The 67,906-nt window shown below is 40.0% G+C and overlaps 1 protein-coding gene, 1 long non-coding RNA gene and 1 pseudogene across 3 annotated transcripts; 2 read left to right on the top strand and 1 right to left on the bottom strand.

Annotated features, from left to right (window-relative positions):
- Positions 1-9,179: 9,179 nt before the first annotated feature.
- LOC122030673 lies at positions 9,180-9,355 on the bottom strand (annotated as a pseudogene).
- Positions 9,356-11,636: 2,281 nt separating this feature from the next.
- Positions 11,637-14,217, top strand: LOC122029893 (putative wall-associated receptor kinase-like 16). The gene is made up of 3 exons (XM_042589031.1): positions 11,637-12,565; positions 12,681-12,839; positions 12,930-14,217. Exons 1-3 carry the CDS (start codon positions 11,665-11,667, stop codon positions 14,030-14,032), a joined length of 2,163 nt encoding a protein of 720 aa, XP_042444965.1. The 5' UTR covers positions 11,637-11,664; the 3' UTR covers positions 14,033-14,217.
- Positions 14,218-14,751: 534 nt separating this feature from the next.
- On the top strand, positions 14,752-17,451 carry LOC122030030. 2 transcript variants are annotated; one of them, XR_006125287.1, is made up of 4 exons: positions 14,752-15,164; positions 15,252-15,312; positions 16,904-16,949; positions 17,193-17,451. It is a non-coding gene; the product is annotated as an uncharacterized LOC122030030 (long non-coding RNA). The 2 variants fall into 2 exon arrangements; XR_006125286.1 differs by having other exon boundaries at positions 16,856-16,949.
- The last annotated feature ends 50,455 nt before the right edge of the window (positions 17,452-67,906 follow it).

Here is a 67,906-nt window from a genome sequence, read left to right as displayed (position 1 = left end):
GCCGATCGGCTATAAACATCCGCGCCGACGAGCACCGTCGTTAAAGATCGAGAGCTGCGCCGATCGGCTATAAACATCCGCGCCGACGAGCACCGTCGTTAAAGATCGAGAGCCGCGCCGATCGGCTATAAACATCCGCGCCGACGAGCACCTTCGTTAAAGATCGAGAGCTGCACCGACCGGCTATAAATACCCGCACCGACGATCGTTCGCAAGTACCAGATTGATTAAGGCCGATCGGCCGTCGGTTTGCCAATACTTTGCATTCACTGAATGCAAACAGTATAGCCAAGCGCTAAACGATTTGGAGGAAAACGAGTCAATTGATTAACCTGATCGGTCGTCTAGTAGGAAACACGGGGAGCCCAACTGATTCTACGAATAAGCAGCAACACACTAAAAAGGGGCAATGAAGGGCAAACAAAAAAACAAGCAAAGGAACACAATTAGGTCGAACGGCACGTACAAAAAATTTTGCATCCGCCGAGCGGATGAAATACAGAAAGCACTTGAAAGAACTCGCCTCACTCCGGGTCCTCAAAATTAAAAAAGGCGTCCGGGATATCATCAATCATGGCCGCCAGGTCGGAGGCGGGAATATGCATTCCCATAGGAAGGTGGCCACCCTTCTTCAAGTACGCCATGGTGACCTTGACCGCCTCGGTAAAAGTTGAGGAGACGTTGTCGCCGAATTTTGCGCCGAACCGTTCCGAGCGGAGGTATTCTTGGCGCGTTGCTGCTAAGCGACTCGGCTCTCCCTCCTTATATTTTTTGAGCACCGCCCGGGAGGCGGTTAAGGAATCTTGGACTGCCTTCAAGTCCATCTCAGCCTTTGTGCGTTCAGCCGAACGGACCTCCCGCTCGGCGTTCAGCTAGGCCTCCAGATCCTTGGATCGCTGATCTAGCGCACGGACATCTACTTTCATCTTGTCCAGATCAGCTATCGCTCGCTTCTTCCGGGCAGTAGCGCGTTTGGCATCCGCTTCGCGCTTCTTGACTTGGCCCTCTCGCCGAGCCACCTCTGTAGCCAGGTCGGCGACCTTCTTCTGTTCGGCCTCAAGGGTTTGTTTCTCCCGCTCGGCCGATGGACCCCCCGACACTTGGAGTTTTTCCAGGAGATCCTCCAACTCAGCTAGCCGATGGCTAGTGGCGATTTGCTCAGCCCAACGCTGTAAGGGAAGTAATGAAGTCAGGAACCAAACAGTAGCATGGCACAGGAAGAAAAATGAATTTACCTGAGTGGCCTGCTGCATGTTGTTATCGCCGAGCTGCTTGGGCGTCATGAGGGCCACTTGAATCTGCGCATCCTCAAAAAGCTTCGCGAGCGGACCCGTCAGGGTTATTTCATGGACGGGGCTTGATGGCCGATCGACGGACAGTAAATATTCCTCCGATGGAAATCGAAGGGTAGTCTTGATGGTCGGGTGGCCGGCCGACGCTTCCTCAGCCGCAGTCGCCTGGCCCGAGGACTCCCCTATGGTAGAGGTTTCGCCCAACCGTCGTAAGCGACGACGAGATCGTGGAGGAGAGCCCGAGGGCTGTGCGGTGGGCGAGGCCATTGGAGTCCCGATCCGCGACGGCGTGCGATCTGGCGAAGCGACCCCGATCGGCGCCTGTGGCTCGCCCTCTTGGGTCGGAGGAAGGCTGGAGTCTCTCCGACGTTTTCGCCGAACTTCCAGCGGTGGATCCCCGACCTGGGGGACTCCCAGCTCGGCGGGGGCCGAGGAAACAGGATCCGCCTCAACCTCCGTTGAAGCGGATGGGGCAGCTTCTGTTTCAGGGGCGGACTGCGCCCCCCCCCTCTCCTGCGTCTGCCGGGCGGCTGGGGATGAGACCCCGCTCGGCGAGCTCTTTTTTGGTAGCCGCCTCAATTTCCACGGCCTTCAATTTCAAATGAGCGGTAGCCTTGGAGCGCCACATGACTTCAGCTGCAGTGGAAGAAATTAAAATCAGTTTTACAAAAAAAGGCTAAGGGAGTAAGGGGTCCTTACCCATGCGGTAGGAGAGATTGGCCCGAACGGGAGATAACCCAAAAATATACAACACCCCCTTGAGAAGCAACTGGTCGATCTTGTACCGCTGACCGGACAACCAGTGTGCCGCACGAAGGTAGGCCGGATTACTTCTGAATTTACCAAGCTCCGGCTGGGTCGGCACGGCAGTCTGCCATTTGATTCGGAATGCTGGCCGCTCGGGAAGTCGGATATAGAAGAAAAATTCCTTCCAGTGCTTGTTGGAGGTCGGCATATTATCAAAAAATTTAAAGCCTATTCTACTTTGGAAAATGAAAGTGCCCAGCTCGGATTGTTTGGGGTAGAAGAAGAAGTGGAATATTTTGGGGTCAAGTGGAATACTGTGCAACTTAAAGAGGACAACCACCCCGCTCAGCAGCCTAAAGGAGTTCGACACAAGTTGACCGAGCGGGATGCGGAAATAATTACAAACCTCCAAAATAAAGGGATGGGTAGGAAATCTAAGGCCGCCCTAGAATTGGTCCAGAAAAAAACAAATGGTGCCGATCGACGGGTTATGGGGCTGGTCGGTCGGGTCGGCTATAACTATTTCATGGTCATCAGGGATCCCATACGTCCGAACAAGATGCCGAGCGCCCTCTTCATCAAACCGACTCTCCATGGTCATATACCAAGGGCCATGAACATCAACGGTGGGTACGGAAGTGCTTGCCATGACTAAAGTACCAAGAAAAAGAAGGAAGGAAGCTAAAAGAAACTCGGAAACGGAGGACAGACAAGAATTCGCAAGCAAAGGAACGAAAGGAGTTCAACGTGAAAGGGAAAGGCCGAACGAAAGGAAGGGAGAAGCTTACTGATGGAAGATGGACGGAGAGGATCACCAGAAAGCCGAAAACCACCAAGAAGCAAGAACTAGGACAGCCGGAATGATGCAGTCGCGGGCACCTTCGACGGAGGACGCACAATGGAACAGACAATGCGGCGTAAAGGCGAAGACGAAGGCTTTATACGAACGAGGCTGGTTGGCCTCGTCCATAGGATGCAGGTCACGAGAGACGAGGTCATCATCTAATCGTCCATTTCAAAGCAATCGCGTCCCATCGTACGGATCATCACCGCCACGCGAGAACAGCCACGTGGCGCTCTATCACTAGGCGCAATTAATACGCTCATACTGCGCATGCTTCGACTTAATGGAAAGGATTTGCGCGATTTTCGAGAAGATTTAGACAGGCAAACATCCACGTTGAACGCCAAGGCATCCGAAACGAAGAGCCGAGCGGCTGAATTTGGTATGAGGGCCGAACGGCTCTAGGTATATCATAAGCGACGGTAAGGCGACGACCGCCCGCTCGGACACATAGTCCAGTCAGTCGGACTCACTGCCTCCTTCGACTAGACTTGAAGGGGAGGCAAGTGATCCGGCAGTAAGAATGGGGGACCCCATTTAGCAGAGTCAACGCCGCGAGGAGGTCCAAAGGCAAAAGGCCAACCATAAGCTTGGCCGAGCGGATAAGGAGGGCGACGACCGGCTGAAGCTTCCGAGCGGAAGCAATACACCCCGCTGGAGTCGGGGTTCCGACGCGCATGATGAACAGTAGGTAAGGCCGAGCGGAGGGCCTGCTCGGCCGAAGGAATAAAACATCAACACTGCGAACAGTCCAGAGCATGACCAGGAAGCTCCCGAGCGGACCATCACATCCGACCGGCAGGACGCGAGGAAACCGCCGACCGGTCGGACGCTCGACGGGGAGTAAGAAAAGGCAAGGATAGAAACATCTTCTGACAGCAGATGATACGCAGTATCTTAGGACATGGGCTCACTGTCCCATCAAAGACGTGCTCGTACTGTAGCAGTAAGGAGTCAGGCAAGCTCCTCTGACAAGCCCATACTGGGTATGGGCTGAGGACACGTGTGTGTGCCTCGGTGTATGTGCATCAGCCTCCTCAGAAGTCTATATAAGGCCTCCACTTATTCAACCGGAGGTACGCGAGTCTTCATTCTGCAGCCACCTTCTTCATCTATTCCTCGCCTGACTTGAGCGTCGGAGGGTCGCCGCCGGGATCTCCCCGACCCGACTTCTGTGCAGGTTCGCCGGATCCCTCGAGGATCCAGCAGGGAGCGTCACGTCCCCAGCGTTCGTTGACCCCTGGTTCGGACAGGATCAACTATAATATCGGAAAGATTACAATTTGAATTACAATTAATGCAATAAGTAAACTGATACCGACAACAAAAGATCGAAGAGTCTGAGCTTCGGGTCGTCGACGTCAAGTAGTAGCACTTCAAGGTCGTCTCGTTGGCAGCACTTCACAGAAGAAAGCTTAGAATTTGTTGTTGTTTAGCTGCTCCCACGACCCTCTTTTTATATGACATTCCGGGCGCCTGAATCCCTTCCGGGCGCCTGGAGTGTGACGTGGCCAACCAACCAGGATCCTCCACGTGGCGAAGTCGCGGCATGGATAAAACTTGGTCCCGGGCGCCCGGACCTGTTCCGGGCGCCTGGACCTCCGGGCGCCCGGATCCATCCCGGGCGCCCGGACCACCTTTTTCCAGCAGGTTCCTCTCCTGCAAAACAAGGTTAGTCCGAGCAAATACCCTGCAAGACGGTGTTAGAATCTGATAAAACATAGTAAAGAAGAACTGACAGTCTTCGGACTGTCCGAGTCTGACTTCGGATTCCCAACCGGAAACCCTAGGTCGACCCGACGCTTACTGTTCCCTCTACGGGGAACGCGTCCTCACCTACTCCCCTCAGGAGAGATTATCTGATGTCAGTCCGGTCCTCCAGATCAACTGGACTTTCTGCCTAGGGTTACCACCCCCTAGGACCTAGGGTTACCGCCCCCTAGGGTTTTTCTCCACCTAGGGTTGCCACCCCCTAGGACCTAAGGTTACCGCCCCTTAGGGTTTTCCTTCACCTAGGGTTACCGCCCCCTAGGACCTAAGGTTGTCGCCCCTTAGGGTTTTCCTTCACCTAGGATTACCGCCCCTTAGGGTTTTCCTTCACTTAGGGTTACCGCCCCCTAGGACCTAAGGTTACCACCCCTTAGGATTTTCCATTTGCCTAACCGCATCTAGGACTTTCCTGAAACACTTATTCAACATGTTAGATCACCACAAACCTTAACTTTGAATTTTTTTGCCATTATCAAAACTTAGGTTCGATCGTCGGATGCTTCCCGCACCAACACCGCCAGAAGAGAGACTATGTGTCATTACGAGAGTGTCTCTAATTCATTTGGAAGAGCGGCTAAAGTATAACAACTTTGTTAGCATTGATCGCTCAGATAGCAGGTATGTGAGGTGTAACAATCTTCTTAGCAATAATTGCTCAGTGTGCTTGCTGTCACAAACCATTTTTCCTAAAGTATGAATTGGATGTTCTTATTTAGTCTTTGTGACTAATTAGTATTTTGCTCTAACTTTCATATAATCTATGTGACTTATTTGGTCTTTGTGATCAATTAATGTTTGACTTTGGCCTTGTGATATGATCATCTTATAGTCTATGTGACTGACATGGTCTATGTGACCAGATAATCTTTATGGATTAACTTGGACGAATGAGAGATGTTGGTGTTAAGAAGGTGAAAGGGTAACTCTTCCCCTTCACCTTCCAACCCTTTATCATTCCTCCATTAATGGAGGTAGAGGAAGATGGAGAGTCATCATCCTCTATAAAATAGACGTCCAAGGCAATTGGTGAGAGATAAAAAAGAAAAATGAGATGAGCATAAGAGAGAAAGGAAGAGGGGACTTGCTATGTGCGAGTTTTTGGGCAAAGTCAAAGAGAATGGGTTCGTCCCATATGAAAGGTCTCAGTGCAAGGTTCGTCCATATGCACAAGATTGAAAGAGACATGAAGAACATTCAAGATTGGTTTGTCTAATCTTGAAAGAGGGATTTGGTTTGTGAACCATGAAGAGCTTTTCAATTTGTTCGTGATCGCTTTTCTGACAGCAAGTTCGAAGATTATATTCTGTCATCGATTGTAGATTTGCGGGAGATCCCTGTAAGTGTTTACAGTTTTCGCATTTCTATATTTTTCATGTTTAAACAAAAAGAGATCGTAACTAATTACGACCAAACTACAGATGTAATCTAACTATAATTACATTATGGTTCACCTCCTGATAAACAAAATGCTTTGGTAGCGATTCAGCGATTCTGTACCTAAAAATTCCAAAAATAGTTTAGTGATTCTACTTCTATACTAAAAAATATCATTAAAAATAAAATAACTTTAAAACATTATTCTATCTTGAAATACTTGAACATCACTCCATAAACTCCAAGGAGCTAGCTCATTTATAATATTTTGTCTGATTAAGTAAGACGATTGAAGTACTTGAATACAATATCTCAATGGTCAGTGAAGAACCTAAGCATTATCCCTACGTTATCACATAAAACTACATTTGTCCAAATTGTACTTTAAAAAAGATCAATTTGCAATTATTAAGAAAACCGAGAGCAAAGTGAAAATTTAAAAGATATATCATTAATTTTGTTGGAACATATTGTTACCGAAGTTGCAACATAAATTTACTAAATTTGAAATACAGAATGAAATTTTATTGGGATAACTTGAGTTAATAATCGCAAACTGTCATCCTGATTAGGTCGAACTCTAAAGTTATTTGAGCTCAAATGGGATTTTGTTGGGTGATTGTCGAATGCTTCCCGAGCTCAATTGGGATACTGAGCGACGAGTACCAAGTCGGAAAGTCAAGTGTCGTCCGAGCACTGAGTAAGTCTGAGTGGCCCGAGCGTCTGAGCACTTCCGAGTGGATGTCGAGTCCAAGTCGGGATATCACCCCGACAACTGAGTCCGAGTGAGACGAGCACCAAGTTAGGACGTCAAGTGCCTAAGCTGCCTAGCTAGTTGACAAGTAGGTTGACTATCAAGTATCATCTAAAACCGAGTGAGTGTTGTACCAGGTTGGGAAAGGAACGCTAAGGTATGTATTTGATGCAGTTTCCTTAAAACCGATTTGTTTTCTCCGCTTGTGCTTTGAAGTCACGTTGGTTGTTCATGGGGAACAGAGTGTGTACTCGAATACTCAAGATTACAACCTTCTTATATAGGGGTTGCGACTTTAGGCAATGTTAAATGGTCGGTTAATGGTCATTTATGTTGAATTGGAAGGAATTTAGACATCTCCATAATGATATGATATCGTCCACTTTGAACCTAAACTCTTTAGGATTACCCAAAAGATTTCATACCAATAGAGATATTTTTCCCTTATAAGTCCATAATCATTTCTACGCATTTTCAATATGAGACTTTGTTTGAAATCTTGCCCCTCATTTTACCAAACCTACTAAGACTTTCTTACCTCTCAGTCCACCCGACCTATTAGGTTTTCCTTACCTAGCCGAAACTAAGACTTCTCTGCCTAACTGTCCATCAAGACTTACTACCTAGTGTTTGAGTCTTTTGATCTGGACATAGGAGCTCGACTTCCTTTGTTCGAGATTAATATTCTATTCAAATGGTTCAATTATACCATAGTTTTTTGTGCACAGTTAGTAGATCAAAAAAAAATTAGATATAATATTATTCACTTTGAGTTTAAGCTCTTATGATTTTATTTTTAGGCTTATTCAAAATACATGTTACCAATGAATATATTTTTCCCTTATAAGCTCATAATATTTTCTATGTATTTTTAATATGGGACTTTTGTTTGTAACCTTATAACCCAACAATTTATTGCCATTACTCATCTAGATCAAAATGTTAACCGTGGTCGTTCATTTCACTCAGGAGGTTAAGGATATGTCATTAAGATCCATTAATACATCCGTTACCCACTTGATTAGATAGCAAAAATAGATTCGGATTGTAAAACACAGTTAAATTGCTTAGGCAGATTTTACTAAAACTGATCCTACATTTGATCCGTATAACATAAGTCATGTTTATTTACGAGTCACCTTTACTTCACCATAATCCGAATCCTAAATTTGCATGTGAGAGAAAACCTCTTCTCAATGCCTATGTTCGCAATTTTAATAGTTATGTTCCAATATAAATTAACCATCAACTCACTCACTTCTCAACGTGTGACTAAGGGCATCTCTAATGTAAAATTTATGAGAGGTTTGTAAAATTAAAAAAGTTGAATAAAAAATCTTCAACTATTATAAAGGTGAGGTTTGAAGTTTGAGGTTTGTAATTTAAGAGTAATAGTGAAAACATAAATCTGTTTTTTGTGTTAAATTTGATGTAATAGGTATGAAGTCATGTAAAATCATAGCGTGCATGTTGAATTTAGAAAAAGCTCAAATGCCCATGGGCTCCAAAATTTGTCATGTTGATTAGAAAATAACAAAAAAAATCGGAGAATTCAAACCATGTGATTGCGAACAATCAGACTGAACCGAAATGAACAGGAAAAACAGCAGAAATCATCGTTGACTGAACCAAGTCAAGAAGCGAAATACATTAAATTTTACTATCATGCATTTCATATCGTTGACTGAACCAAGTCAAGAAGCGAAATACATTGAATTTTACTATCATGCATTTCATTACCCTGTTACAGTTGATATTTCAATCGGTCTTATAAATTATATTTATTACAAATATATATAGAGCCAAGAAAAATTCGCTTTCTAAGAAGGTGTATACTTTACAGTTGACCCGTAATTTGATTGACTAATCAAGTCTAAAATGTTTTCATATATTCATCCATACTCTATATATATAGTTCTTTTTACCAAATTAAATTAATTTATTTTTACATGCAAAGTATCTTCGGTACCTCTTTTGACTTTTTCTTTTGAAAAATTTTGTTTTTAAAGCTATGATAATTAGAAGCATTTTTTTTAACCCTATAATTTTATTCTTAATTTTAAAATTGGAGAATTGACTAAACTCAAGTCATGCGAAGTAAATACCTTGTTGTTGCCTTTGTCAATATCAACGTTGAATTGTCTGAAATGCTTTCATTGTCACTCACGTGGTACAATATATTGATGAAGTTTCGAAAATTATAATTTTGTTCAAAATTCTGTAACCTTAATTTAGTTACAATTTGTTTTTTTAAATGAGTAATTAACAAATATTTTTATTAAATTAAATGGTGCACACATATTATATGTGTAATATAATATATACATATATATAAATTAGCACCCACATCCATAAATTAAGCTTGGTAATACTAAGTGTGCGGCTGTGCAGTAGTACAATGCAAGGGAGCGGTCATGTAGTAGTACAATACAAGGACGATGCTCGAGAACCTAGCAACAAGTTATTGGAACAGACTCTCGTTTATAAAAAAAATAATTTAATTTTTTATATCAGATATTAAACTGATAAGAATAAATACTACATTTGATATTAGCCAAAAGATCCATAAATTAGACTTTGTAAGGGTGTGTTCATGCAGCTACTGTAACGGAATCTCCTTCATGTAAAATTAATTTAATATCGCACTTGATCTTAGCCAAAAAGTTGAGAAAACTATTTTTTTTTAACATTGTTAGGCCAAGGTATTTATAAAAGCTTCTCCATTCGCGGTGTTGCTAATCATAAAATGTATGACTAAAGACATGTAAAGAAAATTACTAATAAGTGTTAAAATTATTTTAATTGTGAAAATAAAATGAACATTAATGTAATATCATTTTAGACTTTATCAAAATTAATTAATAAAGGATCTAAATTCTTAATAAGATAGTAAAATTTCATAATAGCAAGATTTCCATTAGATTACAATATAAAATTAAGTTTGCTTTATAACACCCACACATTAACTATGTTCAATTATTTGAATGTTGTTAATGAGCAGATTTTATTAAAATATATATATATATATATATATATATATATATATATATATATATATATATATATATATATATTGGATATAAAGAATAAAAATGAATGAGTGGATAGTAAGATCTATTAGTAATGAATGTTAATGTTAAAATGAATATGATTATGTGTTAATAATAGATAAATGTTAATATAATGAGTATGTGACATGTTTTTTAAAGAGATGATATACATTAATGTTCAAACTAATGAGAATACCCTTAAACCACATTAAATTTATATGGATGTTAAATAAAATTTTGACTTACAATTTAGGTGGTGTTTGGTTGGTGAGTTTAGAAATGAGTGAATGGAATAATGGTAATGACATCTCCAAGCTAAGATTTTTAAAGAGGCTTGTAAAATAAAAAGTTGAACAAAAAAGTTCTAACCATTGTGGGTGCAATGGTTAGAACCTTATATTTCAAGAGCAGTAATGAAATTTTAGAAATTATTTTTTTATTTTGAAATTGATATAATATGTATATGGTCATGTAATTACATGTTATGAATTGGATCTTACAAAAATCATTTAGAGCTCTAACTATTGGAGATGTTTCAATAGGTTTTTAGAATATTGATGTAACATATTGGGATCATAAAAAAGCTTTTGTAGAACTCTAACCATTGGAAATACCGTAAAAGATAGTATTTAGATTGTGGATTTGAGAATAATAATTTGATAATGATTTCCATATATTTATGGAAATCAGTCAAACTCATATAATTAGGTGGATTTCATTTCTATTTTTATTTCTATTTTATTTTATTATCAAACTTATATCCATAGTTATTTCAGTCATTCAATCCTTCTCCAATCTATATTTAATTTATTATTTTTATTGACTAAGTGCATATAGACTTGTTTCGTGCATTATTTAATATAATCCCTTATATCTATTTTGTAAATATAAACCAATAAATTTTAACGTTGAAAATATAGATATGAAAAAAAAGTAAAATGCATTAGCTAGAAAAACATTTAAAGAGTGGAGTAAAGGTCAGCAAAATATCAGAAAATTAAGCAAGAGAATTGCAAAGAAGCAAAGCACAAACTCAACGAGCTGTGATCGAAGGATAATAGATGATGAAGAATAGAAAAAGGATGAGAGCTAAAGAGTTCCAATGCGCACGTAGAGATGTACTTGAGTTTCTTTAACCATAAAGATGAATGATCTTGAATCTTTGTAGGTTAGCTTGGCCTTGGAAATTTTTCTACTGATTTAGCGACTGGATTAACACGACTATCTAGTCCATCGATACAAAAGCCGAACCGAAGAGTAAAATCTAAAGCATAATATACAGGTTTAGAGAAACTCCAATTATCTCCATGGGCTCCTTGGAAATTTGTCATGTTGAGATTAAAGTTGAGGTCGATGGTAACAAAGAAAACAACAAGAATGGCAGAGGTTGATTCCCCTCAGCTAATGGACAAAATATATCATTCTCGAAAATAATAAATGATTAGAAATAACAAAAGAAAAAGTGGAGAATTCAAACCATTTGGATAGCGAACCATCAGACTGTGAACAGGAAAAATACCACAAACCATCAACCAAGTCGATTGAAAATAGTTGAATTATATTATCATGCATTTCATTACCCCTGTTACAGTTGATATTCGAATCGGTCGTATAAATATAAATCATATTTATATTAAATAAATAGAGAAAAGGAAAATTCGCCATCGAAGCAAGTATATAAAATTACAGTTTGACGCGCAATTTGATTGACTAGATAGACTCTGAATGTACTAATTCATCCATATATTTAACAGCTAAACCAATTTGTTGCCGTCATCCAGCACTGCGGAGGTCGAAGAGCTGCTAATCCGGTTAGTTAATCGACAAAGGAAGATGGCATCCTGGCCGCCGGAGCAATTGTTTCTGCTGCTCCTCTGCCTTGTACTGCTAGCAGGAGCGGCAACCCCCCAAACAGCACCGCCGCTGTCGGTCGACTCCGCCGACAGGTGGGTGCGACCAGGGTGCCAGTCCAAGTGCGGCAACGTGAGCATCCCCTACCCCTTCGGCATCGACTCCGGCTGCTCCCGTCCTGGCTTCGAGATCAACTGCACCGACGACGGCACTCCCTACCTCGGCCTCGGCCGCAACATCGAGCTGGTGGACATCCTGCTCTCCCAGGGCCTCCTTGTCGTCGACCATTCTATCGCCAAAAACTGCGACTACCAGAACGGAAGCAAGTCAGATATCGAGTCCCGGATAAATATTACCGGTCTCCCAAACTACAAGTTCTCCCACGAGCGAAACAGATTAGTGGCCATCGGCTGTGACGCCCTCGGCTTCATTTCGAGTGACAGTGAGAACACTTTCGCGACTGGATGCTGGTCCTATTGCACCGATGTCAGCTCCGTGCCCAATGGCACATGCTCGGGCATCGGCTGCTGCACCGCGCCGATTCCCATGGATCTCAGCGACATCTCGCTTCTCGCCACTAGCATTTACAATCATACCCATACCAACTTCTCCCCCTGTAGCTACGCCTTCCTGGCCGACGAGCGCAAACTCAACTTTAACTTGTCTAGCTTCACCGAATACACAACCATGGAGACGGCGCCAGCGACGTTGGATTGGGCTATCATGAACCAGACCTGTGAGGAAGCAAAGGGCACTGACGACTTCGCGTGTGTCTCCCCCAACAGCGTCTGCTGGAACTCTAATAATGGTCCAGGCTACCTATGTAATTGTTCGCAAGGTTTCCACGGCAACCCGTACCTCAATGATTCAAATGGATGCTCAGGTAAGTTAACTTAAGCCTATAAAATCCCCACTGTCTAACTTTTGTTTTGTGAATCAGCTTGATTGCATGCTTTAGTATTTTCTCAATATCTGATCTCTTTGCAAAATCTGATCAGACATCAACGAGTGCTCACCTGATACTTCGCCATGTGTCAAACGGTGCCATAATAGAGAAGGGAGCTATTCTTGCTCATGCCCATGGTACATGTATGGAGATGGCCAAAGAGACGGAAGCGGATGCAGGTCCATTCTGAGAATACTGTATCTCAGTTTAGGTAATCACTTAATGCAATAAAATCATTTTTTTTTGTTTATCGTTTATATGAGAAAACGTCATTCTTATTGGTTTTTGGGCATCGATGCAGGTGTTGGATTGAGTCTCTTTTTCCTTATTGCGATTGTGTCATGGCTGTACTGGATTTACAAGAAGAGGAAGCTCGGAGAGCTGAAGCAGCATTTCTTTGAGAAGAACGGCGGCTCGTTGCGACAGGACATCAGACTCTTCTCCTCAGAGGAGCTTGAAGCCGCATCTGACAACTACAACCCGAGCCGAATCATCGGCGAGGGCGGCGCCGGAACAGTCTATCGCGGCGTTCTTCCTAATCAAAACGCGATCGCAATCAAAAAGGCCAAGATAAGCAACGACGAAGCCGAAGTCCAACAGTTCATAAACGAAGTCGAGGTTCTCTCCCGTATCAATCACCGGAATGTGGTGAAGCTCTTGGGGTGTTGCCTCGAGTCTCAAGTCCCCATGCTCGTTTACGAGTTCGTGCCCAATGGCACGCTCGCCCACCACGTCCGCGGTGAAGGCAAGAGAGGCTCTCTGCCCTTGGAAGCTCGTCTAAGGATCTCTTCGGAAGTAGCTGGAGCCTTGTCCTACCTCCACTCTGCGGCTTCTACTCCCGTCATCCACAGAGATGTCAAGACCACCAACATACTTCTCGACCACAACTTAACTGCAAAAGTATCCGATTTCGGAGCTTCCAGAATGGTTCCTCTGGATCAGAACGGATTGGTGTCGTTGGTTCGTGGCACCTTTGGCTACCTGGACCCGGAATATTTCCAAACAGGGGAGTTCACTGATAAAAGCGACGTCTATAGTTTCGGCGTTGTTTTGGTTGAGCTATTGACAGGGAAGAAGCCTGTGGCTAAGATGCGAGCTGTCAAGAATTTAGCCACACTTTTCATTGACTGCGTGAATTCTGGTCGACTTGTTGAAATATTGGAAGAACGCGTCGTCGATGAAGGAACTCCGGAGTTGCTTGAAGCAGTTGCGGAGCTCGCAATGAGGTGCTTGAGCTTGAACAGCAATGACCGACCATTGATGAGAGAAGTGGCTATGGAGCTGGAGGCATTGACAAGGTGGAGGATACATCCTTGGGGCAATGTTAATGTGGAAGAGGGAGACAGCTTGCTGGCTATGGTTGGAAGCTCTTCCCCGTCGGTTCTCCGTGATTATGTCAATTGACTCAATTCTTCCATGGAACCCATGGTGCCCTTCGAGATTGTCAGATGACGGAGAGAAAGTTGCCGGCTTGTCTATCGCGTCCACACTCGATGTGAGTAGTAGCAGTAGGTTATTATAATTTGAATTTTTATTGTTCTTGACACTTGAGTGCCAGTGACATGCAGGTGGTGTTAGGAATTTTTAATAATGTAATAGTACATTTATTAATTTAATTATACATTATATTAATTTATTTAATACTAATCAAATAAATCTGATTAAATCATTAAACTTCTTAAATTTATTTTTTAATAATTCTGTGCAAGTACGCAGTTTGAAAATCAAGTAGGATCTCAAACACAAAATTGAAAACAAAAACTCTCTCTCTCTCATTGATCGTAAATGTATGAAACTAGGAGGTGGTGACTTCACTAATTGGACATGGATTATTCCGTTCTGTGAAATAAATGGTGTCAGTATAGGACCAGGAAAGGGGTCTCAGTGTTGGCACTCTGACGCTCAAGTCAGTCATTAGAATCACTACTAGAAATATAGCCTATTACGACATTTTCTTCATGACATTTAAATTTAAATATCACTATAAATATTTTTTAATGACATTTATCAAAAAAGATTATTTTAAATATAAAAATATCATATTAGATAATATATAGTGACATATTTCACCAAATGTCACCAAATTAGTAACCTAATAATCACTTAATAATTAAGTTTTTTTGTTTTTTTCCCTGCCCTAACGCTAACCCGGCCCTTTCCCTCATCACACGCCGAATTTCTTTCTCCTCTGTACTCGCTCGCCGCTCCCCCACCCTAAGCGCCGCTCCGATCCTCTCCCTTTCTCTTCCGTTAACTGCTCTCGTCATCGCTGCTTTTCTCCTTGCTCCTCCCTAATCTGCTCTCAGCGGCGCTCCTCTCCCTTTATCCTCCCTCTGCTCTCGTTCGTTGCCGCTCCTCTCCTTAATCTGCTCTCACTGTCGCTAGGATCTTCACCCACGCTCACGCATACCTGTGCCGCCGCCGGCCTCCACCACGATTCCTCCACAGCACTGCCTACACGCTGTGATTCTGCCTTTCTCCTCCCAAACTCATTCTTGTCGTCGCTGCTCCTAATCTGCGGATCTCACCGTGATTTGTAATTTTTTTTTTTAATGTTGTGGATTGGAAGTTTTGCATTGTATATGCTCCTAACTAATTTCTTGCTAATTTCTTGTTTTTTTAGGTTGTGGATTGGAAGAATTTAATAGTCACCTTGCTCCTTTCTACCTAATCGAATCAAACAGGTATATATAATAATAGTTTTAAGTTTCAGTCCTTATCTAACAAGCTTCACTTGTATATGTGTTTGGTCTTTTTTCTTTGAATTTTGATGGATATGTTTCTTTCTTATGTAACGTTTTAATCTTAGTGAGTGTTATGAGATCTAGGGATTCTTTAGTTTGCTCCACTTGGCTAATGATGTCAGCTATGACCTTGCTCATCACCTAAAGGTACTTCATTAGCAATAACAATTGATATACTTAATTTATCTATAAGTATGACCTTCCTTTATCACATAGATCCTCTATTTCACACAGCTATATTGTTAGTACCGATTAGTGCCCTTTTAAAATTGCTCATCACCTAAAGGTACTTCATTAGCAAAATCTCCTATGTCTTATATCTTGTGCTTTGCACAAAACATAACTAGCTTAAAGGCATCCTTTGAAAGGTTCGACAATAGAGCCATGGACTGGTTGTATCCCTTGTAGTTGTAATCATAATTTAGTTGCTTTGCACAAGAAGCGTACAAATGTTTGATCTTGTGAGACTTTTAGAGATTCTTAATTTCTTGAACTTGGTCACCTCTACATCTCATGTTTATTCTCAATATAATATAGAGGTGTTTGTTCTATGAAATTACCTTATTATTATGGCTGAGTTGGAGATTTTTACTAAGTAAGTTTTCTACTCATCCTAATCGTCAAAACTTACAAAATCATGGGAGTTGATTCCTCAACAGTTGAGGTAAAACTCCACACTCACTTGCATGCAACATGAGAGCATGCAAGATACCAACCATCATCACAGTAAAATAACCAAGGTGCAAACACAATTCCAACATGCGGATTTGTCTTCACACTTACACCTCACCAACATCACGGCTAGCTCCATCTTGCCTTCATCAAACCGATAGCAGCTTCAAGCAAATCCAGCACGGTGACAATTCCAGCATATCAAGAACACATCAAAACCGGACAGCAATTCCAAACTCAGCTTCACACGGACAGCAGCTTTACTCAGCACGGTGACAATTCCAGCACATCAGAATTCCAGCACACACAGTAATGGATTGGAGCAAAATACCTAAAATAGAATGAAAAGAATTAAGAGAAGCATAAATGAGATTGATCGATCCACCTTGTAGAGCAGGAGATTTGAAACCATAGTATAGATTGTTGATTGCTATGTTTGCACTTATATTTGACTTAACAACTCGAGAGTTGTAGAAATGAGATCCTCTCATGCAATACCTTATCCTTTTGTCCTAAAAACTTTGATTATGTATTTCACAAACTATGTACAGCCAAGCATGGTTGCATGTGTTTAAGAGCCAAGAAAAATGAATAATTTTATTCCACATCAGATATCTAGCAATTTGCACCTAGGACATGATAAAAAAAAGATACCATATTGAGTTATTTTTTTGTACTGTTGATTTTTATTAGGTGAGATAAATTATGCAGATGCTATAGATTGTTATGTTGTAGCCTCTTGAGTCCTTATGTTATAAAGATTTATCTATATCTTGAGTTCTCTAACTTGTGAATTTTATTTGTGATACAGTTCTTTATTTATAAGTGTTAAATTTAGACCTTATGATCTTTTACAAAGGTTTGAGGATGCACTTGGAGGACTGATAGCTTGGCCTTGTCATTTGGTATGATTTAAACATTTTAGTGAAATATTATTAATTTTTTATATTTATCATGTTATTAAAATTTTAAATAAATATGAAATGTATTTGCAGTTGACAATGTGCGAAGATTTTTATTAGTGCATATAGAATAATACTTTATATATTTCTCATTCTGTATGATTTTCAATCTTTTAAATTATGTTTATTAGGTTTATATTTTCATTGTTTAATTTACTTATACAAATTTATTGATTGTATTTGTAGGTGACAGGTACTTGGATTTTGCATATGATGGTTGAAGATGGTTGATAGTAAATTAGTTGGTTTTTTATTTTATAAGACTTTGTTAGTTTTAAAACTCAATGATTTGTTAGTATTTAGTTAACATTGGATTCAATGCTTTTACATTAGTAATGCATTTGTATTTTTGTGATGATGGGATGAATTATATATGATGATATGACGAATGGATTGGATATTTTGGATATAAAACATTTTTATTCTTATTGTGATGATGGTTAAATTGTGATGATGTGTAACTTTTTCTATTATGTGATGAATGTTGTGTTCTGAATAAATATTATTAATTTATTGTGGTGTATTCTAAATGTTTTTATTTAATGTTTTTATAAAATATTATAATTAACATTTCATAATGACAATTATATAAGATCACACTTTAAAATATCCTTATAAATTATCATTACTAACATAATTTATTGTCCTTATATAAAAATTTAAAATATTTATAATTGTCAATATAAATTAGGTTAGGTGACAATTATATTTGTCCTTATTTACATAATAAAAAGGCATGCATAAATGTTCATGAAATATGTTTTCGTGACATTTTCGATTGTCATTATATTCCTATATTTAAGACACTTTTGAAGTTAGCATAAATATTATATAATGACATTATACAAATGTCAGGAATGCTAGAGGGTCTATGCTAACACCGCATATCAATACATTTTTTAGTGGTGTCACCATAGCTTTAGTGTCACTAAAAGTATACTATAAGGGCATTTATGTGTGTTCTTAAAGACCTTAATTCTAGTAGTGAATATAGAAAAAAATGGAGTAACAGTAGAACTCAAGAATCACGCGTACCTCCGCCGGTGATGGACCCCCTTTATATAGAGCCCTGGTGGACGACGTGCATGTTTCCCGAGACATGGGCACACTCTCTAATACGTCCCATGAAATGACTTGTCAGGAAAGTACCTCTGATATTATACCTTAATAGGACATGCATATCCCTGACGAGACAGTAGAAACTTTTGTCGTACGATCTGCTTGTCGACCATGCCTCGTGTCAATGACACTACCTCCCAAAAAGATATCGGAGATACTACAATGGTCCCGTTGCCGAGCCAAGTTGAGTAGCCGCTCGGCTAGGAATCCGCTTCGTCCATGGCCAGGTCCTGCTGCTTGGCCGAGCGGAGTAGCCGCTCGATCGGGACTCCTCTGTTCTGTTAACCTTAGTGACTCTTCTATGCGGTGGTCATGTAGTAACATGTCTTTCCCTGTTCGGATAAGCTATCCGGTGTCCCTCAGCGTCCTGCTATCCCATATTAAGCGTCGGTTGTCATACGTATCATCTCGAGCTGGACTGGATGTCTAGTCAGACATATCTCCCGCCAGCTGGAGCCTGACTACCCGACCAACTATTACTATTATCCTATGTTTAACCCTCTACCATGCAGACGTTGACTAACTTAACTTTACTCTCCATCCTGATAATTAATCTCATTTCAAATATGTCTCCTTCCATCACCACTTCATACATGATATAAAAGATACTGAAAGAGCATTTTGATTCAAAAAGTATAGTAGGATATATATATATATTTTACTTTTTCTTTTAACAATGAAATATTTTAAGATTATGATAATGAAAAGTGTCTTTTTATTTTTTTTCTTAATTAAAAGAAAATAAAAATTGACATTATTTCCTGATCCTAATAATGAATAAGTCAATGGATAAAGCATATTTAGTGAATTAAATGGAAAAAGATCATACGGTGACCTATTCCGCTGCTTAATCGAGAGGGATAATTATTCAGCCGTGATTCCTCCATTCTGTCAACCTCAGTAGCTCTTCTGTGCGATGGTCATATAGTAACATATCTTTCCCCATTCAGATAAGCTATTCGGTCTCCCTCGACGTCCTGCTACCCCGTATTGAACGTTGGCTGTCGTACGTATCATCCTGAGCTAGACTAGATGTTTGCTTAGACATGTCTCCCGTCGGTCGGGGCCTGAATGTCCGACCGGCCATTGCCATTGCCCTCCGCTCGGTCCTCTGGCATCTGGGCGTTGAACAACTTGATTTGACCTCCACACTGGCAATTGACCCCGTGTCAGGTAGGTCTCCCTCCATCGCCGTATCACAAGCCTACCTCTTAAGTCAAGTCGAAGGAGGCTGCAAGTCCGATTGACTGAACCAGTAGAGTTTTCGGTGGCTCCCATGCCTTCGCCGTTCGACTTCGCATTGCCCGACTTGTCATATAAATGTCGTTCGGCCAAGCCTCTTAAAGCCAACTGTGCCTCGGCCGTTCGGCTGTATGATAATCGCATATCCGTGTCGCTCAGACAATGGGCGGCAACACTTGGTGAAAAAGATCTTTTCCTTGTGTCCCTCGGCAGAACGCCCTGAAGTTATCCAAATTTTTCAAAGACCGTGCAAATCTCTGCTCACTATGGTCGAGCACGCAACCATACATTTTAATTAAGCCTTATTAATGTCATCTGGTGACTGAGCGTCACGTGTCTCACTTTCTGCCGCCGCACGTTTTACGTGACAGGCGGATATCCATTGGTGATGTGACATATGATTTTTCGAATTCAACGACTTGATCTCCTCTTAGTTTTTCGCAACCCTAGATCAGATGACTCAGGTTGATCAACCGTGAGGTTTATAAACCTCGCGTGCATCGTCGTCTTCCTCCCTTAGCGTACCTTCGTCTTCGAGCTTCCCGATGACGTTTTGCTTCTTTTGCCTCTCTGGCGATCCTTCCCGTAAGCCTCTTCATCTCATCATTCGAATCTTTTCATTGTTCTTCGTTGTCCTCCTCATTTTCGATGTCAAGCTCCTCATAACCCCCTGCCTCCGTCCCTGGGCTCTGGTATACTTCCATGGAGTCCAGATTTAACGGGGGCGACGCTAAGAGCTTGAAAATCTACTTATGAGTTTCCCCTTGACTACCAAATCAGCCTTCCTTCCGCGTTTAAAGAACCACCGCTGGGTTTTCTATGTTTCTTTAGGGACCAGTTCATTGTCGGTCTGTGGTTCCCAATCCATCCTTTTTTCTCCGCCATTTGTAAATATTTCCGCATTTCTCTCCATCAATTAGTGTCGAACTCCTTTCGGCTGTTGTGCGGGGTTGTCGTCCTGTTCCTCCTGCACAACATTCCTCTGACTCCTCAACTCTTTCATTATTTCTATTATCTGAAATTGTCCGAGCCAGGGACTTTTCTCTTCCAAGTCTGAGTGGACTTAGTCTTCTTTGATAAGATGTTGTCCTCCAACAAGCATTGGAGAGACTACTTCTTCGTTCGCCTTCCCGAGTGGCTAGATTTCCCGACCAGTTGGCAACTAGAAGTGTCAAACCCTCCGGAGCTCAAGAAGTACAAGAGCCGATCAGACTACCTCCATGCAGCTTAAAGCTTGGCTGGTCAGAAGTACCATATCCACAAGTTGCTGCTGGAGGGAATTCTCTATGTGTTCGGCCTGAGCTCGATCCGGACGAAGCTTCCGTCCAGCCTAGGTATGCTCTTTCTTCTCGCAACCTTTGAATTTAACTGATTTTTCCTCCTTTTGTGCAGCTCGAATCATGTTGCGAGGGCGTATGGCTAGCAAGAGCAAGCTCGTGGACGCAGAGATCAACGTCACAGTCGTGGTTGAGTTGGAGAGCTGTGGCCTGCAGCCAGTCGGTTCCCACGAGGATCCAGTCGACGACGAGGAGGGAACACAAGTGTTGGGGAGTGGAGGGGGAGCCAGTCAAACAGCAGCTAGTGGACTGGCAGCCACTGTTGACCTTCCGCTCGAACGATCGTAGATGGTTCCGATCGCGGTCGCTACGGAGTCAGCCACCTTCGGTGAACCCCTGCGGTTACGGAAGAGACGTCGAGCAGAAGGTTCTTCCCGATCTGCGACTTCGGCCCTGCAGACTCCAACACCACCGTCTCCCGACCCTTCTCCGAGTGGGATGAAACCTCCATTCCTCCTCCCAAGAAGGGAGTTATAGAGCTCCCTGCTTCCATATCATCCGATCGAACGTCGTCATTATCCGCACTACCTCAGGGGACGGTTTGCGTGCCGCTGATCGCCTTCATGTCACCACCTTTACCAGCGGCCCAGGTGTCTCGCATCCAACCAATTCCAACATCTCGGTCTTCGGGTAGGGCGACTGCAGACTGTAAGGAACTATAGTGCTAAATACGTCGAAAAGTGTAGTGGAAAAATAAGTTCATATCCAGAAGATTCATGCAAAGGAAACCATATACTAAGTTTTGTTAAAAGATATATATCTTTGCTGTGTGCCCTTCGCAATCCCGACAGCAACGTTTCTTTAGGATGTAGATCTCATCACGATCAACACATCCATGTCTCTACGGTATCCACATGAACACGTTCTCCATCCGTCTCACAAACTCACGAAATAGAGAAAGAAACAACCAAAGGTTCTACTAGCAATCTCTTGTGAAAGTTTCAGCCAAAAGTGGAAGAAAGAAGAAGAGCAAAAACCAAGAAGAACACCCCACCCAAAAGGTCACTTCATCTATATAAGGTGACTTCACAAAAGGATTACTTTACCAAATAGGTTACTTCACCAAAATGTTACTTTACAAAAAGGTTACTTCACCTAAAAGTTACTTTTATAAATGACTTTTGTATTCATTCAATGAATACAAAAATATTTTTGTCTCTTGATCTTCCTTTTGATTAATGATATATTAATATCTATTAATATTCATTAATCTTAATGGGTTGAATTTAGAATATTGGATTAATCATTAACCCAATAAACCAACGAGTTTAATCCATTACTCAATAAGTCTAATCCGAATTCATTCAAGTCTAACTCAATGTGTATAATTTGGATTAAACTTAACCTCATTATCCCTCTCCAAATCAATATGTTCTTTGTGCGTGATCCAATAGACTCTCATAACGTTGGTAATATATCTAAAATTATTTTAGATACATAATCAATAAGTGACATCTAGCAATGCATCATTGTTACCCAATCCTTCTATCCTTGATATATAGATTGATCAATGAGGCATAGAACGTGGCATCCTCTTATCAATATTTGTGTTTCTTGATATCTAAGTAGGTACACTCAATCAAATAAGCTCAATATTGCATATTGACTCATTGAGCATGATCATGCTTTCTTGTGTCTTACTAATCAAGGAGCACACAAATATCACTTCCGTTATATAGAAGGGATATATCTCATTTACATCACTCACATCCCTCCACATAACTTATTGCATATCCAGTGATCGACTTTATAGTCCACCTTGTTACAGGTGACATTTGTCGATACCAAAGTGCACAACTCCTTATGTAGTGAACCGTAGTGACTTCAGATCTAAGGACTATTCATACCAATAGTCACGTGAGAATGTTTATGACACTCATATAATGATCCATGAAATATTCTCATGGTGGGTCATTCAGTATATATTCTCTAATATATACTCATGTGTCAACCTGATATATCATATCCATGACTTGTGAGATTAAGTCATCCATTGACGTACATGCTAGTCTCAACGTATTAATATTGTCCTTGCATATTAATATTTGACTAAGAATAGTTAAGAGTAGTGTTCTATGTATATCTATAATATCTCATTATCAATTCAATCAATTGATATGTTGTAGATTAGACCCTCCTACTCTAGAACATTATTATACTTATTCATTCGGCATTGAATTAAAATAAATATAATAATCAACTTTACCTTTTATTAATAATGAAATATGATACAAAATGAGCCCTTTATAATAATCTCATAATTGGTATTAGGGCTAATATTAACAATCTCCCACTAGCACTAGTGCCAATCACTGAAATATCTAATACCTAGTGACTTAGTATAGTCATCGTGCTTCCTCTGTGTCAAAGCCTTGGTCAAGAGATTTGCAATGTTAGCATCGGTCGGTACTCTGCATATCCTCACGTCTCCTCTATCGATAATCTCTCGAATGAGATGGAAATGTCATAGTATATGTTTGGATCTATAATGAGAGCGAGGTTCCATAGCCTGTTCAATAGCCCCATTGTTATCACAATAGAGGTCTATTGGGTTCGCTATACTAGGAACAATGCCAAGCTCGGCAATAAACTTCCTAATCCAAACTGTTTCTTTTGTTGCAGTTGAAGCAGCAATATACTCGGCCTCTGTTGTAGAATCAACGATTGTATCCTGCTTTGAACTCTTCCCGTTTACAGCACCACCATTTAAGCAAAATACATATCTTAACTGTGATTTGTAGTCATCCTTATCTATTTGGAAGCTAGCATCGGTGTAACCCTTTATAGCAAGCTCTTCATCGCCTCTAAAGATCAAGAAATAATCTTGAGTTCTTCTCAAGTACTTAAGAATATTCTTGACTGCTATTCAGTGACCTTCACCTGGATCTGACTGGTATATGCTCATCATGCTTAATGCATACGAGACATTTGGGCGAGTACAAAGCATGACGTACATGATAGACCCTATAGTAGATGCATAAGGAATATGATCCATGCGGTCCCTTTCTTCTTTTAAAGAAGAGCATTGAGTCTTTGAAAGACTCACACCATGTGATATCAGTAGGAATCCCTTCTTGGAATGCTGCATGATAAAACGTTTAAGCACCTTGTCAATATATGTACTCTGACTTAGACCCTTCTTAGAAACTGGAGGCCCAGAGAGAAAGTCAACAAAATGTTGACTTTCCCCTTCGGGGTGCCCGGAACCAGTCCGGGGCACCCGGATCAGTCCGAGACGCCCGGAACCCAAATTTTATCAACAACGACATGACTTTTGACCATTGCATTGTGGATAGAATTCTATCTCACTCCAGGTGCCCTGAGCGGGGCTATATAAGCAATCCTACTCCGAGAAGCTAACGACAACGCAGAATAGTTTGAAACAACACTTGTACACTTCTTAGTTCTTGTTTAGTTTTGTCTTGTGAGCTTTAAATGTTGTAAGAGGCTTCTTCTCTTGAAGAAGAATTTTAGTGCGCTTTAACTTCCTTGGATTAACAACCTCCCCGGTTGTAACCAAGTAAAATCACGATGCCTCTTCCCTTCAGTTTCTTTATTATTTCTTATGCAAGTGTTTATTTTGTTTAAGTTATAAGCCGAGAAAGATTCGTTTGCTTTGATTTGTGCAGGGGCTATTCACCCCCCTCTAGCTGGCCGTCAAGAGTCCTAACAAGTGGTATCAGAGCCATGACGTCTCAGAAGGATTAACCGCTGACTGAAGCAATGAGATGGCCGGAGCTAACATCTACCCACCAATGTTCGAGGGGGTGTTCACATTTTAGAAAAGACGAATGGAGATATTTCTTAAAAAAGATTTTTAACATTTTATTAATAATGAAATATGATTATGAAGCACCAAAGAATACAAACGGAGAAGAAATTGAAAAACCTCTCTGGACCAAAAAGCAGCGCGATGACTTTACGTTAAACAATAGGGCTGAATATCATCTAATAAGCATACTACCGGTGGAGGATCTCGACAGAATCAGCAACTACCAAAGTGCGAAAGAACTTTGGGAAAAGTTCTTCAAGCTCTACAAAGAACCAATTGAAGTCGAATCCAACTCCTCGATGGACATCGAGTCGTCGTCAGAAGAATCTGAGATCGAGGAAATTGCCAGGACATCCCTTATAGCTGAATTCCTTCTTGAGGACACAGAAAGCTCATCCCAGATGAGCATCGATGAAGGGGGAGAGTCTTCGAAAGAAAGCAATTCCATAGGGGGAGCATCAGAAGTCGATAAGCTAAGTCATGTACGATCTCTATCTCCTAACCAAATGTTTAAACTTGTGAAAATATTGTCGAAAGATTCTTACAAATTAAAAATAAAAAATAAAAAATTATTAACAAAAAATAATGAGTTAAAAGGAACTCTAGCAACAATTTATCGATTAGAGGATTTAGACAAACTAAAAATAGAAGATGAAATGTTAAAGGAACAAATACAAACTTTAAAAGTTTTACATGTTCAAAATTCTCTGTTTAAAATATTAAAAATTATAATAGACTAAATTAAAAATTTAAATATCACAATGGACAGATTAGAAAATTGTCAAGAAAGCATGTAACTAAAAAATTTCTTGTTAATTCGGTAGGAAGAAATCTATTTTGGATTTCAAAATCATGCGTGTATTAAATTTTTGTTGCAATTGATTTTTTTTTAAATTCATTTTGAGTTTAATTTTTGTTCGAAATAAATTTGATTCCAATTTTTTTCCTAAAAAGGGAGGGGGGGGGGGTGGATTTAGTATTCTTCTATAAAAAGAATCTCAATTTTTGTAACATCTGAATTTTGTTATTCACAATTTTCAATTATTCCGCATGAGATATCCTTGCTAACTAAGAAATTTTTTCTGAATTTTTTTTGAGTTATTTATCTAAATACATCTATTTAAAAATAATTTTTCAAATTATAAATATTGAAAATGTATTTTCTTCTGTCAAAATGCATGCTCTATTTTTCAAAAAAATATTTCAAGATTTCCAAAATTGTTTTAAGGCTTTCACTTTTGTTTTTTTTTGGAATATTCTTTTAGACTTGCGTTTAAGATTCACAAATTTTTCCAAGTCATTTTAATTTACTAAATTCAAAGTTTCTAAAATTATTGTAAATTTTTTTAGTGATATCAATATTATTTTTAAAATTTTCAATGTTTTTCAAAATTATTGGAAAATCAGAGTTTTTTTTTAAACTAAAAACTTTCTTATATTTTGAAAAATTACCTTTAAATTTTTTTGGTATCCCATTTTTTATGTGATCAAAGTGGGATTAAGTCTAGGGGGAGGTAGCTTAATTTTTTCAATTTTTGCACTTTATTGTAAAATTGATTGCTTTTATTTATGTTGGTTTACCCTAACTTAACTTGGGTTGCTCACATCAAAAAGGAGGAGATTGTTGGTACCGCAAGATAGTTTTGATATAATCAAATAAGTTATGTTAGGTCCTGTTGTGTTTAACCCTGTGTCTAAGTGTGCAGGAACTTAGGAGCACAGGATGTCGAACAAAAGACGTAGCTAGCGAGAAGGACAGCACGGGAGAGAGCCGACAGGCTCGATGCGTCTGAGGGACAAAGTGCTGCGAAAGAGTACATTGGCAGACGAGAAGGGAGCGTGCGGTATTTCCAAGGGACGAGAAGTCAAAGTGAAAGATTGCTCGAGGAGCAAAAGACGCAGCTAGCGAGAAGATCGGCACGGGAGAGAGCCGAAGGGCTCAGTGCGTCCGAGGGACGAAGAGCCGTGGAAGAGTACGCTGGCAGATGAGAAGAAAGCATGCGACTCTTTCTAGGGACGAGAAGCTGAAGTGGAATCCTGCTCGAGAAAGCCGAAAGTTCGGGTGAGCCATATTTCAGATGACCGAAATCACCCAAGCGAGCGAAGCTGGAGCGAAAGGCTCAGACCAAAGTAAGTGGAGCATGTTAAAGTGTATACTAAAAACCTAACTTTTTGTAAACATTTATTTTGAAATAAAGAATCACATTGGTCAAATGTCTACATTTATATGCTAAGTGTAGTTGTTCAATTAATTTATATTATAGATAATATGGTGTGTGGTGTCACACATAGAAGATCATGTTATCAGTTCCTTATAAGTTATAAATAGTAGCTCACGACTAAGATGGATAGGAACAAACCATTGGAATAGTCGTAGTGTAATTTGGTATTAGTTTATCTTGACTATAAAATTACACTAATACACTTTGAGTGTACTGAGTAGGACCATTTGAGGTAGTTTCTTTTTATACTGACTATATAAAAGAATAATACCTCTGTTATTATGGAAGTGTGTACTTTTAATCATGATATAATAACAAGCACATATACTTAATACTTATTTCTTTAATTTATCAAAGGGTGCGATTTAGCTCGTTAAATCAATAGGCCCGATAAGTTGGGAAATGATATTATTTATATGATGTGTTATTGATTATAGAATCAAACTGTGTCCTAGTAATCTAGGTTGATGATGTCCCCTTGAGGAGCTTATAAGGATTGTCATGTAAACCTTGCAGGTGAACTTAGTTTGACATGATGATAAAGTTGAGTGGTACTACTCTTGGAGCTAGATATTAATTAAGTGAGTTGTCAGTAACTCATTTAATTAATGGACATTCAATATCTTAAACACAGGGAAACTAACACACTCATGATAAGAAGGAGTCCATATAGTAATATGGGATTGGTGCGGTAGTGCAATAATAACTCTTTAGTGGAATGAGATATTATTGATGAACTTGAGTTGGGTGTTTGAGGCGAACACGGGAAGCTCAAGTTTATCGGGAGACCAAAACCAATTCCTCCTCTCGGTCCATGTCATAGCCTCTTATTTATAAAGTCTTATATACACCTAAACCCTACTTCTTACCCGCCTTAAGGTGGCCAGCCAAGCCTAGCTTGGAGCCCAAGCTAGGGCCGGCCAAACCAAGGTTAGATGGGATTAAGTGGTGGCCGACCCTAGCTTGGAACCCAAGCTTAGGTGGTCGGCCACAATAAAAATAAAAGGGAGTTTATTTTAAAATCTTTCCTTATGTGGAAGCCATGATTTTAAAAGAGAGTTTTAAATTAAATCTTTCCTTTTATAGTTTCTACAAAGGATTAAGAGAAATGTTTGATATCTTTCATTATTTGTAGTTAAAAGGAAGATTTTAATTTTGGAAAAAACTTTCCTTTTTGTAATCATCCACATGTTTTAAAAGAGAGATTTTAATTTATAAAAGTTTCCTTTTATAACCAACCATGAAGGGAATAGAAATTTTTATTTTAAAAAAATTTCCGAAAACAAATTTAGGAAGTTTTAATTTTGTGTTTAAAACTTTCCTTATTTGGAGGACTTGTAGGAGCCAGCCATAAGATGGGTTAAAAGGAAATTTTAATTAAAATTTCCTTATTAGCCATTGGCAAGGAAAATATGGAAGTTTTAATTATGTTTAAAACTTTCCATATTTGCCAAGATCAAGGAATATAAAAGAGAGGATAGAGGTGCCTCACCATACAACACATCTATTATTTCCTCTCCTCTCTTCCTTGGTGTGGCCGACCCTCTTCCATTGCTCTTCCTCTTTTGTTCTTCTTTGGTGGCCGACGACATCTAGTCTCTAGGAGATTTTTGGTGGCTGGATTTTGCTTAGAGAAGAAGGAGAGATAGGAGGCATTGTTTCTTAACATCCCTTGGAGCTTCGTTGGCGGCCGAAGTTCTTCATCTCTAGGAGATTGTTGGTGGCCGAAACTTGCAAGGAGAAGAAGGAGGCTTGGGTGGATTCTCATCTTGGTAGATCGTCACCCACACGACGTCCGAGATAAGAAGAGGAATACGACAGAAGATAGTGAGGTCTATAAGCTAACAATTTTGAAATACAAAATTCATCTTTTGTATGGATTTTGAAATACCAAACACAAGAGGCTAACGATTATAGGTTTCAGATTTATGATTTGATTTTGTGTTTCTTTTGTTTTTTAGATCTTGTCATTCGATTGTTCTTAATGGTTAAACCTAGGGTTACTATAAGGAGATTAAATATTGAATTTCGTTGAAAGGCTTTGTATAGGAAGTGGTGGATGATCCCATACCCAAGAAGGCTTAATGCCTCACCATGTTTAACCTGGAAGCCGATCTCTGAAATAAATATTTAATCAAATTTGTAACATGGGTGGATTTGGATTAATAATGTTAAGCATCGTTTGCAATCCAAGTCTAAACCTCTAAGAACAGATAAGTTGAATTTGGAATTAATAATGTTAAGTTCTGTTTGCGATTTCAAATTTAATTTCTAAAGAACACAATAGGTTGTTAGGAAAGGTTCAGGACTTGTACAAAATTTTTGTACAGGGAAACCAGTACGATATTCCGAGTAGCAACCAACAGAGCCGAAGCTGGAGGCCTGGAGAGAAAGTCAACAAAATGTTGGCTTTCCCCTTCAGGATGCCCAGAACTATTACAGACGCTCGGAGCAGTTCGGGGTGCCCGGAACCCAAATTTTATCAATAGCGACATGACTTTTGACCGTTACGTTGGGGATAAAATTCTATCCCACTCCAAGCGCCTGGAACCCTTTCAGGCGCCCCCTGTTGGTTGCTACTCGGAAAACCTAGAGGTTCCACCGTACAAAATTTTGTACAAAGGTCTGAACCTTTTCCTAGCTACCATGTGTTCTTTTTGTTGGTGCGGGAAGCATCTAACGATCGAACCTAAGTTTTGATAATGGCAAAGGATTCAAAGTTAAGGTGAGTTGTGATCTAACATGTTAAATGAGTGTCTCAGGAAAAGTCCTAACTGCGGTTAGGCAGAGGAAAAACCCTAGGGGGTGGTAACCCTAGGTCATAGGGGGTGGTAACCCTAAGTCATAGGGGGTGGTAACCCTATTCGGAAAGTCTTGGCAGGTCGATGGCTTCAGGCAAAAGTCCTAGGGGGTGGTAACCCTAGGTGAAAAGTCCTGGTGTCGCGAACCAGGTGAAAGTCTGGACTAGCCGGGAAGCGGATGTCCAGCAGAAAGTCCGGAAGCGTCGAGTGCCGAGCAAAAGTCCAGTCGATCTGGAGGATCGTACTGGCAACAGGTAAATCTCCTGAGTGGAGTAGGTGAGGACGCGTTCCCCGTAGAGGGAACAGTAGGCGTCGGGTCGACCTAGGGTTTCCGGTTGGAAACCTGAAGTCAGACTCGGACAGTCCGGAGACTGTTAATACTTCATTTATAATATCTGTTGTATTATGTGCTAACTTTATGCTGCAGGGTAGTGTTTGGGACTAACGTATCTTGCAGGTGCAAAGGAGCAACTTAAAGCCTCGGATGAACAGTGTCCAAGGCGCCTCCATGGAGCTTGGAGGCGCCTCGGATGCAAGGCGAGAAGCTGTTCAAGGCGCCTTGATGAACAGTGGAAGGCGCCTTGAACAGATGAAGGCACCCTGTGAACAGTGGAAGGCGCCTTGAGTCTGTGATAAGATTCGACCAGTTCGCTCCTCATCTCCCCGGCTGACTCGGCTGTTCAAGGCGCCTTGGTGAATAGTAGAAGGCGCCTTGAACACCCTTTATAAAGGGTTTCGACCAGCAGCTCTAAAACACAACTTTCAAGCAATCTTTCTGCTACAAGCTGCTCACGAGACGATCCCGAAGTGCTGCTACGAGACACCAACGACCCGGAGCTCCGAAATCTTCAGATTACGATATTGTCATCGGTATAACTGTACTTTTTCATTATACTTAACTGTAATACTTGTACTCTTGTCGAACTTATAGTTGTTGCCCACGGAAAGCGATCAAGGATCACGGGCCTTCGAGTAGGAGTCGTCACAGGCTCCGAACGAAGTAAATTCTCTTGTCTTTCTGTGTGGTTGTTTACTTTCCGCTGCGTTACTTCTCCGATAGATTTTACGATTCCGATAATTGAACGATTTTAGCCACGAGCGCTATTCACCCCCCCTCTAGCGCGTCTCGATCCAACACTTTTAAATTAAATTTTGGATCGCCTGCGGAACTTAACACGTTTGATCCAAAACTTAATCTATTTGTTCTTTTAGGTTTTGACTTAGATCTCCTGCGGAACTTAACACGTTCGACCTAAGTCACCTTAAGTTATTAATTCAATTAAATATTAATTTATATAATTGGTTCCCAGTACTGACGTGGCGAGGCACACGACCTTCTTGGATATGAGAGCAACCACCACCGACTAGACAAAACCTTTTATGGAAAGCTAATATTTAATTTCCTAAAATAACTTTAGGTTAACCGAAAGGAACAATCAAATCACAAGGAAAAGAAAAAACAAAAGAACACAACATCGAAAAATATATTCGAAATACTAGAATCGTAAGCCTCTTGTATTTGGTATTATTTCCAAAAATAACTAGTATGATGCGGAAAGAAAAATTACTAGTTATACCTTTTAGAAAGACCTCTTGATCTTCTACCGTATTCCTCTTCTAACCTCGGACGTTGTGTGGGCAACGATCTTCCGAGATGAGAAACCACCAAACACCTTCTTCTCCTCCTAGCTAGGTTCGGCCAAAACAAGAAAGCTTCACCAAGGAAGAAGAAAAAACACCAACCAAGCTCCAAGGGATGCAAGCTTTCTCTCCTTCTTCTTCTTCTTCTCCAAGTAGTATCCGGCCACCACAAGAGCTCCAAGCCAAGAGAAAAGTTCAGCCACCACAAAGAAGAAGAGGGAAAGAGAGGTTGGCTGGCCACACCAAGGAATAAGAGAGGGAGAAAAATAATAGATGTTCTCACTCAAGAAGGCACCCCAACCTTTTCTTTTATATTCCTTAGCCTTGGTAAATTAGGAAATTTAATTACAATAAAATTTTCTTAATTTCCTTGACATGATTTAATTGAGAAAAATAAAATAAAATTTCCCAATTAAACTTATATTGGCCGGCCACATCATAGAGAATCAAATTAGACAAGTTTCAATCAACAAATTAAAACTTCCTAATTTGTTTCCGGAAATTTTAAAAATAAAATTTCTCTTCAAAAATCCCTTCATGGTTGATAAAAAGAAATTTCTATAATATTAATTTTTCAACATGTGAATAATTTTTAAAGAGAAAATAAAATATCTGTAAAATACCGAAAAATGGCGGATAATAAAAAGGGAGTTTTTTCGGAATTTTTGGAAATTTTTCTGGAATTTTTCGGAGCTCGTATAGACGAGTTTACGGGGATAAAATAGGGCCAGGGAAAGCCTATTAGGGCAACCCCATTTAAATGAGGAAAAGTTGATTTTCTTTATTTATTTTTCTTTTTCTATTCTTTTTCTTTATTCTCTCTTTTCCCCGCGCCTTAATCTCTTCCCGTTTCCTTCAGCGACGCCGTCTCCTGCTCTAACCACTCCTAACCGGCGCCGCACGACGCTCCTTCTTCCCGAGCCGATCAGTTTTTCCCTCTGCCGTTGCCTCGTCGCCTCAGAGATCTCAGTCTACTGCCGGCCTCTCCTTCTCTTCCTCTCCCGAGCGCCGGCCGCCGGCAAGTATCCCGTGCCCTAGCACTGACACCCTCTACCTTGCGGACCCGTGCCCTAGATCGCTGGGAGTCGGAAGCCGGGAGCGTGTGTCAAGGATAGAAGTAGGGTTCTTAAGCCTTTCCTCTCTTCTGATTTCATCGCCGGTGTCTTCTTCCTTTCTTCCACGCAACGACAAAGCCCTGCCTTAGCTCCGAGCCTTGCTTTCTCCTCATAGCAGTGGCGATCCGGCAAGGTGAAGGGTTTATTTCTTGTCTGATTCTCCTCTGTTTTTCAGCAGGAAAGCACTATTACTGGTTGTCGGAAAATCATGGAGGTGGAGGATTTGCTTGATTCCGGCCATGCCATCCCTGTCAGCAGATTGGCACGCCATAAGTGGTTAGGTTTTGATGGTTGATCACGGAGAAAGTGCCAAGTAAGATGGATTCTAGTAGGTGATGGGTTGTTCGGTGGCTCTAGAATTTGGGGGTTTTCAGTTGATCCATATCTAGGCTGTGAGGTTTGCTTGTTTTGGTTTGGCAGCAATCCATCCATCAGTGTTCCTTGTTTCAACATCAGCAGTAGCTGAGAATTGAGGTATGGTGTAGTGATTTGATTATATGAACATGTGTAGATTAAAATTAGGGTAATGAAATGATTAATGTATAATTAGTTGTTTATATGTATGATGTGATTAGGGTTTTACCCTAAATTAGTTGTAAGGATTTTATTTAGCTATTTATTGAATTTTAGCTAAATAAAAATGTATATGTATTGGTGACACAGGACTTTGACGCGAGACGAGTATCTCGACGTCGGATTTGGACCTAATACGAACATTTCTATTGGAGGCGGGTACTTTTGACTTATTGTCTTTGATATGCTTAGTAATGAAATTAACAATTTGCATTAATTGTGTTTTCTTATTTGTTTCGGTTAATCACTGCCCGATACATGTTACCTGCTTAATTGATTGTTTGTTTGCATTTCGGGTTGATACCTATCTGATTTCACATGCTCATGGGTAGTGATATAACCATGTTTTACCATGTCAGGACCTAGGTTTGATACCTTATGTGATCAGTATACCTTGATATGATTTATTTACTTTGGTGCACATTATCATATGTCCAGAGATTGATTTAGCATATTACCATGCTTAGTGACATGCACCATTCGCATGATTGCATGCTGGGTGAGAGATTGCTCCATTATTGTCGAGCACTTTGCCAGTTTTCATCACTGTTCGGTGCTCCGTTGTGACGCTCATGGGTAGCGTGACACAGCGTGGTAGCACGTCAGTTTGACTTTTCCGGTGCTCCGTTGATCCGCTCATGGGTAGTGTGACGCAGCGTGTAGCACGTTAGAGATTCCTCCCCGTCATAGTGTACCGGGAGATGAGAGCATTGCGCTCCCCCATTTATGATTTGGGGTAGGAGTATGTATGTACTCCGACAGCATCCCGTCCACTCGATCACTCATCAGGAGTAGTGTTGCAGAGTGCACGGTCGTCACAGCCCTACCCACTCGGTCCCACTTTTGTTATGAGTTGGCTGACTGGCGTCAGGGGTGACCATGACATTGGCATCATATGCATGATGCATTTTATTGTTTGTGATTGTGTTTGCTGCATTTATATGTTGCATATTGTTTGAATACCTATGTTTGACATGCATACAGGTCTTCTATACCTTTCGGACTGTTTGTCCTTATACCGGGTCCTGGTTAGTACAGATTCTCTCCTGTCTACTTCGGTTTGCATTTACCTTTATTTTTATCAGGAGACTGTACGCATGATTAGTGCTAGGTGTTATTTCTTTACTTTGCATATCAATTGTACCTGCTGAGTGTTGGACTCACCCCGCCTCCATTGTTGTTATATTTTCAGGTTGAGGCTGTCCGGAGCAGTTCCAGTCGCTAGTCCTCACTGCACGTAGTGCTAGATCCCTGCAGACCTCGACGTTTTATTTATAATTTAGTTTGGTTCTTATTTGGTTATGTGTGTACTTGGTTATTTGGATAGTTGGACATCGTATGTTTTTCTTTTGATATTGATGGATGTTCTATTCGATATATTTTACTACATGCCTGCCTGGATGACAGAAGAGGTAAGGTTGCCGAATTTGTGTTTTACGAGTGTAGTTGAGTAGGGTGGTTTTCGAGTCAGAGTATTACTGCTTTGTTTGATTATATATAACTGCGTGGATGTTTGTGTGGTTGTGTTATATTTATTGTTATTATTCCAGCCGCATGTGGCTGAGGTATGGAGATATGTAGAAAGTTTCAGATTGTCCGCCGTACAGGGGAGATGCTGCCGAAATTTCTTCGGACGAGGACTCCTCTGGGGCGTGACAATTTAGTGGTATCAGAGCAAACTTATACGATACTTGCTATGTGTTTTGGATTTTCGAGGTTTATTCTGATACCAATTTATTTGGTATCAGAGGGCAGTTTTACGATCGTTGTCTTTGTATTTTTGATATTTGGGATAACCTGATACCAATTTATTTGGTATCAGAGCGCCAAAGTTTGGCGATACTTGGTTGGTTTCCGTGTGTTGGATTTTGAGATTTAACTGATATCAATTTATTGGTATCAGAGCAGGGTTATGATACCTGCTGTTGGTGTTCTGGAGATTTATCGGATACCTGTTGTTGGTATTCTGGATATTTGGGTTAGCTAGGTTTGCGAGTCTAACTGGGCATTTTCGGATTTTCGATATGGTTATGTTTCAGATTTCTATTTCGGATTTATATGGATTTCTGGCGATTTTCTCGTTCGGAATTTTGAGGTCAGAAGTTGGGGACTGGATAGCGATGGAACATCTCCAGACGGCAAATAGGTATGATGTTTATTTTATGATGGTTAGGACATCTATTAGCACTTTATTTTTATTATCTGTCTGGTTGTTGTGGCCATATTACATGTGATGGGTTAGCCATTGATCTTGGTTGACCCTAATAGAGATCAAGGATTATAGTCTCTGGTAATTTTTCATATCATACCATCAGTAGTTTTAGCTTCTGTTACTACTATTAGGAGATGGAGGCACATATCAGCCTCTGCTATGGTTAGCTGGATAATGGATGATACCTATATTCCTGTGGACTTAGCCAGTAGAGTTTTTATACTTGTATCTTTTGGATATTAGGGTATCTGATACGATAAAAATTGGTCATTGGAGAGTTATCATGTTTGATCATTGTTGAGAATGATTTGAGGTTGAGGGATATTGGGAGATCAGATATTGTGATATGTTGACTTCTAATGGTTTGTGAGAGTAAATGTTATATGGTTGTCTGATGATCTATTACTGGATATTTGTTTTGATGATCTATTAGTGGATAACTATTTTGATGATCTATTATTTGGGTTGTCGTTGATGGTGACATAGTGAGTGTCAACTATTTTGATGATCTATTATTTGGGTTGTCGTTGATGGTGACATAGTGAGTGTCATATATGATATTCACAGGTTTGATGATTATAATTCGTGATCAGATTATAAATTGGGTGCTAGAGAGTTTATGGTTTAGAGTGCCTATGAGATTTTAATAAATCTGGTTAGTTGTGGTTAGTTAACAGGATGATAAAAATTGATATTTGTTTCATCTGATATTGAACTATGTGGATAAATAATGATCGATGTTTTGAATGCTAATTTGCCCTCATGGGAGTAGAGACTGATTCATCTGATATTATGTGGGCTGATATTTTTGAGGATAAAAAAAAATGAGAGTGTCTTGATGTTCTTAAATTTTGACTTTATCTTTTGGGTCGTATACCTTTATACATATGATTATTGTGGATTTCTAGTAGATTATACCCGAGTGGTTAGACATACATGTCTGATTGTTTATTGGAGATATTTGTCAATTAAAAACTATGTTGTGGAATGTGCACATATGTTTGAGTGTTTTATTGGATGTATCTTATCGATCTAATCTGAGTTGTGATATGTGCAGATGTGTTGGGTGTAATATTTGAGGTATCTTGTTTATTATATGATTGTTTTGAGAGTATACTCGTGTCGATTATGAGTTGTTGGAAGTATTACGTTGATTATACTCTTGGCATAGGTGTACATATGCCATGTGAGTGTTGTTGAGGTGTATTGTCGATTATACCTATGTTGATATATGCACACGGGTTTGATAGGTATTGTTGGAGGTATCACACTGATTTATACCTGTGCTATGAGTGTGTTTGGTGTGTATAAATTGGAGGATTATGTCGATTATACATATGTTGTGTGTGCATGTGTACCAGGTGTATGGTGGGTAGCATCATGATGATTCTACCTATGTTGAATGTAGAATGCTGAGTGTCTACATTATGTTATTGGTTGTATAACCCTGTCAACTAATTCTCCTATTAGTGGGTGACCAATCCACTAGGATGATGATAGAGTTGACTATGGATTTGATTTGTTTACTAGGTTGTTTATACCTTTGGCTACCTACAGTGATATGTGGTTGAGTGATCTCGTGCAGCCTCTAGTTGGATAGTTAGGTGCCTTGGACACTTATGGATCGTTTGTGGTGGAGCGGAGTTCCCACATATACATATTTCGGATTGCTTGTAGCGGAGCATTGCTCCCATATCTATTGCAGATACATGTTATAGATTATTTGTAGTGGAGTGTTACTCCTACATATTACGGATTATTTGTGGTAGAGCGTTGCTCCCACATATGTAGTATTTCGTGTGATGGAGCTTTGCTCTCACACTGGAGGATTTATTCTTTGGTGATTAATATCGTTGGTGATCAGATTTGTTTATTGTCGAGGATCTTATAGATTGGGAATGTCTGTGATACGGACATTATGTGTATTGGTTTTACCATTAGGGCTTGTGGAGCCTTAGATGTTTTCATGGACTAGATGATTTGGGTATCCCTATGATATTGGATCAGAATTCGTTATTGTTATTGACGACGTGGTGTTTTATTCCTGATCTGAGGTGTATCACGCACATCATCTTTGCATAGTTTTAGAGATGTTTCGATGGAAACGTCTAGATGTGAAGATCAGTAGTGTATATTTTGATTATCTTCTGTGAGATGTTTGAGACACACGGTCACCAGTAGGAGTATACCATGGTTTCACAGGAGATCGAGGTTGTTACCGTTGGAAGTAGACGGAGTCTATAGAAGAGGCTCGCAACTTCCTTTGTTTGGCTCGATATTTCCGGAGATACGTTGAGGGTTTCTCTCGGATAGTTATGTCACCGACACGCCTGACCTAAAAAGGCGTGAAGTTCACTTGAGCTGACGATGACAAGACCAGTTTTTAGGAGCTGAAGCGGAGACTAGTGTCGGCTCCGATTTTGAATTTTTGCCTTCTGGAGAGGACAGATATGTCCTCTGCACCGACGCATCTATTCAGGGTTTGAGCGCTGTTCTGATGCAGCACGATATGGTAGTCTCCTATGCTTCTCGTTGATTGAAGGAACATGAGAAGAACTACCCTGTACATGATCTGGAGCAAGTCGTCATTGTTTTTGCCATGAAGATTTGGCGATATTATTTATATGGCGTTACATTTGAGATTCTCACTGACCATAAGAGTCTCAAATATCTGTTTACTTGGAAGAAACTTAATCTCTGACAGAGGAGATGGATGGAGTTCTTGAAGAATTTTTGATTGTACCATTAGCTATTACCCGGGGAAAGCTAATGTGGTTGCTGATGCGCTTAGCAGGAAGTCCGGAGGGACTTTAGCTTGCCATCGGATTGTGGTCACAGACTTGATTCAAGGTTTCTCCGAGTTGTGCCTTGAGGGATAAGGATAGACAGAGCAGGGTACTCTGGTTACCATGGTTGCTCAGTCGTTAATCAGGACGAGGATCCGAGAGCCTTAGGCTGCTGATCAATATTTGCAGTTTATTTGCAGCCAGATAGCTTTCGGGTAGCAGATCGAGTTCACACGAGACGAGGAGGGATTATATACTTCCGAGACAGATTATGCGTACCTCAGTCTCATCCGGTCTTACAGGAGCTACTTCAGGAAGCTCATCGCTCTCGATTTGCTGTCCACCTAGACGGTACCCATATGTACCAAGATTTGAGGTGTTTCTATTGGTGGAACGACATGAATGACGACATGAAGGAAGACATCGCGGATTTTGTAGCTAGATGTCTTGTTTGTCAGCAAGTAAAGGCCGAGCACCAGAGACCTGCTGGATTACTTAGCAGATTCCTATTTCCGAGTGGAAACGAGGACATATTACTTTGGACCTGGTGGTGTGTTTGCCGAGGACACGACGAGGCCATGACGCGATTTGGGTAATCATGGATCGATTAACCAAATTCGCGCACTCGTTAGCGATCCGGAAGACTGATTTCCTGGATCGATTGACAGATCTGTATTGCCGGGAGGTTATCAGATTACATAGTGTCCCTTTGATTAGTATTTCGGATAGAGACCCCGGTTCACGTCTCGTGTCTGGCAGAGTTTGCAGCAGGCCTTGCGAACGCAGCTCCGTTTCAGTACAACTTTCCATCCGCAGACAGATGGACAGCCAGTGTGAACCATACATATTCTAGAGGATTTGTTGAGGTCATGTATGTTGGATTTTTTTAGAGGCAGTTGGGAGGACCATTTGCCATTGGTAGTGTTCGCCTACAACAACGGTTTGCATTCGGCTATTCAGAGGGCACCATTTGAAGCGTTGTATGTAGGCCTTGTCGGATACCACCCTCTAGGGTGAGGATGGGAAGGCTCAGTTGTTGGGACCTCATAGAGCTCAGCAGGAGGCAGAATTGGTCCGTATTATCAGACGGAGGATGTCAGAGGCGCAGAATCGCCAGAAGAGTTATGTTGATCGGAGACGCAGACCCGTAGAGTTCTCTGCAGGCTACCATGTTTTTCTACGAGTCTCACCCACTAAACAGGGTGAAGAGATTTGTCCTCAGAGGGAAGCTAGCTTCGTGACACATTGGACCTTTCCAGATTTGGAAAGGGTTGGAGCGGTAGCTTATCATTTAGCGTTACCACCAACTTTGGCAGGTGTTCACGACATATTTCATGTGTCTATGCTGAGAAGATACATACCTGACCCGACGCATGTGCTGACGGATATCTCAGTTCCAGTTCAGCCTGACGCCACTTATGAGGAGATTCCGGTACAGATTCTGGACCAGAAAGAGCGTCAGTTGAGGAACAAGACTATCCGGCTGGTTAAAGTTGGATGGCAGCCTCATTCGGATGAGGAGGCTACTTGGGAGCTCGAGGATACTATCCGAGCTCGATACTCCCATCTTTTCACTTGAGATGATTTAATTTACCATTCAACATTTATACTCTTACCTATTGTTAGTACTTGTTGATGGTAGATAACGAAATTTGGGGACCAAAATTTTTATTAGTGGGGGAGAATGTAAAATACCGAAAAATGGCGGATAATAAAAAGGGAGTTTTTTCGAAATTTTTGGAAATTTTTCTGGAATTTTTCGGAGCTTGTATAGACGAGTTTACGGGGATAAAATAGGGCCAGGGAAAGCCTATTAGGGCAACCCCATTTAAATGAGGAAAAGTTGATTTTCTTTATTTATTTTTCTTTTTCTATTCTTTTTCTTTATTCTCTCTTTTCCCCGCGCCTTAATCTCTTCCCGTTTCCTTCAGCGACGCCGTCTCCTGCCCTAACCACTCCTAACCGGCGCCGCACGACGCTCCTTCTTCCCGAGCCGATCAGTTTTTCCCTCTGCCGTTGCCTCGTCGCCTCAGAGATCTCAGTCTACTGCCGGCCTCTCCTTCTCTTCCTCTCCCGAGCGCCGGCCGCCGGCAAGTATCCCGTGCCCTAGCGCTGACGCCCTCTACCTTGCGGACCCGTGCCCTAGATCGCCGGGAGTCGGAAGCCGGGAGCGTGCGTCAAGGATAGAAGTAGGGTTCTTAAGCCTTTCCTCTCTTCTGATTTCATCGCCGGTGTCTTCTTCCTTTCTTCCACGCAACGACAAAGCCCTGCCTTAGCTCCGAGCCTTGCTTTCTCCTTATAGCAGTGGCGATCCGACAAGGTGAAGGGTTTATTTCTTGTCTGATTCTCCTCTATTTTTCAGCAGGAAAGCACTATTACTGGTTGTCGGAAAATCATGGAGGTGGAGGATTTGCTTGATTCCGGCCATGCCATCCCTGTCAGCAGATTGGCACGCCATAAGTGGTTAGGTTTTGATGGTTGATCACGGAGAAAGTGCCAAGTAAGATGGATTCTAGTAGGTGATGGGTTGTTCGGTGGATCTAGAATTTGGGGGTTTTCAGTTGATCCATATCTAGGCTGTGAGGTTTGCTTGTTTTGGTTTGGCAGCAATCCATCCATCAGTGTTCCTTGTTTCAGCATCAGCAGTAGCTGAGAATTGAGGTATGGTGTAGTGATTTGATTATATGAACATGTGTAGATTAAAATTAGGGTAATGAAATGATTAATGTATAATTAGTTGTTTAAATGTATGATGTGATTAGGGTTTTTCCCTAAATTAGTTGTAAGGATTTTATTTAGCTATTTATTGAATTTTAGCTAAATAAAAATGTATATGTATTGGTGACACAGGACTTTGACGCGAGACGAGTATCTCGACGTCAGATTTGGACCTGATACGAACATTTCTATTGGAGGCGGGTACTTTTGACTTATTGTCTTTGATATGCTTAGTAATGAAATTAACAATTTGCATTAATTGTGTTTTCTTATTTGTTTCGGTTAATCACTGCCCGATACATGTTACCTGCTTGATTGATTGTTTGTTTGCATTTCGGGTTGATACCTATCTGATTTCACATGCTCATGGGTAGTGATATAACCATGTTTTACCATGTCAGGACCTAGGTTTGATACCTTATGTGATCAGTATACCTTGATATGATTTATTTACTTTGGTGCACATTATCATATGTCCAGAGATTGATTTAGCATATTACCATGCTTAGTGACATGCACCATTCGCATGATTGCATGCTGGGTGAGAGATTGCTCTATTATTGTCGAGCACTTTGCCAGTTTTCATCACTGTTCGGTGCTCCGTTGTGACGCTCATGGGTAGCGTGACACAGCGTGGTAGCACGTCAGTTTGACTCTTCCGGTGCTCCGTTGATCCGCTCATGGGTAGTGTGACGCAGCGTGTAGCACGTTAGAGATTCCTCCCCGTCATAGTGTACCGGGAGATGAGAGCATTGCGCTCCCCCATTTATGATTTGGGGTAGGAGTATGTATGTACTCCGGCATCCCGTCCACTCGATCACTCATCGGAGTAGTGTTGCAGAGTGGTCGTCATAACCCTACCCACTCGGTCCCACTTTTGTTATGAGTTGGTTGACGTCGGGGTGACCATGACATTGCATCATATGCATGATGCATTTTATTGTTGTGATTGTGTTTGCTGCATTTATATGCGTATTGTTTGAATACCTATGTTTGACATGCATCTGGTCTTCTATACCTTCGGATTGTTTGTCCTTATCTGGGTCTGGTTAGTCTGATTCTCTCCTGTCTACTTCGGTTTGCATTTACCTTTATTTTTATCAGGAGACTGTACGCATGATTAGTGCTAGGTGTTATTTCTTTACTTTGCATATCAATTGTACCTACTGAGTGTTGGACTCACCCCGCCTCCATTGTTGTTATATTTTCAGGTTGAGGCTGTCCGGAGCAGTTCCAGTCGCTAGTCCTCACTGCACGTAGTGCTAGATCCCTGCAGACCTCGACGTTTTATTTATCATTTAGTTTGGTTCTTATTTGGTTATATGTGTACTTGGTTATTTGGATAGTTGGACATCGTATGTTTTTCTTTTGATATTGATGGATGTTCTATTCGATATATTTTACTACATGCCTGCCTGGATGGCAGAAGAGGTAAGGTTGCCGAATTTGTGTTTTATGAGTGTAGTTGAGTAGGGTGGTTTTCGAGTCAGAGTATTACTGCTTTGTTTGATTATATATAACTGCGTGGATGTTTGTGTGGTTGTGTTATATTTATTGTTATTATTCCAGCCGTATGTGGCTGAGGTATGGAGATATGTAGAAAGTTTCAGATTGTCCGCCGTACAGGGGAGATGCTGCCGAAATTTCTTCGGACGGGGACTCCTCTGGGGCGTGACAATATCTCTCCAATCTACAAATAAGGAAAGAGATCTAATCTCTTTCTTTAATCTTTTGTAGATCCTTTTTAAGAGAGATATTTTAATTTTAATTCTCTTTAATAAATTATATCTTCCACATAATAAAAATTAAAATTAAAATTCTTTTTAATTTAATTATGGCCGGCCCTCTCTAGCTTGGGTTCAAGTTAGGGCCGACCACCCATAAACCAAGCTTAGGCCGGCCCTAGCTTGATTCCCAAGCTAGCTTGGCCGACCCCCTTTAGGTGGGTATAGAAGGTGGGTATAGGTGGATATAGTACTCTATAAATAAGAGGCTACGATAGGGACCGAGAGGAGGAATTGGTTTTGCTCTCCCGATAAAATTAAGCATCCCGTGTTCGCCCCGAACACACAACTTAATTTTATCAATAATAATTCATTCTACTAGAGAACTATCATTGAACTACCGCATCAATCCCAAATTACATTTTTGGGCTCCTTCTTATTATGAGTGTGTTAGTCTCCCTGTGTTTAAGATATCGAATGCCCACTAATTAAGTGAGTTACTGACAACTCGTTTAATTAATATCTTAGTCCAAGAGTAGTACCACTCAACCTTATCGTCATGTCGAACTAAATCCACTTGCAGGGTTTAACATGACAATCCTTATGAGCTCCTCTTGGGGACATTATCAACCTAGTATCTCTAGGACACAGTTTCCTTCTATAATCAACAACACACACTATAAGTAATATCATTTCCCAACTTATCGAGCTTATTGATTTATCAAACTAAATCTCACCCATTGATAAATTAAAGAAATAAATATTAAATATATGTGCTTGTTATTATATTAGGATTAAGAGCACACACTTCCATAATAACTGAGGTCTTTGTTCCTTTATAAAGTTAGTATAAAAGAAACAACCTCAAATGGTCCTACTCAATACACTCTAAGTGTACTAGTGTAATTATATAGTCAAGATAAACTGATACCTAATTACACTACGACCTTCTAATGGTTTGTTCCTTTCCATTTTGGTCGTGAGCTACTGTTTATAATTTATAAGGTACTGATAACATCATCTTCTGTATGTAGCACCACATACTATGTTATCTATAATATAAATTAATTGAACAACTACAACTAAATGTAGACAATTTGACCAAATGTGATTCTTTATTCAAAATAAATGTTTACAAAAGCCTAGGCTTTCAGTATACATTCCAACAATCTCCCACTTATACTAATGACTAAGCTGCCATATCTTCTACCATACATCTGATTCCCATTCCCTCCACATGCCGATCGAAAGCTTTTGCCGGAAGGGCCTTATTGAAAGGATCTGCCAGGTTATCCGCTGATGCAATCTTGGCGATGACAACTTCTCCTCGCTTCACGATATCTCGTATCAGGTGGTACTTGCGCTCTATATGTTTACTTGCCTTATGAGCTCGTGGTTCCTTCGAGTTTGCAACTGCACCGCTATTATCACAATAAATTGTGATGATTTTGGGCAAACCAGGAATCACATCTAAGTCCATTAGAAAGTTCCTGAGCCATACTGTTTCTTTAGCTGCCTCAAAGGCTGCTACATACTCAGCTTCCATAGTTGAGTCCGAAACGCATTTCTGCTTAACACTCCTCCATGAAATGGCTCCACCTCCTAAAGTAAACACATAGCCTGATGTAGACTTACTGTTGTCCCTATCTGATTGGAAATTTGAATCCGTGTAACCCACAGGGAGCAAATCGTCTGCTTGGTAAATTAGCATATAATCTCTAGTCTTTCTCAGGTACTCTAATATATGCTTTACCGCAGTCCAATGTCCTTGTCCAGGGTTACTCTGATATCTGCTGACCATGCCCACGGAAAAACAAATATCAGGTCTCGTACATAGCATTGCATACATTAAGCTTCCTACAGCCGAAGCATAAGGAATTGCTTTCATGTCCTCTATCTCCTTTGATGTCTTCGGAGACATCTCTTTAGATAGAGCTACTCCATGCCTAAAAGGTAAGAAACCTTTCTTGGAATGCTGCATGCTAAAAAGAGCAAGGATTGTATATATATATGAAGCTTGGGACAGACACAACATTCTTTTCTTACGATCCCTTATAACTTTGATCCCAAGAATGTGTGCACAATTTCCTAAGTCCTTCATATCAAATTGTTTGGACAACCATACTCTTACGTCTGATAATACCTTGACATTGTTGCCAATTAACAAAATATCATTTACGTATAGTACAAGAAATACCACCACGTTTCCGTTACACTTCTTGTATACACAAGACTCATCCAGACACTGAATAAATCCATATGACTGGATTACTTCATTAAATCGGATGTTCCAAGACCTTGAAGCTTACTTCAGTCCATAAATGGACTGATTTAGCTTGCACACTAGATGCTCTTTGCCTTTTTCAATGTATCCTTCTGGTTGCTTCATATGGATGTTCTCTTCAAGACTTCCATTAAGGAAAGCTGTCTTGACATCCATTTGCCAAATCTCATAATCCATATGAGCAACAATGGATAAGAGTATCCGGATAGACTTAAGCATGGCTACCGGTGAAAAGGTTTCCTCATAATCGATTCCCTCTTTCTGAGTGTACCCTTTCGCAACAAGCCTAGCTTTGAAGGTTTCTACCTTCCCGTCTGTCCCTTTTTTCCTTTTGTAGATCCACTTGCATCCAACGGCTTTTACACCATCAGGTGGTTCTACAAGCTCCCAGACCTTATTAGAGTACATAGACTCTATTTCAGAATTCATCGCCTTTTGCCAAGATGCTGCATCTATGTCCGGGGATCAGGTTCATGTTTACCTGGGATCAAGTCCGAAGACTCTCCCAAAAACATGAATCTTTCAGGTTGCCTTACAACCCTCCCACTACGACGAGGCACTGTCTGTGGTTGTGTATCATGTGTGACATGTGTTGCAGTCTCTTGTGGTACTTCATCTTGTACTGTTGGTACTAAAGTAGACGTGTCCTCTCTTAGTTCTTTTAAAACAACTTTACTACTGGACTTGTGATCCATTATATAGTCTTCTTCTAAAAACTGGGCATTGGTGCTAACAATGACCTTCTGGTCTTTAGGACTATAAAATAAACCTCCTTTCGTTCCTTTGGGATATCCCACAAACACGCGAACTTCTGTACGAGATTCTAACTTATCAGCATTTGGTTTCAGCACATGTGCTGGACTACCCCAAATATGAATATGTCTTAGACTGGGTTTTCGCCCATTCCACAATTCTGTGGGAGTAGAAGAAACTGATTTAGAAGGTACTAAGTTTAGAATGTACACTGCCGTTTCCAGAGCGTATCCCCAAAACGAATTTGGTAATTCCGAATAACTAATCATCGATCTAACCATCTCCATAAGAGTCCTATTCCTTCGTTCTACCACAGCATTCTGCTGGGGTGTACCAGGTGCGGACAGTTGGGATTGAATCCCGGCCTCTGATAAGTAATTCCTAAACTATCCTAAGAGGTATTCGCCATCACGATCAGACCGTAGTGTCTTGATACTTTTACCTAGTCGTTCCTCCACATCAGCCTTGTACTATTTGAACTTATTAAAGCACTCGGACTTGCGGCGCATTAGGTAAATGTATCCATATCTTGAATAATCGTCTATGAAAGAGACAAAATATTCAAACCTCCTCTTTCCTGGACAGACATAGGACCACACAAATCAGAGTGAACCAATTCTAACACTTCTTTGGCTCTATACCCCTTGGCCTTGAAAGGCCTTTTGGTCATTTTACCTTCCAAGCAAGATTCACAAGTTGAAAAATTTTCCAACTCTAATGAACCCAAAAGTCCATCGGCTATAAGCCTCTGAATCCTACTTAAGTTAATATGACCAAGCCTTAGATGCCAAAGATATGCTTGGTTCATTTCTGAAGGTTCTTTTCTCTTATTTGAGTTAGAAGATGAGTTATAAATTTCCATGTTTTGCTTTGTGGGAGAATTTGGATTTAAAGTATACAAATTGCCAACTAATGTACCAGAACAGATAATCACTTTATTTCTCTTAATAATTACATCATTACTAAAAGAAACTGAATATCCATCCAAAACAAGTTTAGAAACTGAAATTAAATTTTTTCTAAAACTGGGTACATAAAGACAATTTCTTAAAACCAAATTTCTATTTCTATTAAAAGATAAGTACACGTCTCCCACTGCAACAGCCGCCACCTTAGTAGCATTGCCCATGTAGACGGTAATCTCTCCTTCAGATAGTCGTCGGGTTTCCTGGAACCCCTGCAAGGAATTGCAGACATGATTAGTGACTCCCGTATCTACACACCAGGTGTTGGTAGATAACACCGCTAAACATGTTTCAACAACTAGAGCATGAGATATACCTTTGTTGTTCTGATTCCTACGAGGACATTCCACCTTCCAATGCCCTGACTGCTTGCAGATGAAGCACTTGCCCTTTGGCTTCTTCATTCCAGCTTTAGGTCCCGTACTCTGAGATTTATTCACTTTCTTTGTTGAACCAACTTGTTTCTTCTTCTTCTTTCCTTTCGGTTTAGAAGTAGAACCATTTTCAGCATAGTGAATATGAGAATTATGACGAAACAAACCTTCTGCTGCCTGAAGTTCTGTCAGTAGTTCCGCCAATAAATATAATTGTAATTCAGGCGGAATTGCTCAAAACTTCTAGGCAGTGTTTGGAGGATCATATCGATCTGGGTTTCCCCATCAATTTCTCCTCCAAGGATCTGTATTTCATTCAGATAAGCCATCATCTTTAGGATATGATCCCTCACAGGAGTACCCTCTTGCATGGTGGCTGTCATTATCTTTCTCATGGCTTTTTGTCTAGAAGCCTGATCCTGATGACCAAAGAGTTCCTTGAGATTGTTCATAATATCATAAGCTGTTGGTAAATCTTGATGCTGATGTTGCAATACATTTGACATTGAAGCCAAAATATAACACCGCGCCATCTCATCTGCCTTTACCCATCTCTTATGATATTCAATCTCCTCTTGGGTAGATTCACCAGTGGGTGCATCAGGACAAGTTTCAGTCAGTACAAACTTATAGCTTTCAGCAGTAAGAACAATGTCCAGGTTCCTTTTCCAATCTATGTAGTTAGGTCCAGTAAGTCTATTCTGTTGTAGTATGATGGACAGTGGGTTGAAAGTCATCCTAAGAATCACAAATAACTTTTGGTCAGAACTCTAAATTTAGAATAATATTGATTCCTCAAACAATATTATTTTAAATTAACCAACACATTAAAACACCGCGAATGTTGTATGCCACGATAGTGTGGACGTATACAAATTCAGCATTTGTAAAATGAGGGATTAACCCATTAATTTTACTATCTTGTCAACCTAACTTTTTGACAAATAAAACTAATAGTTGGTATCCTTTGGTCACACGAATAATAGCAGTGACTCCGATGGGGAAGATACTATTAGACGTGCCTAAGTGTATACCACTACTTGACACTAAGTCCATTAATAAGATTGTGCCCCTTCCGATGGGGAAGATCACACGCTCTTAATTAACTTCCTTTAGTCATCCAAAATGGAAGTTTGTTCTAGTGATCCACAAACAAGCTCATCCGATATGGAGGAAGGCACTCAGAGCCAACGCGCAAGCTTGTTTGCATCACTTACAAACCAGTAATGGAGACCGTGGAATTTATTTAAAATCCCTCTCCCACTTAGTTATTTATAAATGAGGAATTTTTAACTATGCTAGCCTACTAGACATGTATACTAACATGCACACACAGCACAATATAAAAGCAATAAATAGAAAATCTAATTTTCAACTATTATGGCTTTTATCTATGGTTGTCCTCCGTGTGTTGTCATCCCAAGCTGCTGCCATATTTGGCCACCGCCACCGGGTCTAGCTGTCGCATCCATTTGTTCCGCTGCGCCTCTGGTCCTCAGAAGGTTCCACGCTTTGCAAGATTGGATCCGCGACATAAATAGAATTTTACAATTTTTGATCCTATATTCCATAAAAGGAATGTACATGTATCTAGATCAAAAATAAAATCCTAATAAAACTAAATACAGCTCCTGCTGTATTTTATAATACAATCATGCACACACATATAAATGCCCTTGACATGTCCAAGGGTCCAATCACACATATAAAACTATAAGCCATAATAGTTGGATCCTGCATCCACAAAGTTAGCACATCCAACTATTATCCTGCCTAAATTATGTATGACATGTGCATAATTAAACTAATACCAAATACACAGAGGCAAAACCCTAGCTCTGATACCAATTGTTGGTTGCTACTCGGAAAACCTAGAGGTTCCACTGTACAAAATTTTGTACAAAGGTCTGAACCTTTTCCTAGCTACCATGTGTTCTTTTAAATTAAATTTTGGATCGCCTGCGGAACTTAACACGTTTGATCCAAAACTTAATCTATTTGTTCTTTTAGGTTTTGACTTGGATCTCCTGCGGAACTTAATACGTTCGACCCAAGTCACCTTAAGTTATTAATTCCATTAAATATTAATTTCCATAATTGGTTCCCAGTACTGACGTGGCGAGGCACATGACCTTCTTGGATATGGGAGCAACCACCACCGACTAGACAAAATCTTTTATGGAAAGCGAATATTTAATTTCCTAAAATAACTTTAGGTTAACCAAAAGGAACAATCAAATCACAAGGAAAAGAAAAAATAAAAGAACACAACATCGAAAAACATATTCGAAATACTAGAATCGTAAGCCTCTTGTATTTGGTATTATTTCCAAAAATAACTAGTATGATGCGGAAAGAAAAATTACTAGTTATACCTTTTAGAAAGACCTCTTAATCTTCTACCGTATTCCTCTTCTAACCTCGGACGTTGTGTGGGCAACGATCTTCCGAGATGAGAAACCACCAAACACCTTCTTCTCCTCCTAGCTAGGTTCGGCCAAAACAAGAAAGCTTCACCAAGGAAGAAGAAAAAACACCAACCAAGCTCCAAGGGATGCAAGCTTTCTCTCCTTCTTCTCCAAGTAGTATCCGACCACCACAAGAGCTCCAAGCCAAGAGAAAAGTTCAGCCACCACAAAGAAGAAGAGGGAAAGAGAGGTTGGTCGGCCACACCAAGGAATAAGAGAGGGAGAAAAATAATAGATGTTCTCACTCAAGAAGGCACCCCAACCCTTTCTTTTATATTCCTTAGCCTTGGTAAATTAGGAAATTTAATTACAATAAAATTTTCTTAATTTCCTTGACATGATTTAATTGAGAAAAATAAAATAAAATTTCCCAATTAAACTTATATTGGCCGGCCACATCATAGAGAATCAAATTAGACAAGTTTCAATCAACAAATTAAAACTTCCTAATTTATTTCCGGAAATTTTAAAAATAAAATTTCTCTTCAAAAATCCCTTCATGGTTGATAAAAAGAAATTTCTATAATTTTAATTTTTCAACATGTGAATAATTTTTAAAGAGAAAATAAAATATCTCTCCAATATACAAATAAGGAAAGAGATCTAATCTCTTTCTTTAATCTTTTGTAAATCCTTTTTAAGAGAGATATTTTAATTTTAATTCTCTTTAATAAATTATATCTTCCACATAATAAAAATTAAAATTAAAATTCTTTTTAATTTAATTATGGCCGGCCCTCTCTAGCTTGGGTTCAAGCTAGGGCCGACCACCCATAAACCAAGCTTAGGTCGACCCTAGCTTGATTCCCAAGCTAGCTTGGCCGGCCCCCTTTAGGTGGGTATAGGTGGGTATAGTACTCTATAAATAAGAGGCTACGATAGGGACCGAGAGGAGGAATTGGTTTTGGTCTCCCGATAAAATTAAGCATCCCGTGTTCGCCCCGAACACACAACTTAATTTTATCAATAATAATTCATTCCACTAGAGAACTATCATTGAACTACCGCACCAATCCCAAATTATATTTTTGGACTCCTTCTTATTATGAGTGTGTTAGTCTCCCTGTGTTTAAGATATAGAATGTCCACTAATTAAGTGAGTTACTGACAACTCATTTAATTAATATCTTAGTCCAAGAGTAGTACCACTCAACCTTATCGTCATGTCGGACTAAATCCACCTGCAGGGTTTAACATGACAATCCTTATGAGCTCCTCTTGGGGACATTATCAACCTAGTATCTCTAGGACACAGTTTCCTTCTATAATCAACAACACACACTATAAGTAATATCATTTCCCAACTTATCAAGCTTATTGATTTATCAAACTAAATCTCACCCATTGATAAATTAAAGAAATAAATATTAAATATATGTGCTTGTTATTATATTAGGATTAAGAGCACACACTTCCATAATAACTGAGGTATTTGTTCCTTTATAAAGTTAGTATAAAAGAAACAACCTCAAATGGTCCTACTCAATACACTCTAAGTGTACTAGTGTAATTATATAGTCAAGATAAACTAATTCCTAATTACACTACGACCTTCTAATGGTTTGTTCCTTTCCATTTTGGTCGTGAGCTACTGTTTATAATTTATAAGGTACTGATAACATCATCTTCTGTATGTAGCACCACATACTATGTTATCTATAATATAAATTAATTGAACAACTACAACTAAATGTAGACAATTTGACCAAATGTGATTCTTTATTCAAAATAAATGTTTACAAAAGCTTAGGCTTTCAGTATACATTCCAACACCCCCAGCGGGGCTATATAAGCAGCCCTGCTCCCAGAAGCTAAGGACAACACAGAATAGTTTGAAACAACACTTGTACACTTCCTAGTTCTTGTTTAGCTTTGTCTTGTGAGCTTTGAATGCTGTAAGAGGCTTCTTTGTCTGAAGGAGAATTTTAGTGCGCTTTAACTTCCTTGGATTAACAACCTCTCTGATTGTAACCAAGTAAAATCTCAGTGCATCTTCCTTTCAGTTTCTTTATTATTTATTATGCAAGTGTTTATTTTATTTAAGTTATAAGTCGAGAAAGATTCGTTTGCTTTGATTTGTGCAGGGGCTATTCACCCCCCTCTAGTTGGCCGCCAAGAGTCCTAACAGTTATATCCTAACTGCTCTGACAAACAAGGTCATTAGTTGGGATAAGATGACTGAGTTGCTACTCGACGACATACTCGACTACCTCGAGTGAGCCTGCGCTTGCGTACCTTGTCTCTTTTTTATACTGTCATTCTGGCCTTGTAAAAACTATGCAAATGTTAATGAATGGTCGCTCGTTCAGCGAATATTTTTATTTGATATCACTCCTTCACGTTGCGCCGTTCGACACTTCCTTGTTTTATTTTCCAATTTGTTTATCCTTTCGCTGCCTCTCAGGATCGAGTAGGACTACGAACCACTTACCATAATGCGAAAAATTTCAAGTGTGGCTCTGTGGTCCATTGGTCGGCGTCATACTTCTCACTTGAATAAGTCATTTTTCGTTGGTATCAGGTTTATAGTGTTGGTTGCTACTCGGAAAACCTAGAGGTTCCACTGTACAAAAATTTTGTACAAAGGTCTGAACCTTTTCCTAGCTACCATGTGTTCTTTTAAATTAAATTTTGGATCGCCTGCGGAACTTAACACGTTTGATCCAAAACTTAATCTATTTGTTCTTTTAGGTTTTGACTTGGATCTCCTGCGGAACTTAACACGTTCGACCCAAATCACCTTAAGTTATTAATTTCATTAAATATTAATTTCCATAATTGGTTCCCAGTACTGACGTGGCGAGGCACACGACCTTCTTGGATATGGGAGCAACCACCACCGACTAGACAAAACCTTTTATAGAAATCTAATATTTAATTTCCTAAAATAACTTTAGGTTAACCAAAAAGAACAATCAAATCACAAGGAAAAGGAAAAAAATAAAAGAACACAATATCGAAAAACATATTCGAAATTCTAGAACGTAAGCCTCTTGTATTTGGTATTATTTCCATAAATAACTAGTATGATGCGGAAATAAAAATTACTAGTTATACCTTGTAGAAAAACCTCTTGATCTTCTACCGTATTCCTCTTCTAACCTCGGACGTTGTGTGGGCAACGATCTTCCGAGATGAGAAACCACCAACCACCTTCTTCTCCTCCTAGCTAGGTTCGGCCAATAAAGAAGCTTTACCAAGGAAGAAAATCAAAACACCAACCAAGCTCCAAGAGATGCTAGCTTCCTCTCCTTCTTCTTCTTCTTCTCCAAGTAGTATCTGGCCACCACAAGAGCTCCAAGGAAAGAGAGGGGTTCAGCCACCACAAGAGGAAGAGAGGGAAAGGATGGCCGGCCACACCAAGGAACAAAAGAGGGAGAGAAAATAATAGAGGTTGTGTTTTGTGAAGGCACCCTTACCCCTTCTTTTATATTCCTTGGCCTAGGCAAATAAGGAAATTTAATTATAATAAAATTTCCTCAATTTCCTTGACATGATTTAATTGAGAAAAATAAAATAAAATTTCCCCAATTGAAATCTTATGGCCGGCCACATCAATGAAATCAAATTGGACAAGTTTCAATCAACAATTAAAACTTCCTAATTTGTTTCCGGAAATTTTAAAATTAAAATTTCTCTTAAAAAATCTCTTCAGGGTTGATAAAAGGAAATTTCTATAATTTTAATTTTACAATATGTGAATAATTTTTAGAGAGAAAATAAAATATCTCACCAATCTATAAATAAGGAAAGAGATCTAATCTCTTTCTTTAATCTTTTGTAGATCTTTTATAAGAGAGATATTTTAATTTAAATTCTCTTTAATAAATTATTTCTTCCACATAATAAAAATTAAAATTAAAATTTCTTTTTAATTTAATTTGGCCGGCCCCCACTAGCTTGGGTTCAAGCTAGGGCCGGCCACCCAATTTTATACCTAGGCCGACCCTAGCTTGGTTCCCAAGCTAGCTTGGCCGACCCCCTATTGGTGAGTATAGAAGGTGGGTATAGGTGGGTATAGTACTCTATAAATAAGAGGCTACGATAGGGACCGAGAGGAGGAATTGGTTTTGCTCTCCCGATAAAATTAAGCATCCCGTGTTCGCCCCGAACACACAACTTAATTTTATCAATAATAATTCATTCCACTAAAGAACTATTATTGAACTACCGCACCAATCCCAAATTACATTTTTGGGCTCCTTCTTATTATGAGTGTGTTAGTCTCCCTGTGTTTAAGATATCGAATGTCCACTAATTAAGTGAGTTACTGACAACTCATTTAATTAATATCTAAGTCCAAGAGTAGTACCACTCAACCTTATCATCATGTCGGACTAAGTCCACCTGCAGGGTTTAACATGACAATCCTTATGAGCTCCTCTTGAGGACATTATCAACCTAGTATCTCTAGGACACAGTTTCCTTCTATAATCAACAACACACACTATAAGTGATACAATTTCCCAACTTATCGGGTTTATTGATTCATTGAACTAAATCTCACCCATTGATAAATTAAAGAAATAAATATCAAATATATGTGCTTGTTATTATATTAGGATTAAGAGCACACACTTCCATAATAACTGAGGTCTTTGTTCCTTTAGAAAGTCAGTATAAAAGAAACGACCTCAAATGGTCCTACTCAATACACTCTGAGTGTACTAGTGTAATTATATAGTCAAGATAAACTAATACCTAATTACACTACGACCTTCTAATGGTTTGTTCCTTTCCATTTTGGTCGTGAGCTACTGTTTATAATTTATAAGGTACTGATAACATTACCTTCTGCATGTGACACCACATACTATGTTATCTACAATATAAATTAATTGAACAACTACAACTAAATGTAGATAATTTGACCAAATGTGATTCTTTATTCATAATGAATGTTTACAAAGCTTAGGCTTTCAGTATACACTCCAACAATCTCCCACTTATACTAATGACTAAGCTGCCATATCTTCTACCATACATCTGATTCCCATTCCCTCCACATGCCGATCGAAAGCTTTCGCCGGAAGGGCCTTAGTGAAAGGATCTGCCAGGTTATCTGCTGATGCAATCTTGGCGATGACAACTTCTCACTACAACAAAAACTGCAAACGACAACGGATATTATCCGTTGTCGTATGGTCAAAAAACCGTTGTAACTGAGGGTGTTGTAGAATGTATTGCCCTACGACAACGGTTTTGAATCTTTTTACAACAGATTAATTTTAAAACCGTTGTGGTAGATAATTTTAATATGTTTTACCACAGATAAAATCGTTGTCTTTTATCACTTTTTATAAAAAAAAATCCGTTGTGGTTACGTACTTTTTATAATATTTCTAACCGTTGTCTTTAATATTCATGTTGTAACATGATAATAACAAACAACCAATCTTTATTTAATATAAACAAACCACCAATACAAAACTAAATATTTACTACATTCAATCCATGAAAATGTTATCTTCAAATTTCAAAAATTAACTACATAAGAAAATTAACAAACAACCAAGCTTTAAGCTTCTGCTTCCATTTCAAGGGGGTCTCTTTATGATCCAAAATTCTCTTCTTCTTCTCTTTAATGAATTGCAGGAACTTCTTGTAGTCCATTTGATACTATACGAGAACAACTTGAAACCTGCATATCCATGAAATGATGTAAGGAAGTGCATCTCACAAAGAGAAAAAATTAATGTTAACTCTTCTAGGATATCATGAGTCAAAACACCAGGGATTCAGTGCATCATAAAGCATAATCTTAGTATTTCTCAAATGTAACTACCCTAGAGTGCTCAATTTTGCTACCATCTATGTTATACGTCATGTATAAGTGAGAAACATTTCTAGACAATCATATTGCTAATATTGAAATTTCAGGCAGATACTACTATATCAATTTTTATCTATAACCACGATAATGACTTTTTGACAACTACCCTAAGATTATAGTTGGCAAAATAATAGATCCCTGAAGTAAATACCCAGCATTGGAAACAGTAAATTATGTAAATTTTTCATCTATAAACTAACTTTTGGAAATATAGTGAAGAATCAAACAGATATGTATGTGTTTGAGAGGTATTGAATACTAAAAGATTCATTAGAAAGAAAATTACACACTAAGGAAGAAATATAGGGTCAAATTTTTACCTTATGCAGATATGAGAAGGCACACTTGAACAAACAACCAATTCACTTCTTGGAACAGATCAATAGGAATCTCTGTCACACAGATACAAAACATGCTTAGAACCTGTAGACTTTTAACATTATCAAGTGCAAACTAAATGGCTGAAGAAAAGGCATGTAAATGTAACAGAATCCAACAAATTTGCAAGTATATTTAAAGGAAAGAACTGTTATGTATCTGCAAATAAAAATTTGAAAGAACTTCCAGAGTCAAATATAGAGCAGAATAAGACTAAGGCACCTAGCTATTATAATAGTGGATCTCCCCAACATGAGAATATCTAGAGCCTCTTGAACAACCTTTTCGGCCTCAAAATCAAGTCCACTTGTGACCTCATCCAGTAGAAGAATAGAAGGATTTGAAAGCACAACACGAGCTATTGAGATTTTTATTTTCTGTTCTTCAGTCAATGATAAACCAGTCCTACCAACCTATATTGCATCATGTTCAATAAGTGTAATGCAAAATAGAATATCAAATGAGACTCAACCCAAAATTAAACATGATTAAAAGACAAGCTCAAAATTAAACATGTGCAAGATCAACCTGAGTTTCGTATCCCATTTCAAGAGAAGTTATGAAATCATGTGCATGAATTGTTTTAGCAGCTTCTTCAATCTGATCAGATGTAGCAGATCTTCCATAAGCTATATTATCCTTGATGCTCAAACTTAACAAAGTTGGTTCCTGGGTAACTAGTCCAATTTGGCTTCTCAACCATTCCAACTTCAGATGTTTTATATCTCCCCATCCAATAGAACTTCACCTACATCAAGAAATCAAGACGAAACTGTCAAGCATCAATGAAACATACATTAGTGTATGATAGGAAAACATAGTCAAAGAAGAAAAACCTAAGGTAAGATCATAGAAACGCTCCATAAGAGAAATTATACTACTTTTTCTAGAATCATTCCTACCAACAAGGGCCATAATTTTTCTAGCAGGTACATTTTGGTAAAAGCCACTCAGTATGAGAATTTCTGGACGTGAAAGATAGCTGAAGTAAACATTCCTGAACTCAATATTTCCTTGCATTGTAGCTAAGGTACTTCCATCCTGATTAAGAGAAGAATTTGAACAGCTTATCATCTCAAAAAGTTTGTAAGCAGCAATTCTCCCTTGCTCAAATGAATAGAAATTGATAGCCGCTTGATTAAGTCCACTGAAAATGACAGACTTAATGAGAACAAAAGATATCCTAGAGAGAAAATGAAAAGATATACTAGAGATGAATGTAGGTTTCATAACAAAGTTTACTTACAGGCTACTCAAAATTACAACAAACAAAGTTGTAATAATTTCTCCACCATTAGCCTTTCCATTCGAAATCAAGAACCTCCCAACCCAAAGTTGTAAAGCACAAGAACATATAGTAAGACCATATGTGAAGTCAAGACCAAGGCCTTGCACTAGACTAATCAGTATTCCATACCTTAGTGTAGCTTGAAGTGAGGTTGCATAAGAATACTTAGCAAGAGTATCATTTGTAAAGGCATACAATGTTCTAATGTATGAAATCGTCTGCAAAATCAAAAAGTGTGTAAAAAGAACTAAATTGTACGACTGAACTACAAAATAGAGATCATTGTTCACCATTGAAATTATATTGCTATAAATAGGACAAAGCACTGTCAGATTGATAATTTTGAAGATAAGTCAACAAACTTTTTCAAATCAGTTTAGGTTTTATCATCATAGTTAAAAGGTCTAAGGTTGGGTATAAATATTTTTACATGTTCAATTGCACTAGTAGCAGTATCTCCATTTTCAAGGCCTAGTGCTAGAGAATACCTATCAATATGACATCAGTTAAAGGACTTCATCAAATGGGATCCTAGAAAATAGTTGATAATTTAATTAAAATATCTTCTTCCAATGAAATGAAATTGTAGAATGATTTTTCACCATAAACAGACCTCACTACCTTCTCCAGAATTTGACTTCCCTCCTAATAGGTCCATTGCAATTGCAATTGCAATTGCTTCATGTGTTTCCCTTGAAATATCTCTGAGAGGCATTCCACAAGTGGAGAAATGCTAAGCAATGGATGATGCAGATTCAACTTGTCCAAGTGGCATATGCTCTCTATCACCCTCTGTCACCCTTAAGCTCAAGAAGATCACGGAGAACCTAAGAAAGTGAAGTCATTGTCACTGACACACACACAAAGAGTTGATCGGCAAACTTTATAAAGCTTCAAATATGCCATGCTTTTATAAACGCAGTTTTAATTCTGAACAATAGATATATATAGGTTTTCTATGTAGTATGAACCATTGTGTTTGGAAGGCATAGATTAGTATACTACTCAATGCACACATCAAGTCTAGTCTAGAAACAATACTAGAACTAGAAGATAAACCATGGATACAACTATTTAATTAACACCAATCACAATTAATCCACCTATAATACCAATATATGATATTAAGATAACAAGTCTTATTTTGGCATGTACACCTGAATATTTGATCTTATTTCATGAAACAACAAATGTAGTATGGCATGCAGTGCATAGGTGTATGCTCTAATTTTCAATGCAGATTTATGCATTTTCGCTCTTTTCCAACCAAAATCAAGTCTAATAGCATTAAGTACAACCACTAAAAAGCCTATTTTATTACCATCAAACATGTTCATGCTGCTCGCTAATGTCAACTAAAGCAAAGAATTCACAACCATATGCAAAGCGAGAAAAAAGAAATATAGATTAACTTAATACCTGTAATACGAACAAGTGTTTCCCTCCCAGACAAATCTGTAACATGCTGCAAGCCCAAAACAGGTGAAAAAAAAAAATCAAAGCTTTAATTCCCCTTCTAAACCAACAATCAGAAAGTGGACTTGTTTGACTCACAATGAAAGTATCATTAAAAGAAGAAAAAATGTGGGCAACACCGAACACTTGCTCCTCCTCCTGTACAGTTGACCCAAGCATCACATTCTCCTCCTTGGGCTCCCTAGTCTTCTTTCTTCCCAACTACAAAACCAACAGGCAATAAGCAAAAAGAGAGAGACGAGAGAGCAGTAACAACGAAGAGGAAGACGGCGACGACGAGAGGCGGATCGAGCTTCGGCGATGGCGACAACGAGAGGAAGACGGCGACGGCGACAGCGAGAGGCGGATCGAACTTCGGCTACGACAGGTCGAAGGGAGGATCCCATGGCTTGGGGTCGTGCTTCAGACGGTTGTCGCAATGGCAGAGGAGGAAGTTGACTAGGGTTTTGAGGCACTTGCAGATCTCGCGCAAGTGCTCCATTTGGTGTCATGGCGTGAAGAGATAGTCGAGGAGAGGAAAGAAAAATGGCTTAGGGTTCGGGAATGCTAAGGGGAAAACACGGCGCGAAAAGATTTTTGCATAGAGGGAAAGCAAAACTGCGAGGGGAAATGACGAAACAAATAAAGTCAAAGACAACGGTTTTATTAAAACTGTTGTTGTAGCCTATAAAAAAGCGCTTAAAGACAACAGTTTTAGAAAACCGTTGTAAAAAGTGTTGTTAATTCAAAAAGAAATTGTTCAATGACAACAGTTTTCCCAAAACCGTTGTCTTTTATATTTAATGGGGAGTTCAAAGACAACGGTTTTGGAAAAAACCGTTGTCTTTGAGCAAATACGCAACGCTTTCTCTTAAAACCGTTGTGGTAGGGGTGTTGTCTTTTAACATTTTTGTTGTAGTGTCTCCTCGCTTCACGATATCTCGTATTAGGTGGTACTTGTGCTCTATATGTTTACTTGCCTTATGAGCTCGTGGTTCCTTCGAATTTGCAACTGCACCACTATTATCACAATAAATTGTGATGATTTTGGGCAAACCAGGAATCACATCTAAGTCCATTAGAAAGTTCCTGAGCCATACTGCTTCTTTAGCTGCCTAAGAGGCTGCTACATACTCAGCTTCCATGGTTGAGTCCGATACGCATTTCTGCTTAACACTCCTCCATGAAATGGCTCCACCTCCTAAAGTAAACACATAGCCTGATGTAGACTTACTGTTATCCCTATTTGATTGGAAATCTGAATCCGTGTAACCCACAAGGAGCAAATCATCTGCTTGATAAACTAGCATATAATCTCTAGTCCTTCTCAGGTACTTTAATATATGCTTTACCGCAGTCTAATGTCCTTGTCCAGGGTTACTCTGATATCTGCTGACCATGCCCACGGCAAAACAAATATCAGGTCTCGTACATAGTATTGCATACATAAGGCTTCCTACAGCCGAAGCATAAGGAACTGCTTTCATGTCTTCTATCTCCTTTGATGTCTTTGGAAACATCTCTTTAGATAGAGCTATTCCATGCCTAAAAGGTAAGAAATCTTTCTTGGAATCCTGCATACTAAAACGAGCAAGGATTGTATCTATATATGAAGCTTGTGACAGACACAACATTCTTTTCTTGCGATCCTTTGATCCCAAGAATGTGTGCACAATCTCCTAAGTCCTTCATATCAAATTGTTTGGACTGTTGATACAGTCTGACCTGGCTGTTGTTTTGATGTTGACACTGATTTAAGTTTGTATCAGATATTAATTTAACTCAGAATGACTACTGATCGAGGTTGATCAGTTGGGAGGGAAAGTCCTGGTGAGTGAAGCCAGGCAAGGGAAATCCAGATGGGTCAAGGTTGACCAGACATCTGGTAAAAAGTCCAAGCAGGGAGCTTGGCACGGGAAAAGTCCAAGTATGGTGACTTGGCACGGAATGGTCAGAGAGGGCTCGGTAGCTCGTTCTCTGGACCGGATGAGATCGGAGAGGGCTCGGTAGCTCGTTCTCCGGACTAGGTCAGAGAGGGCTCGGTAGCTCGGTCTCGGGACCAGAAAGACCTCAGGGTTTCGGGCTGGAAAGCTGCAAAACTCACTCGGTAGCATTGGATCGGTCTACAGACCAATCCAGTGATACCTTGGTCGTCTGGATCGGTCTGCTGACCGATCCAGTGATACTCCAAGATCACTGATCGGTCGGGTGACCGATCAGTAACCACACAGACTTTCTGTGGGCTATCTGATCGGTCTGGTGACCGATCAGGGACGATCAAGAACCACGTATTCGGTTAACCGATCGTCTGGACCGATCAGGTAACCACGTACATTCGGTTATCGATCGGCTGCACCGATCGTAAAGAAGTAATCGAACGCTGAGAAAGCGTGGAACGGTCTGTGGACCGATCCACACATAGTATGATCGGTCCACAGACCGATCAGGATCTTCCTGGACCGATGTCCTGATCGGTCCAGAAAGCTATGGATCGGTCTGCTGACCGATCCACAGTGATGTCGCATGTCTCCTGCTACTTCTCTGAGATTTCTGACTCGTTTCTGATGCATCTGATCTAACATCTGCTTGTGAGCTTTTTGAGTTACAGGCTGCAGGTACCATGGTGATGTTTGAATTCAAATCAATGACTATCAAAGGAATAAAACAAAATGGTTTTTCTACTGATTATCGCTGCAAATTGTGCAAAAGAAGCGTCAACGTTCGCTGGCTTGTTCAGTTGGCTCACTGGCTGCGATCAGCTTGACTCTTCCTTATTGGTTCGAGCTCAGAGACACCAGTGAAGACCAAGGATGGTATTGGTGTGAGTTCATGGAAGTGATTGCGATACTGGTTACAGCGATACTATGCCAGCTTGCAGTGATTCGATGCAGGCAAACGCAGTGAAGAAAGCAGAGAAATAAGAAGGAGGAAGAGGAGAGGATGAAATATACTCTGGAAAAACTCTCTCTGTCGTTCAAGCAAGAGGCTGTGCGTTTTCGTTGAGCTCTTGGCTGATTCCTCCTGTCGTTGTTTTTCTGCTTCGTGGCTGTAAGTTAAACTGTTAAATCCTTTAGCCACACTCTATAAGTAATTGTGCTTCACTCTCAAAGCTACTCTTGTGATCTTTGTGGAGAGGTTACTCCACCGAGAAGGAGGATCTTTAGCCGGAATTTATCCGGGGTGCGATCTACCGAAGATCAAGAAGTCGTCCACCTTACGGACACGCCGAGGAGTAGGGGCAAGTTATCCCCGAACCTCGTAAATCCTAGTGTTAGTGTGCTTATGTTTTTCTCTCTTTTAGTTGTCTAATTCCGCTGTGCTAACGATTATCTGTGTAGAAGTTTTCATTTAACTTTTTAAAGGAGCTATTCACCCCCCCTCTAGCCATCTAAGATCCCAACAAGTGGTATCATAGCCTGGTGCTCTTCATTTCAGCTTAACAACCCAAAGAGCTAAACAATGGCCATGAAGGAGGGACTCAGCACCAACCGTCCACCCTATTTCGATGGAGCAGATTTTCAATACTGGAAAAGCCGCATGGAGTATTACCTCAAGACCGATATCTCCATGTGGTTCTCCGTCAAGGAGGGATTCTCACCTCCAAAGGACGAAGAAGGTAAGGAACTTGACTCATCGAGATGGTCAACCGAGCAAACTCGCAAGGGACAAGCCGATGCCAAGGCGGTTGTCACTTTGCAATGTGGGATAGCCAAGGATCAACTTGTCAAGGTTGGTCCTTTCACAAGTGCGAAGGATCTATGGAACAAGCTCATCGAGCTCCAAGAAGGGACTCGAGACTCTCGGATCGCCAAGAGGGATTTGTTCCTAAACCAACTACAGAACCTTGTCATGAAGGAAAATGAAACTGTAAGTGAGATACATGGAAGGTTCAAGGAGATCATCAATGGTCTCCATTCGGTGGATGAACGAGTAGAAAACCGTGACCTCGTAAGGTATGCTCTAAAAGCTTTTCCTAGGAATGCCTTGTGGTCATCCATGGTGGATGCCTACAAGGTATCCAAGGATCTTTCCATTGTTAAGTTAGATGAATTTTTTTGTGAAATGGAATTACATGAACTTGCTAACAAAGGGCAAAAAGAGAAAGGTATTGCTTTGGTTGCAGAAGAAAAGAGCAAGGAGGGAAGAAGAAAGAAAGAAAAGAAGAAGGAGAAAGAAATTGTTTCATCTTCATCCTCCTCCGAGTCCGATGATGAAGGTGAATCATCATCAAGCGAGATGGCCAACTTCGTGAGAAGAATCATGAGAAGGAGCAGAAGATACAAAGGGAAAGGTAAACCTAGTGAACAAAATATTGACAAAACTAATGTTACATGTTATGAGTGCAGCAAAAAGGGACACTATCGGAGCGAGTGTCCGAAATTAAAAAGGAAGGAGGAACGAGCCAAAAAGGAGGAAAGAGTCAAGAAGAAGAAGGCTCTAAAAGCTACATGGGATGAGTCTTCTTCAAGTTCATCTGAGGAAGAGAAGAGGGAGAAGAGTACACGACAGTTAGCCCTCATGGCAAGAGAGGAGTCCGAGTCCGAGAGTGAGGACTCAAGCTCTTCAGCCGCGACTTCATCATCTTCGGATAATGAAGAGGCAACCTCTCCCCATTTAGAAAAGTGTTATAAAACAATTGCACATTTGTCTACTTCCCTTAAAAAATCAAAAACAGAAACTAAACTGTTAAAAGATGAAATAGAGAAATTAAGGGCCCTTAGGGAAGATGAGGTCGATGACCTTTATCAAGAGGCCCTAGAGGATGAAAACAAAACCTTGAAGGGTGAAATTGAGAAGCTCAAGAAAATGCTTGAGAAATTCTCAACCAGCTCTAAGACCTTAGACATGATTCTAAATGCCCAAAGAGCGGTTTACAACAAGGCTGGATTAGGATACCAACCTAAGGAGTCTAGCTTTATTTCTTTAGTGTCAAGAACCCAATTTCATAGAACACATATTTCTAGGGTTCATGAGACTAGGAAGAAGGTGACTAAGGCATGGGTGCCTAAGTCTCTCATTGTAGATGCATTAGGTCCCAGAATTTGGGTACCTAAAACATCCGTCTTTCGTGTCTTGTAGGCATTGGTCGAGGGGGAGCGTCTATCAACTTGGTTTGTTGATAGTGGATGCTCCAAGCACATGACAGGGGACAAGTCACTATTCTCTACCATACAAAATAAAAATAGAGGTAATGTGTCTTTTGGCAATAATGGTAGTCTTAAGGTTATAGGGGTTGGAGACATTCATATATCCGAATGTCTCCACATCAAGAATGTTCTTCTAGTCAAGGGGATGACTTTTAATCTCCTAAGTGTCAGTCAATTGTGTGATACGGGTTACACAATTGAATTTCATTCAAGTCAATGTTTGGTTAAATACATTGACACACTTGACACGGTACTAGTAGGCACAAGGGTTGATAATATTTATCAAGTATCGTTTAAAAGTGCTACTAATGCTTTGATTAAGTGTTTCATGTCAAAAGAAGAAGAGTCTTGGCTTTGACATAGAAGGTTGGCACATGTAAACATGAAGAACATTCGGAAGTTGGCCAACAAAGGACTAGTACGAGGCTTACCAAGCATCAAGTACCAAAAGAACAAACTATGTGATGCATGTCAAATGGGTAAGCAAACAAAAGCATCTCATAAAGGTAAAAGCATTGTGAGTACATCTACTGCCTTAGACTTATTACATATGGACTTGTTTGATTGTAACAATGTTATTTCATTGAATGGTAGTAGATATTGTTTAGTAATTATTGATGATTTTACTAGATATACATGGACTTTCTTTTTGAAAACTAAGGATCAAACCATAGATATTTTTATTTCTTTTTGTAGAAGAACTGAAAATGAAAAATCAACAACAATTAAAACCATTAGAAGTGATCATGGTGGTGAATTTCAAAACCATAGGTTCTTAGAATTTTGTCAAGCAAAAGGGTATAGACATGAGTTCTCAACTCCAAGGACCCCACAGCAAAATGGGGTTGTGGAGAGAAAGAACCGAGTCTTACAAGAGGCTGCACGAAGCATGCTCAATGAGTACTCACTACCGAGTTACTTGTGGGCTGAAGCTGTGAATACAGCTTGCTATGTGCAAAACCGAATCCTGATACATAGGTTTTTAGGAAAGACTCCTCATGAACTTTGGTTTGGGAAACCACCTACAATTAAACATCTTAGGGTGTTTGGTTGTAAGGTGTTTATTTTGAACACCAAGGACCATCTTGGAAAATTTTCGGCCAAGGCTGATGAAGGGATACTGGTCGGGTACTCGCTCACCAGCAAAGCCTATCGAGTCTACAACAATAGGACTAAATTGATTGAAGAGTCCTCTGATGTAGCTTTTGAAGAAATCCCTAAATCAAATGATCAATCAAGGGATGTAGGAGAAATTCAACTTGAACTTAGAAATCTAAGTTTGAATGATCAAAATGAAGAAAGAGTCGAGGTTGACTCTGATGACGATGAGCAAAGGCAACAAAGGGCTCCGGTTGATCCCTTGCCTGATATTGAGTCCTTGCCTGTGCCTAGTGAGACCATTCATGAGGCACCACCAACACCAAGACAATCTAGGATAACCACTAGTCATCCCCAAGACCAAATTGTGGGAGATATCCAACAAGGGGTTAGGACTAGGTCATTCTTTAGAAATGAGTCTAATGAAGTCGCATTGATTTCAGAGATTGAACCAAAATTAGTTGATGAGGCATTGCGCGATCCTGATTGGATCATAGCTATGCAAGATGAGTTAGGTCAATTTGAAAGGAGCCAAGTGTGGGACTTAGTTCCTAGACCTAAGAAGACCACCATTATTGGAACTAAATGGGTCTTCAAAAATAAGTTAAATCAAAAGGGAGAAGTTGTAAGAAACAAGGCAAGACTTGTAGCCAAGGGCTATAGTCAAGTCGAAGGTCTCGATTATGATGAGACTTATGCTCCCGTGGCCCGATTAGAATCCATTCGTTTGATGCTAGCTTTTGCTGCACATAGAGGTTTCAAGCTCTATCAAATGGATGTTAAATCTGCCTTCTTAAATGGCTTCATTAAAGAAGAGGTCTATGTTGAACAACCCCCGGGGTTTGTGAGTACCGAAGCTCCAAACCACGTATACAAGCTCAAGAAAGCTCTTTATGGGCTTAAACAAGCACCTCGAGCTTGGTACGAAAGGCTGTCAACTTATTTACTAGAAAAGGGCTTTGTAAGAGGCCAAATAGACCCAACACTATTTCTGCGTAGAGATGGTGAAAACATTTTCGTAGCCCAAGTGTATGTCGATGACATAATTTGTGGCTCAAATAACAAGGTCTATTTAAATGAATTCATTTCTCACATGGAAAGTGAGTTTGAGATGAGTCTAGTAGGAGAGTTGACATTCTTCCTCGGACTTGAAATCAAACAAACTCGAGATGGAATTTATGTCCATCAGACAAAATACACTCAAGAGATGCTTAGAAAATTCAATATGAGTGACTCTAAGGAAATGTCCACTCCAATGGCGACAAGCACTCGCCTTGACAATGATGAGAGTGGAAAACCAATTGATCTAACGCAATATAGAAGCATGATTGGTAGTCTTCTATATCTCACAGCTAGTCGACCAGACATACTTTTTGCTGTGGGCATGTGTGCTAGATATCAAGTCTGTGCCAAGGAATCTCATTTAATTGCAGTTAAGAGAATATTGAGATACCTTAAGGGCACAATTCGAGTAGGTCTATGGTACCCTCGTACAGAGTCTTTTGACTTGATAGGCTATACCGATTCCGATTATGCTGGGTGCAAACTGGATCGGAAAAGCACTAGTGGGGGTTGCCAATTTTTAGGTTCATCATTAGTTAGTTGGTCAAGTCGGAAGCAACATTGTGTGGCTCTCTCCACGACCGAGGCTGAATACATTGCCATGGGAGAGAGTGTATCACAATTGTTGTGGATGATTCACACTCTAGAGGATTATGGACTTTCTTATAAGGGTGTACAAGTGCTATGTGACAACATTAGCACGATCAACCTAACTAAAAATCCAGTCCATCATTCAAGGACCAAGCACATTGAAGTGCGTCATCACTTCATTAGAGATCACGTAGCTAGGGGTGACATTGTGCTCACATATGTGGAGTCAAAGTCAAACCTAGCTGATATTTTCACCAAACCCCTTCCGGAGAATGAATTTAGTCATTTAAGGAGGGAATTGGGAATGTGTTTGGCTCCTTAGGTCCTTAGGACCTCATCATGATCAATAAGGAAAAATTAAAAATGACAAGAGAAATTGGGAATGATTTTGGGCAACTTGGGAACATCTCACACAAACTATAAGGTTTAACAAAATATTTTTGTTTGCTAGAAATGGGGTGAGATGCTAGGAACAACCAAATTATTCAAAATGTATCATGCATCCCTTGAATAATTAGGTTGAAGAGACATTAATTGAGTATGGGGAACACCATTACATAATTCATGTGTAATTGGTTCCTTGATCTTACTCATATATTCCAATCAAGGAATCTTGGTTGGACTTTTGCCTAGAAGTTATCCAATTATAGTTGATGGTTGATTTGTTGATTGATATTTTTGATTGATACTTAACATGCCTTGATTGAAAATTAGGACAAGTTGTTTATATTTTGACAAACTTGAAACTGATCATAGCAATCCTAGGTCTTAACTAATACCTTGGTTCACTATAGGTAATAGTTTTATAAGGTTCTCTAAGATTGGAACTCTAAGATTCCAAATGTCTGAGTTTTTGGGTTTTGAAGTCTGAAACTTTCGGGCTCTAAACAAGCTCAGGCCATAAGAGTTCAGTTTTTGAACACAATTGTGGGTGTTGATCCTTAGGTTTTAGGTTATGAATTTGGGAGGTTCTGAATTCTTGGTTGTTGAACTTTTCAGAATTCTCGATCAACAACGGCTCAAAAATTTCAGTTACTGAAATCAGAATTTCAGGATTATCAGACACTGATCGGTCCAGGGACCGATCAGGCCGATATCTGATCGGTCCCTACGACCGATCAGTAGAGTTCATTCGATATCTGATCGGTCTGCAGACCGATCAGGGGTTCTGAAACGTATCGCTAGCTACTGATCGACCTCTGATCGGTCCGGGGACCGATCAGGAGGTTCCCTGATCGGTCTCCACGACCGATCAGGAGGTTCTGGCACGCATCCACCTCTGATCGGTCCGGGGACCGATCAGGAGATACTGGGTCGGTCTGTCGACCGATCCAGAACGAATCCATAACTCTTCGGTCAGTTCTATGGTTCGCAGGAAGGCTACCTGATCGGTCTCCACGACCGATCAGAGGGTTTTCTGATCGGTCCGGGGGACCGATCAGACCTCTTTGGGCGTTAAAATCGATACTGATCGGACGACCATCCGATCAGATCTCACTGTGCACTATCCCCTCATTAAATCCTCCCGACCTCCTCTCTTCCCGATCTTCTTCCTTTTCCAAAACCCTAGCCGACCGACTCATAACCTAGCCGACGCCCCTCTTTTCCTCCCGTCTTCTCGACCCATCATCTTCTAAAAGCCGAAGGTTACAATGGCGCCCAGGTAACTCTTCTTCCTCCCGAGATTTGTTCATTCTTAGCTGTTTAGCTTCTTTTCACATTTTCTCTATGTGTGTTGTCTCGGTTCTCTCTATGTGGCTCCCGTGGACTCCCATTTGCCCCGACCATGTCCAAATCCTTATCTATCTAGGAAGAAAGCAGTCGGTGAGGGTTCTTCTAAGTCCCCAGCTGAGAAAACCAAGTCTCCTGCTCCCTCTCGACCCCAACCAGCTAGTTCCAGTAGATTCCCAAACCGCCAGTCTGAGCAAGCTTTTCAACAAAG

The sequence above is a fragment of the Zingiber officinale genome, chromosome 10B (genome assembly GCF_018446385.1).
Source record: "Zingiber officinale cultivar Zhangliang chromosome 10B, Zo_v1.1, whole genome shotgun sequence".
In the NCBI taxonomy this organism is placed as follows: Eukaryota; Viridiplantae; Streptophyta; class Magnoliopsida; order Zingiberales; family Zingiberaceae; genus Zingiber; species Zingiber officinale.
This window is presented reverse-complemented; position numbering and strand designations above follow the sequence as displayed.

Bases quoted from the DNA above. Each gene is read 5' to 3' on its own strand.
- LOC122029893 (XM_042589031.1), top strand. From the start codon at position 11,665: ATGGCATCCTGGCCGCCGGAGCAATTGTTTCTGCTGCTCCTCTGCCTT. The intron at 12,566-12,680 runs GTAAGTTAACTT...AAATCTGATCAG, and splicing joins TGATTCAAATGGATGCTCAG to ACATCAACGAGTGCTCACCT. The intron at 12,840-12,929 runs GTAATCACTTAA...GCATCGATGCAG, and splicing joins AATACTGTATCTCAGTTTAG to GTGTTGGATTGAGTCTCTTT.